Here is a 72,089-nt window from a genome sequence, read left to right as displayed (position 1 = left end):
TAATTAGGATGAGTTTGTTATCAAGTCTATTACATATTCCTATCACCCCCCCTCAAGCTGTACAGTTCGTGCACGACCTGTAAGCTTGTCTCTGAGAAATTGAAATCTACCTCGTGCCAGCGGCTTAGTAAAAACATATGCGGTTTGATCTTCAATTGAAATATAACGAACCACCAACGACTTGGAGCAAACACGATCTCGAACAAAGTAAAAGTCAATCTCCAAATGCTTTGTAGAATTGTGAAATACCGGGTTAGAGGAAAGATACACTGCACTAAGGTTGTCACACCATAAGATAGGAGGTTGTTGAACCGCAAATCCAATTTCCTTCATTAGCATCTGTAGCCAACTCAATTCTGATGTTGCTGTTGCAATAGATCGATACTCAGCCTCCGTAGAGGAGCGAGATACCATTCTTTGTTTCTTCGAGGTCCAAGACAGGAGATTTGGCCCTAGAAATGCTGCATACCCACTTGTGGATTTCCGATCATCTTTTTCACCGCCGCAATCCGCATCAGAAAAACAATATAATCGACCAATAGGACCTTTCTTCAAACTCAAGCCATAATCCATCGTGCCATTAAGATAACGCAGAATGCGTTTAACCGCACCCCAATGAACCTCAGTAGGTGCGTGCATAAATTGAGATACTTTATTGACCGCAAAGGACAGATCAGGACGTGTGAATGTCAAATATTGCAAACCACCAACAATGCTCCGGTACAGAGTCAGATCATCAAACGCAGGACCATCGCCTAACTGTAACTTCTCTGATGGATTAGTGGGACTAGACACGGGTTTAGAGTCAGCCATCCGAGCTCTCTCAAGAATAGATTTACAATACTTCGATTGATGAAGTAGTAAACCATCAGATACAACCGAAACTTCTATGCCCAGAAGTAGTGTACTGATCCCAAATTACGAATAGCAAATGTGTTTTCAAGAAATTGGACTAGTTTCTGAATGGGTGTTGACGAGTTCCCTGTCAATAGCAAATCATCAACATAAATGAGACAATAAACACGAACATTACCGCGAATGTAGAAGTAGAGAGAGCTATCCGTTTTGGATCCACAAAACCCAAAAGAAACAAGTTTGGATGTGAGTTTCTCATGCCACATACGAGGAGACTGTTTGAGTCCATAGAGTGATCTTTGAAGCTTGCACACACTGTGCGGTTGAGTAGGATCAATAAATCCCGAAGGTTGTGCCATATAAACATCCTTATGGAGATCACCATGCAAAAAGGCATTAGAAACATCAAGCTGAAGTATCGACCATCCTAAGGAAACTGCAAGAGACAGAATGAGCCGAATAGTAGTTGGCTTGACGACAGGGCTAAAAGTCTCGGTGTAATCAATTCCCGATCGTTGATTATACCCACGAGAAACCAAACGAGCCTTATACCTTTCAATAGTGCCATCTGCCTTCGTTTTTACTTTGAATAACCAACGACTATCAATAAGATTAGCTCCAGGAGGTAAGGAAACAAGGGTCCATGTCCCATTTCGAATCAGTGCATTATATTCATCAACCATGGCTTGACGCCACTGAGGACTCTTGGAAGCTTGAAGATATGTAGTTGGCTCCATATTCGTAGATGCAGTCAAAAGTTTAGGTTTAAACGTCCCCACCTGAGACCGAGTAACCATGCGTTTGTCAGGATCACGGAGAGCATTTAACAGCGGAGACATAGGCAGTGATGAATTAGAAGTGGTTGCTGGAGTGTGCATTGCCACAGTTTCTGAGACACGCGAAGTAGGGGTTGATGTCGTGTCTGAACGCACACCCAGATTTAGTGATGGTATCTGTTCCGCAACCGACGGTGATGGCGAAGCTGCCATCATAGGAATAGGAGCATTCAGAGTCCGAGGGGAGCCATGCAGCTCATGCATTGACGAAGCAGTAGAAGTGTCTGCTGAGGTCTGACCAGAATCGGGCAGCAAAGCAGATTTAGCTCTATGTTGAGAGGAACCACCGGGAGAGAGCAAAGGAAATGTCACCACAGGAGTCGGAAGCAGGGCATGAGATGAAGCATGGGTCACAGGCGAATTTTTAAGCACCAATACCTCGAAAGGAAACTCTTGTTCATCAAAAAGTACATGGCGTGAGATATAATGTTTTTATGAAACATGATCATAACACTTGTACCCCTTATGCAGTTTACTATAACCCAGAAAAATACACTTAGCAGAGCGGGGAGACAATTTATGAGGAGAGTATGGACGCAACCAAGGGTAACACAGACAACCAAAGATACGTAATTGTGCATAATCAGGCATTTTATCAAAAAGTAACTGATAAGGAATAGCATAATTAAGAACCGAAGACGGCAACCGATTGATAAGATATACAGCTGTGTCAAAAGCATAAGACCAAAAAACAGCTGGCAATTTCGCATGATTTAATAAGGCTAACCCAGTTTCAACTATGTGACGATGCTTCCGCTCAGCACAACCATTTTATTCCGGAGTATAGGGACAAGATGATCGTTGAACAATACCATTACTAGATAGGTATTTTGTCAAAGCACGAAATTCTCCACCCCAATCAGACTGAAAAGTTTTAATTGACAAACCAAAAAATTTCTCAACAATAGTGCGAAATTGAACAAATACATCATACACTTCGGACTTACGTTTAAGGAAGTAAATCCAAGAATACTTAGTATAATGATCAAAGAATATCACATAATATGAATAACCATCAATAGAAGCAATTTTCGCAGGTCCCCAAACATCCGAACAAATCAATTCCAATGGTTGAGTAACAACAAATGAAGATTTAACGAAAGGAAGTTTATGATTTTTGCTTAAACAACAAGCATCACAAAGGTTTTGAATTTTATTATTGGAAGAAACAATAACATTATCTGACACCAATTTCCTAACTACTGGAGTGGCCGTATGACCCAAACGAGCATGTCAGGTGGAAAGAGCTGCAAAATTGATCTGAACTGGATAGGGAGAGGTCACTGGAAGATAATAAAGCCCATCTTTACTCCGGCCCGTAAGGAGTGTTTCCTTCGTTTCCAAGTCCTTAATAACAAAATAATCAGCAAAGAATTCAACAGAAATATGATTAGATTCAGTAAGTGAACGTACAGAAATAAGATTTTGAGATGCAGAAGGAACAAAAAGAACATCTCTAAAATCAATCTTTTTACCATTGAGCTGACATGCAAATGAACCAACAGATTTAATAGGGATTTGAGAACCATTACCAATTGTGACTTGTTCAGGACCCTGATATTCAGAATGGGTTTGGAGGTTTTCCAAATCAGAGGTAAGGTGATGAGTTGCGCCTGTGTCCATGACCCATTGTTGCCCGCCTGAAGATGCTGCTAGATGTGACTGTGGCCTTGAATTCCTTTGCTCTCGTGGGAAAGAGGGTGAGCTACACTTGTTGGCATAGTGGCCACGCCCTTTGCAATTATAGCATAAAACTGTGGAGATATCAGCAGGAGCTGATTGAGTCTGACGAGTCCAATCCGAATTCGGATTATACTGACTACGAGGGGCTTTGAACGAATTACGACCTCCTCGGTGTTGCCTGCCACGTCCTCTACTGCGAGAGGAATTTCCTCCACGAGCTACATAATGAGCAGTTGGTGCAATAACATCCATGGAAACCGATTCTCGGCTAAGATTAACTTCTTCATTCAATAACAGCCCGAAAAGAGTATTATAGCTGATAGGAATCTGTTGAGCATCAATAGCTCGAGAAAAAGGACGATACATCGGGCCTAAGCCATTCATAATACAATCAACGAACTCACTCTCTGGCATAGGTTGTTGTAGAACTGATAACTGGTCAAACATTGCTTTGGCACGCTGTAAGTAAGCAGTGATTGGGTTTGAGTTTCGACGAAGGGTCTGAATCTGTTGACGAATATGACGAACCATGGGTTGAGAACTCTGTGCAAAAATATCGTGAATCTTGGTCCAGGCCTCCTTGGATGTTGCCGAACCTACCAATTGAGGGAGCATAGTTTCAGATACAGAAGAGTATATCCAGGAAAGAATTTTAAGGTCTATGGATTCCCAGGCATCAAAACCTTCACTCGTTTGAGCAAGAGGACCATCAATAACATGATGTTTAATTTTATTTGCTTGCAGAACTAAATCAATTTGAGCTTTCCAAACAAAGAAATTGGTTGAATCGAGTTTAATGTTCAAGCTATGGGTGATTGTACCAACATGAGAAGAGTTAATGGAGGGCGAGGTGACTAAACCGGAATTCGAAGAAGAAATAGAGTTGGTCGACTGAGAAGCAGGTGAGGCCGACGAACCAGACGACATGATTGACGAGAGGAGAATAAGGGATTTTAGGTCGACAATTTCTTTACTGGAAGGAGAAGCAGAAGTTCGACTAAAGGGGAAGGAGAGAAAAAAAAATCAGAATCGACAAAAAATTCTGATCGGATGAATTTCAGTTTTTAGGGTTTAGATGTTTTTGGCTCTGATACCATATAGAATTGGGGGAAAATCTTTCTGAATATTATTCATGGTGTAAACACACGTATATATACATATTAGGGCAGTCGGCTATACTGTAGGAATCCTAGTCTAAATACAACGTGACTCTAGTCCAAGACTTCCTAATTCTATACAATAACTAATTAGGATGAGTTTGTTATCAAGTCTATTACATATTCCTATCACACATCCATTCTATATAAATAGAACTCAAAAGGATATATCTTTTCACGAACGAACACGACTGTACACGGACAGACACGACTGTTCGCGTAGGAATATGACTGTTCACGACGGACACGACTGTTCATGAAAGGAGTGTTTGTTGGTATTTAAATTAATATATAATTTTATTCAATTTTTTCCAACAATCCCCCATATGAATAAAATTAGAAACGAGACGATTACGATGTGGTGATAACTTTTTACAGAAGATATCTTCATAGGATAGGTAGCTAATGTGCCTTGGACCTTCCCTTGTGAAAGTATATTTACTTTACTGGCTGACTAGTAGACGTGATATCTTTGAACTATTCTGCCGTTTGTGTAAAGGATGATATACCCCACACAGATACCAACAAAACATGCTATGGTTCTCATGGTTATGTTCGTTATGGTCATGAAGATATCTGCATAGGATAGGCAGCTAATGTGCCTTGAACCTTCCCTTGTGAAAGTATATTTACTTTACTGGCTGACTAGTAGACGCGATATCTTTGAACTATTATGCCGTTTGTGTAAAGGATGATATACCCCACACAGATACCAACGTAACACGGTATGGTTCTCATGGTTATGTTCGTTATGGTCATGAACATCGTCTGGTTCTGCGAGAGTTTAAGAGAACTAGGCCCTACACCAATCTCCATCGAAGCGACCCCACTTCACTCTAACATAGGTGATTTATTTGTTCAGAATATTGATGCACAATGTATCATTAAAAGCATATAGCTTAACCTTTACCCGTTGGTGTCACTGTTTACATCTAGGAATGGACGAGGGTTTAACCCCCTACAGTGAACATGCAAGGTTTATGCAATTAGGTTGTCCCTTTGAACCTAGATCTTGGGATCTCCAGTCAACTAGGTAGGATTTCACATAACGCCTCTTCTCTATGGGCTTTAGTCTCATTCCTTTCGATGATTTTTCAGCTTGATCTCTATTTAACCCTTTGGTTAGCGGATCCGCTGTGTTATTCTTTGATTCTACAAAATCAATAAGGATGACACTCGTTGAGATCAATTGACTAACGGTGTTATCACACGGAAGCTTTTCTACCTCTAACTCATCATACAGAAGCTTTTTATACCGCATATTCACCAATTGATATGATATTTTTCTTCGATTCCATCATTGTGCCGTACTTATTTTAAGGCGATTTGATTTCTTCATTTTTAGTGACTTTCATAAATTAAATCTAGCCAACTAATGTTCATCTACCAGCGTCTAACTCGGCTAGATAACATAACTGCTCAGATTTCTCAATTTATGATATTTCACATTTCTAATGTAAATCCCCCTTACGCGCGAGAATATCAAATATGGAATTTTCGCATATCATCATCATCTCTGAAGAAAATATATTTTCTTTTATCGCCAAGTCTTTAAAATTCATACCAATGAATGTTTCTAGACTTTTAGTGTGGCTTACACGTTGCCACTAGTACAAGTAGATCTAAAGCCTTTAAAATGGCCGTGTTCTTAAAACCGGATCGATCATGTAGCAACACATGTCAAACGACAATTAATAAAATTAATCTACCTTTTTTCCAGAAATTCTAAACAAATCAAAAGTTAGAAACAGAAAATTAAATGTGTTTAAATAATCAGAAACTTAACAAATATTTGACAACAAATATCAAACAAATCATTATATCAACACTTTGCTTAATATATAAAAAGAAAACATGTGATATATACTTTAATACATATCAACATGTTTCAGATATGACTATTTATATATGGTGTATAATCTGGATCATTAAGCCAAATTGGCTTGGTGTAGTAATATTATATTACTCATATCCCATTTTTGAAAATATAGCATCCAAAAATAAATACAATGAAAGTCCAGAATTTTCACCAAAGTTATATAACGTATACAATTAATTGACATACCATATACCATATTATTTTATAAAAGCATGAATTCGAATATTAAAAAAAAAACATATTTATTCTTCTGCAAATTTGGATATTCATCTGTAAATGAATATAACATTGTTGTTGATATTTCCTCTGCCAACCAATTCAACACATACCTTATTTGCAGACAGATCTGTATTTTTTCTATTTGTCTGTGTATTTTTTTTTGAAAATCACGAAACAATAAATATGTCTTAAGAATGTTAGACAAACGTTACGTCTGTCTTAAAAATGTTAGATGTGATTAATCAAAAAATAAAACGAACACAGAAAAATATATTAACATTAAATAGAAAATCAAAAGAATGGAGTTAGACAAATCTGAGGCCTGTATTAGCAGTTTCCTTACGACAGATGTCGTCGCAATTGACGATCGTCTCCCAAGATACAACAGATTACGCAAGAAAACTCAAACCGTGTGTAGCCTAGTTATCACCGGAGTAGGAAAATAAGACATTATGAACAGACTGATAAGTAGGAAAAATTCCACAGAATATTTTTTCTAACCGTTTGTGAATTTCACATCCATTCTATATAAATAGAACTCGAAAGGATATGTCTTTTCACGAACGAACACGACTTTACACAGACAGGCACAACTGTTCACGTAGCAACATGACTGTTCACGACGGACACGACTGTTCATGAAAGGAGTGTTTGTTGGTATTTAAATTAATATATAATTTTATTCAATTTTTTCCAACATAGTTCTGTAAACTATATATATTACTAACTATTATGTTGGGCTTATGGAGACTAATATATATAGGCCCAACTGAAGCGATGGGCCCAACTGCATCGATTAGGGTTTCAGACGGTTAGGGTTTCGGGAGTATAAATGTAACTTCTTTCTCTATAATCCGTATCTCATTCATTATAGTGAAATATCCTAGCTTGGTAGTGCCCCCAGACGTAGTCATATCGAATGGCGAACTGGGTTAACAATTCTTGTGTGATTGCTTATTTTTTCGTTTATCGTAATTTCAATTATTCCTAACATATTATCAATGAGAAAGGCACGCAGTTATCTTCCTTTAATATCTATTATGCGTGCTAAATGGAACTCTCTTACTTCTGTTAATAGATTTGATTCTTGCTCTTTATTTACCTCTTAACATTCTCATGTCAATATAATTAGGGATAATTACTAATCTGACCCAATCAAGGACCCCAATTTACATATCTAACCCACCTTACCTCAAAGTTACCAAATTAGACACTTTCACCCATTTTGGACAAAACTAACCTTAGTTCTACTTGATGAATCGATCGATCTTCTTCTTCTTCCTCCTCCGCTTCATCCGCTTCTTGTTCTTCTTCTTCTTCTTGTTGTTCTTCTTCTTCTTCGTTTCAACTTCTTCATCTTCTTCAATTTCTTATACCAATCGTTAGCGATTTTTGAGATTTTTGACATATTATGTTCAATTTCCCGTACAAATGCTATATTTTTTGCTTATACGCTTGCTTTTCTCGTTGGTTTTGCCTCTTTCTTCATCTTTAATGGTATCGTTTCAATTTCCTCTATTTTCCATAATTTTATTTTCATTTTCGTCTATTGTTGTCGCATTTGTGACGAAATTGTCGCATTTCGTCGCAAATGCGACAAGAACTGTCGCATTTCGTCGCAAATGCGACAAGAACTGTCGCATTTGTTAATGCGACAACTCTTGTCGCATTTGCGATGAAATGAGACAGTTCTTGTCGCATTTGCGACGAAATGCGACAGTTCTTGTCACATTTGTGACGAAATGCGACAATTTCGTCACAAATGCGACAGCAATGGAGGAAAATGGAAAAAATTATGGAAAAATAGAGGAAATTGAAACGATACCATTACAGATGATGAAAGAGGGAAAACCAACGAGAAAAGCAAGCGTATAAGCAAAAAATATACCATTTGTACGGGAAATTGAACATAATATGTCAAAAATCTCAAAAATCGCTAACGATTGGTATCAGAAATTGAAGAAGATGAACTGAAGAAGAAGTTGAAACAGAGAAGAAGAAGAAGAAGAACAAGAAGAAGAAGAAGAAGAAGAAGAAGAAGCGGAGGAGAAGGAGGAGGAGGAAGAAGAAGAAGAAGAAGATCGATTCATCAAATAGAACTAAGGTTAGTTTTGTCCAAAATGGGTGAAAATGTCTAATTTGGTAACTTTGAGGCAAGGTGGGTTAGATATGTAAATTGGGATCCTTGATTGGGTCAAATTAGTAATTATCCCATATAATTATCTTATTCTGAGACTCATTCATTTGCATCTTGATAGTTTCATATATATTTGTAGAAATAAAGCAGACATATTCTCTCACAATTTGGCGTTCTCAGAGAACAAAATTGAGCCTCTGATTAACTGACAATATAGATTGTCATGAAAGATCATTTCTTAACTATTAATAACTTAAGATGAATAATGATATTGTTGTTGTTTTATGCATGGTACGGAGAATTTGAATTATTGACATAACTAACATGTCCAATAGGACCTTAAAATGCAAAAAAATAATTGATCAGCATATCTATTTAAAGTGATGGAACATTCTCTAACTTAGATGTTCAGGCTCCAAGCAGCTAATATCCGGCTTGCCCGTTCCAAACTGAGAGCAAAAGTAAAGGAAATTATAATAGAAGAATCTCCAAATGCTCAAATATTGATATCACTTCTCTTGCTTCTATTAAAAGATTTTGTTCTGATTTTCTTGCTCCACATTTTAAACTTCTCTTAACACAAAATTGAGATGAGGTTTGCTACTAATTATCTAGGTAATAAGCTTTATGATGATTGTTGGACTATTTAAATTGAAAAATAAAAAACCAAAATTTCCTCCTTCTCTTAGAAGGAAATTTCCCCAAACTGAATTGGCATTTGAGAGAAAAAAAAGGAATTAGAGTATTAAAAAAATACTTTTCTTCCTATAGAATTACATTGCATGAAGATTTTATAGAAAAAAGGTCATTTAACTCCTAAAACACTTGGAAAGTAAAATTCAAGACAAAAGAAAAAGAAATAGATTTGAAAGATTTTATAGAAAATGGTCATTTAACTAGGCAGATTTCGGAATCAGAAGCAAGTTCAGAAGAACGATTATAACAGTCTCTTGAGCTGACTCTGATTCAAAAAGACGCATTCGCTATTTGTTATTTGGACAGAGCTTCTGACTGCTTAGTGATTAAATGTAGCATCATAGCTTATATATAAGAGAAATGTGTTAGAGCAAATAATATAATTAGAAGCAGTAAAAGGCAGAGTTAGAAAATCGTTACTCAGCAGATTTATACTGGTTCGGCCTCTAGCCTACATCTAGTCCTCAGAATATCTTCGTTTGAGTTTTAATCCACTAAAGCACCTTTTCACGGGTAGAGCACAAACCTATATACAATAGACATACCCTCTTTAAACTACATTCCTCAGGTTCCCTTTTTCTCAGACAAGAAAAAAGAACAAAAACGACCATGGCTGCTATACGGAACGATCAACTTCGTATTACCCGCCATTCAAATCGAATTGTTCCTTTTCACAGTCTGATTTCAAAAATTGAAAAGAAGCATCACAGCCCAATAAATCGAAAAGAATTAGGGGAATCAGATGCATGCATTCGGATTGCTTGACGATAACATTGCTAAGGCGACTTTAGCTCTAGCCGTTATTCAGGAAAAATCGGCCAATTCTGAAATCACGAATCAGCTTCATGCCCAGGAATTGGATGGGCAGGCTAATCCAGATGCTTCGGAAAGAAATTTATTTTAAAGAAAAAAGCAAGGTCAAATGGTTGGCGGAGGGGGATAGAAATACTGCTTTTTTTCATCGGAGCGTGAAAGCTAAAAAACCAACAATGGGATTCAAGCTCTGCGAATCGGAGGTGAAATGGTTTTTTCTGATGATCAAATTTCCTCTCATGTTGTGGATTTTTACACAAATTTGTTTAAAGGTGACAATAGCATCCTGAGGGATTTTTCTGAGGTGTGCACTATTATTCCTTCTCTGGTTACTGCCTAGGAAAATACTGCTCTGACTCTTTATCCCACTAATGATGAGATCCAGTCCAGTGATAGTGCTCCGGGCCCTGATGGCTTTGTGGGAAGCTTTTATAAGGCTTTTTGGGATATTATGGGTAGTGATATATTTGTAATGTTGTGAAAAGCTTCTTCTCCTCTGATTCTATTATTCCTTACCTTAATTCCAATTTGATGGTGCTTCTTCCTAAAGTAAAGGGATAAGTACAAAAAAAATGCATGTGGTTTACCTATTTTGCAAATGCGAACCTGTGGTTTTTGTTTTTACAAACAGAGGTATGTGTTAAACGCCGTTAACAAACAGAGGCCAAATTGACTAACAGTGTTAAAATTCAAAGAGAAAAGAGTTAATTTGGTCCATATATTTATTTATTTTATAAATTAACCCCCATAATTATCTAATTATCACAAATAAACCTCAAAATCAAAAATAAAAATAAAAAATACCATCTTCTCAATCTCTTTTTAATTTTTTATTTTCCTTCTTCTTTCTCACTCTTCTTCTTCTTCTTCTTCTTCTTTTTCTTCTTTTTTAAATAAAAATTTTGAAATTCCCATTTGAAGAACGTCTGGAAATTCCAGACGTGATGATGAATCACGTCTAGAAATTCCAGACGTTCTTCAACGGGAATTTCAAAAAAATTTAAAAAAAAAGAAGAAGAAAGGAGAAGAGAGGAGGAAGAAGAGAGGAAGAAGAAGAAGAAGAAGAAGAAGAAGAAGAAGAAGAAGAAGAAGAAGAAGAAGAAGAAGAAGAAGAAGAAGAAGAAGAAGAGAGGAGAGAGAGAAGAGAGAGAAAGAAGAAGAAAAATATAAAATTAAAAAGAGATGGAGAAGATGGTTTTTTTTTTTTATTTTGGGGTTTATTTGTGATAATTAAATAATTAGGGGGGTTAATTTATAAAATAAATAAATATAAGGACCAAATTAACTCTTTTCTCTTTGAATTTTAACACCGTTAGTCAATTTGGCATCTTTTTGCTAACGGCGTTTAACACATACCTCTGTTTGTAAAAAAAAAAAAACTACAGGTTCACGTTTGCAAAATAGGTGAATCACAGGCATTTTTTTGTTCTTATCCCTATAGTAAATGGTGCTGTGGATATCGAAAAATTCCATCCGATCATCATGAGTAATTTTTTCTTCAAACTTATTACTAAAATTCTAGCTGACCGTTTATCGGATATTGTTTGCAGAATTGTTTCTAAAAACCAATTTGGTTTTATCAAAGGTCGTAGTATCCATCACTGTATTGCTGCTGCGTCGGAAGGAGTTAATCTACTTAAGAAACGTTGTTTTGGCGGAAATATGGCGCTAAAAGTGGATATCAGAAAAGCTTTCGATACCATGGATTAGAATTTTATTTTATCTGTCCTGGAAGCTTTTGGTTTTGATTTAAAAATTTATGACTGGCTTCTGAATATATTTGCCTCTTCTAGAATTTCTATCTTGACAGGAGGTGCTGCGCACGGTTATTTCGCTTGTTCGAGGGGTGTCAGGCAAGGGGATCCGTTATCACCCATTATTTTCGCCATTGCTGAGGATTATATGAGCCGTTATTTAAATCGTTTGGTTGAAATTGGCAAATTAAAGCCTGCGGAATACATTTCTATTGTCTTGTTTCCTACTCATTTTCTATATGCTGATGACACTTTATTATTTTGTAAAGCTACGGTTCAGAACATGAAAACTCTCAGGGATTTTTTTCACTATCTATGGAAAAATCTCTGGGCAAATTATCAGCTGGGATAAATCTGAAGCCTTCTTTAGTCCTTCTATTAATGCTGCTAGAATTGCGACTCTTTCTGATATTGTTCATATCCGAACTGGCAATCTCCCATTTATGTATTTGGGTGTTCCTCTTTTCTTTGGCGCTCCGCGTAAACAAATGCTTCAGCCAATTGCTGATAAAATTCTGGATACCTTTTCGAGATGAAAGGGTCGTAGTCTCTCTATGGCAGCTCGGGTGACTCTGGTTAATTCGGTGATCAATAGTTCCTTCATTCACTCCTTTATCGTTTATAAGTGGCCCTTGAGTCTTCTTAAATTCATGACAAAAGACATTAGTAATTTCAATTGGCCCGGTTGTATCTCTGAGAGGAAATTAATTATTACTCCTTGGGATCTTTGTTGTCGTCCTTTAAAATATGGGGGGCTTGGTATACGTGATCTCTATGCTATGAATATGGCGATGTTAGGAAAATTGGCTTAGGATTTTGTTTTCTCCAATGATTTTTTAATTGCTCTTCTTAAAAAACATTTTTTGAATGCTTTAGGTTCCGTGAGAAGCTATCTTATTTTCTCCTCTATTTGGAGTTCGATAAAAGAGGTTTATAAAACCCTCTTGAATGATAGCTTTTGGAGTATTGGTGATGGGTAGATGTTGAGTTTTTGGACTGGTCGCTGGTTGTTACCGACGGTGGCTGCTCAGTTGAATCTCTCTCCTAGTTTGGTTCGATCGCTTACTGATAGGGTTGCAGATTTTCTGCATGAAGGCCATTGGCATGAGCTTCCACCTCTTCCTTCGGTTGTTCGGGATAATATCCTTGCTATTCGTCCTTGTACCTGCTCGGTTGATTCTTGCATTTGGACTGTTGCGGTCGATGGAGAATTTACGGTCAAGAAATATCTTAAATCTCTTGCCTCGTACCAGCCAATTCACTGTTGCAGCTTTATTTGGCAGCCTTTTATTCCTATTTCGCATTCTATGCTTTTTTGGCATGCCTATGTTCCAACTCATGACATTTTAAGACGTAAAGGGTTGAATATTATTTCTCGTTGCTCATTGTGTTTATTGGCCTATGAGGATTTAGATCACCTATTTGTTCATTGTCATTTTTCTAAAGCGTTGTGGACCTCGATAGCCTCCATTTTTCAGACTCGGATAAAATTGGATGGCACTCTCAAAGAGTTAATTATGGATGTTATCGAGGCTAAGTTTAGTTTGCAGATTCGTGCTTTATGGAATTCGGCGATTGTGAACACTGTTTGGCTAATATGGCACAAGAGAAATTTGTCTTTTTTTTGCAGGCGAGACTGCTAGCATTTTTCTCTGTCTTCGCCGGCTTTGGGCTCTCATTCGGGAAGCATCTCTCCCTTGACGCTAGACATCCGGGCATTCCTAGGATCATTTCCGTCATTTGGCGAGCTCCTCCCCCTTGTTGGATTAAAGTTAATTCGGATGGATCTGTTTTTGGCAAACCAGTTGTTGCTGGAGCTGGTGGTGGTTTTCGTACAGCACGTGGTTTCCCATGAGGTTCGTTTTCGTTTCCTGTTTAGACTTCACTCGCTTACATTGCCGAGCTTCGGGCTGCCATTTTTGCAATCAAAATTGCTTGGGATAAGGGCTGGCACTCACTGTGGATTGAATGTGATTCGAGCTTTGTGGTTCATATTTTAAAATCTAAAACTCACAAGGTGCCTTGGGAAGTGTATGTTGCATGGTTTGATTGCTTGTTCCATCTTCAACATATGCGTGTGGTCATCTCTCACATTTATCGTGAAGGGAATCAGTTGCCGATGCCTTAGCGAAACAGGGAGCGACTATTCCTGATTTGGTTTGGTGGAATACATCTCCATCATTTCGTAATTCTTTCATTTATGAGGATTATAGTTCGGTTGAGCAATTTAGAATTTAGTTATGCTTTGTTCTTCTCTTTCCGTTTCTTTATTCCTTTGTATACTCTTCCTTTGCTTTTTAATAATATTCGGGTTTGGATTTGGGTTATTTGGCTGGGATGCCGACCTAGTTGGGATATCTGGCCTTTCCCTAAACCATGACCCCATTTTTACTAAAAAAAAAAAAGTTTGTGTCTGTAAGGCGGTTGGTTTATTTGAAATAGATAATGAAACCGGTATCGGTTAGATCATCGGCTCCGCTGCACTTCAGGGAGGGACGGCAACCACCCTACAAAAACTCCCATCCGCCTCCCTGAGAGCAAAGCCTCATCGGTTTACTTTTTTTAACCTGTTAAACTTTGGAGTGAGTGCGTCTAATAATTCTACAATGAAGCTTCCATTTTATAGTCGCAAGCTTTTCTTTCTTTCCCTTTGCTCCCGAGGACAAGCTTCCATTTTTATGTCTAATTCTACAATGAAGCTTCCCTTTTATAGTCCCAACTTTTGTTTCTTTCTCTTCATTACCCTTTGCTGCCTGGAACAAGGTCGGTTCATCACAAAGGCATTTTAGTCATTCAACCTTCCACCCTTCCACCTTGTATTTGGTAATTGGACCATACCAAGAGATTCAAAGTCAAATTCATGATCCTTCAACTTTGATTCTATTTTTTAGGCACAAAGCATCCTGAGGACCTGATCTTTCATTATTTGGTACATTAAGTCCTCGATCTTTCATTTAGACACATTGAACCCCTGATTTTTCATTGTTTAGTGTATTAAGCCCTCGATCTTTCATTTAGACACATTGAGCCATTGATCTTTCATATATAGGTGTATTAGATCCTTTTGTAAATCAATTCATATATGGGTGTATTAAGGGCCTGTTTGGTTCAACTATTAGCTAATAGATGTTGTTGTTGCGGTTAGCTGTTGTAGTAAGCTGTTTGTTGTTGTTGTTGGTTGTTTGTTATTAATTGTTTAATTATTAGTGCTTGGTAAAATTATACTGAACGGTTACCGTTAGTTTTTATATTTATTTCCAATATAGACATGTTTTAAATTAATCTACAAATAAATTATAAAATACAAAATATATTATACAAATTAATAAAAATAAATTATATAAAAAATAAAAATAAAAAATTTATTTAACACAACAAAACTTTGTTTTTTGATAATTTTGTTCTAGAAATAAAAATAATGTAAAAAGGGAAACACATTTTGTGGAAATAAGAGAATAATTTTATCAATAACAACTAACTACAAACAACTATCCATGAAAAGAACTTTTCGTGAAAAGCTCCAAAATGCTGCAGTATCTAGAGAAAATACTAAACGATGCGGTTATATAAACCTAACCAAACGCTATGTTTCCTGCGGGTTGGAGTAAAACGCTAATAATTAAACAACTAATAACAAACAGCTTACTACAACCGCAAACAGCTAACAACAACAACAACAACAACATCTATTAGCTAACAGTTGAATCAAACAGACCCTTAATACACTCATATATGAATTGATTTATAAAAGGACCTAATATACCCATATATGAAAGATCAAAGGCTCAATGTGTCTAAATGAAAGATCGAGAGTTTAATGCACCAAACAATGAAAGATCAGAGGTTCAATATATCTAAATGAAAGATCGAGGGCTTAATGCACCAAAAAATGAAAGATCAGGACATCATAATGTTTTTTGCCTTTTTTTTTATGGTCTTTAAACTTTGAAATCACATATATAATTCTTTCAACTTTATTATTTAACAGATCAATCAAGGGCTAAATGGCATATCCTTTAAAACATCTTGAGCTTGATATCTAAAATATGTAAGGACTTAAAAAATGATTTGCCTCTATCGTTTTTTTTTGTGAATTACAGATTTACCCTTAACGTATGAAATGATACAAATTTATCTTTAATGTTTCCAATCAAGATTGATTTTATACCTATGTTACCTAAAATTTGAAAGACTGGTTTCACCATTAAAAAAAAAAAAAGGGCGGCCCGGTCGCATTACTTTGCGTCCCCGCTGAGCGAGGGTCCGGGGAGAGGTCCCACCACAAGGGTGTATTGGGGGCAAGCCTTCCCTTGCCAATTTAATTGGCAAGAGGCCGCTCCTAAGACTCGAACCCGTGACCTCTGATCACACGGCAACAACGTTTTACCGTTTCACCATTATTTAAATATAATATTAGACTTTCCAAACAGCAATTATATTTAAGATATTTTTTATGTTACATACTAACACAACTACGAAAAAAATACTATTAAATTGCTAACAACTAAGTATCTAAAATGATTACTATATTACTAATATAGTTAGAAATAACTAATTAAAAAAACACATGAAACTGCTAGCATATCGATAAACTTGTTTGGAATGTCGAATATAACAGTCAAATAACTATCAAAACAATTTGTTCAAATTTTCAATTAGATAAGGATAAAATTGATATTTGTTTGGAAATGTTTAGAGTAATTTGTACCATTTCGTATATTAGGCTAAATTTCCACTTTTTTAAAAATTATAGGGAAAAATTTGAACCTTATTTAAAATATTTGGTATTTTACACATATTAGAACGTCAACAACTAAATGTGCCACATATCGATATACTTGTTTGGAAAGTCGAATATGGCTGTCGAATAATTTTTAGAACAATTCGTTTAAATTTTCAATTAGACAAGGATAAAATTGATATTGTATCAAGATCTTAAAATCATATTGTGTTAAATACAAAAGTTTACCTTTCCAAGTTTCCTTTAACAAAAAAAAAAAACTAAAATTTTATTAAATAATAAAAAAAGTTTACCTCTAAAAAGTTCCTTCAACAAATCAAATTTGGAATCAGAAAAATAGAAAACTAAAATCTTGTTATAATAATAAAATATTCAATTTTTCTTTGAGAAGGAAATTTACCTCTAATTTTATTTTATATAAAATTTATTACTATAGCTGAATTGGTTTCGTATTTTAGATTCAAGATCGATTAAATAATATTACTAGCGTTTGATGAACAAGTTTGCATTGACGCTTTGAGAAGTGCATGTAAGTTTTGAGACGGATCCAAGGAAGTTTAAGAAGGTTTGAATAGTAACTGATCACCAAAAAATCTTAAAAATTACAGGAAAACTATGAATGGGGATTTAATTTTTTTATATATTAAAAAATATCACTTTAGCATCCGTAAATTGATACTTTTTATGGGTTGTAAATTGATATTGTTTAAATTGATACTTTGGTTGTGGATTTTTTTTACAATATAGATTGTCAGGACAATCATTTTTAAACTATTATTAGCTTAGGAAGAATAATGATATTCTGATTGTTTTACGTATGCTAAATTGAATTTGAATTATTGACATAATTGGGGCTTAAAGTGTTAAAAAATAATGTGGATTATTATACCCAGCCCCAATTTCACACTTTCAGTCCCGAAAAAAGACGTAACCGCTCTTTAACCAAAAATTAAAAATTTCAAACCCTCCCAAACTCTTTCAAACTCTCCAAATACATTTTGATCCGAAATCAAAGACAACACATTTGATGGAGAGCAATCCGTTATCACCGGGAAGAGATAAGAGTGACGCTGTCCCTGAAGTCGAGGTATTTTTCCGATTAAACTTCCATTTAATTCTGTAAATTTTTTTTAAAAAAAAATTCTGGTTCGGCCCTCGGGCGTGTGAGCATCACGCCTCACCATGTGGTGGGGTGTTTGAATATTATGCCCCACCACATGGTGAGGCGTGATGTTCACACGCCCCACCATGAGGTGGGACGTGATGCTCATACGCCCCACCTCATGGTGGGGCGTGATGCTTATACGCCCCACCAGATGGTGGGGCGTGATGCTCACACGCCCGGGCATATTTGTTGCTGTTTTTTCGGGTTTAGACTTCGAAACGCTGTAGAAATGTCACGTGTTGGAATGTAATGTTCGTTATTTATCATTTGCAGGAGGTTTCGTTTGAAGATTTTGGCGGAAACGACATTGATTACAGTTCACAGTTTTTTCCCAAACAAACGTTTCAAACATATCATGAAGCTGTTAACTGGGCAAAACAGACGTCAATTAGGATCGGCTTCGAGTTAACCATAGCGTCGCATAAGACTGGGGGCAAGTCGAAATGGATATTGGTTAAATGTGCTCATGCTATTAAGAATTATAGAAGGAAAAGGGATATGGATATGGAAGAAGTAGTACGGAGGGATACAAAAACAAAGTATTGTGGTTGCAAATTCCAAATAAAGGTTCTGGAAATCGCTAAATTAGGCGGTTGGGTGGTGAATGGGATTGCTGGAGATAGAGGACAACACTGTCATTAGTTGGCTGTATATCGTCAGGGCTACAGACAGATGAGCGGACTAAGCCCGGGTTTCAAAAAACTTGTTCGTGAAATGAGTTCAGCTCAAGCTAAGCCTTGTGCTATTTTTACTGCAATCAAAGAAAAACATCTGGAGGATTGCCCGACACAAAGACATGTCTATAACTACAGGGGAAAAATCAGGACTGGGAGCTTTGAGGGTCGGGATGTAATCGGTCAATTTTATCGGCTTGCTATAGATAAGGAATACGTACATTGGACACAAGCGGTGCTGGGAAACAATGTTGTGACTCACTTATTTATGGCACATCCTACATCGATCACACTGTTCCGATCTTACTACTTGTTTGTTGGTATGGATTCAACATATAAAACAACAAGTATAAGATGCCATTCTTTGAGATCATTGGAATGACGCTTTCAAACAAAAACTTCTTGATCGCCTATTCAATCATGAAGGATGAAACTGAGGGAAGTTATATGTGGGTGTTACAAAAATTGAAGCTTTTGCTCCAACCTGATGTGCATCCGACAACCATTGCTACGGACCGGGAGTTATGACTGATGAGACCGGTTCGTGAGGTATTTCCTCATAGTCATCATTTATTGTGCACATGGCATATTAATAAAGATGTGGAGGATAGAGTAGGCAAGTTGTGTGGAATGAAGAGTTTTGGTAAATTTTTTAAGAATGCCAAATGGAAACGTATAATTGAAGACCCGACAGTAGCCGAATATAAGGCGGCAGTGGTAGCCATGAACAATACTATTTACGGGTTTAATAAGCTATTTTTTTTGTCAATCCGTCACGCGGGCGTGATAGCCACACGCCTCACCGCATGGTCGGGCGTGTGGCTATCACGCCTCACCGTGTGGTCGGGCGTGATAGCCACACGCCCGACCATGTGGTTGGGCGTGTGGCTATCACGCCTGACCACACGGTGAGGCGTGTGGCTATCACGCCCGACCACACGGTGAGGCGTGATAGCCACACGCCCGCGTGACGAATTGGCAAAAAAATAGCTTATTAAACCCCATAACCCATGAAAGGGTATTTTCGTCCTTTCACGGGGCTAGGGGTGGGGATTTGGGGCTGAGTTTAACAACACCCAAAATAATTGACAAATGACTTAGGGGGCGTTTGGTTTGGGGGTTTCAGGAAAGGGTAAGGGAAATGAGAGGCTTCATTCCCTTTGTTGGTGTTTGTTTTGCTAATTAAATGATTCCCTTTGCCACTTTTTTAGTTTTGGGTTTACCCCTAACTCCTCTAACCCATTCTCCACTTCCCCCTAAGGTTTTCTATTCCATTTCCCCTCTCTTTCTAACCTACACTCCTTATAAAATTCTATGTTACTTCCTATTTTATTTTTTATTTTTATTTTGGTCTCTATATTTTTTTTATTTTTACATTTCTTTATCTTTGGATTAATTTCATTTTTGTTATATATTTTTAATTTTTTTACTCAAAAAATATTTTTTGACTAAATTTTACTTTTTTTTTTTATTTTCGTTTAATCCTTATATTTTTTTATCACTAGATTAATTTTACTTTTGATCCTTATAATTATTTATTTTTACCTTTTTACCTTGAAAAATAATTTTGACCAAATTTTTTTCTTTTATCATATTATTCAGTTTTAATATTTATTTTTAATTATTTTAAAATAATTATTTTCTTTTTAAATATAATATTTATGCATTTTCTTTGATTAATTTTAACTTTTATGAACTTTATATTATTATCAATAAGGGTAGCAAGTGAAGGACGTTTTGGATTGTTTGGGATTATATATGAAGTTATTTCACGTTTTATAGAAACTATAGTAAAAGAGTTGATTTTTTTTTATTATATATGAAATTAAAAAAAAATAGTTTTGATTCCCTATTTGAACCAAACATTCACAAAAGGAACAGGGTGGAATTGCATTCCCTTTCCTAAACATATCCAAACACATATGGGTATGAATGCTCATTCATTTCCTTTCCTTTAGTTTCCCTTTCTTGATTCCATTTCCCTTACCCGTTGTGAACTAAACGCTCCCTTAGTATATCCTCACTCCGTCAAAATTTAGCCATCATTGGTAGGTAATCTGTAAATTCCATTGTAAATCCTCGTCGAGGTCTGTGGTTTGTCCTGACCTTGGGAATGGATAGACCTACCATTATCTAAACTTTTTAATTACCAAAAAAAACTTAGTATATCTATTTAAAAGTTAATGGGTTTATTATGTTAAAAAATTATTGATCAAGAGGTGGAATGATGGCCTTCATTTTGCACTTCTGCTTTTGCTGTTAATTTAAGTGTTTGTTCTATGTATTGGTTCGCTTAAATCTTTTATTTTCTTGCTTTGTTTTTTATACTCGCTTTTTTTTCTCTTTAATAATATTGGTTTTGGTTTTTTTGCTTTTGTTTGCAGTTCCAACCTGATTGAGATCATCATCTTCTTCCTTCTTTCTACTACCAAATTTTAATTAAAAAGTAATAATAATTAAAAGGCCATGTCCAATAGGGGCTTAAAGTATTAAAAAGTAATTGATCAAAGATTTAGTATATTTATTTAAATGATCACGAGTTTAATATGTTGAAAATATATAATTGATTAAGAGTTTAATATATTCAGTTGAAAGATTAAAAATTTAATCAACAAAAAATATTGATCAGGGCTTAAATATGCATTTACCTAAATTTTAGGTTGTCTTAAAATTATTAAGCATATTGTTTGGTTTAAAAATAAATGATATTCTAATTGTTTTACTCATGCTAATTTGAATTTGAATTATTGATATAACTGGTATGTTAAAGTGTTAAAAAATAATTGATCAATGACTTAGTATATCTATTTAAAAGTTAATAAGCTTATTGTGTTAAAAATAAAGGATTCACATACATTATGTCTAAAAATAAAGTATTTAAGTAAAGTTTAAAAGTTTTATCGTAAAACTTGTTGTGTTGTAAAGTTATTTATTTTTTATTGTAAAAATACAATTTTACATAAATTTAGTCTAATTTTATGTAAATTTGGTCTAACTTTACGTAAATCATGTTTAAAAATAAAAGATTTACGTAAACCTCAAAGGTTTTGCGTAAAACTCTATTTTTTCACAAAATTTATAGATTTTTTCTTATAAAATAACAAGTTTACGTAAGTTTAGTCTAACTTTATGTAAGTTATATCTAAAAATAAAGGATTCACGTTAAAGTTAAAACGTTTTACGTAAAACTTAGTTTTTTTTTTTGCAAAGTTATTGATTTTTTTATTTTAAAAATAAAACTTTATGTAAATTAGTCCAACTTTACGTAAATTATGTCTAAAAATAAAGGATTTACGTAAAGTTCAAATGTTTTACGTAAAATTCATTTTTTCATAAAGTTATTGATTTTTTATTGTAAAAATACAACTTTATGTAAATTTAGTCAAACTTTATGTAAATTATGTCTAAAAATAAAGAGATAAGATGCAAAAATACCCTAACATTTGAGCAATTTTACCCCTAACATCTAAATGTTCAAAATTTTACCCCTAATATTGGCAACTAAGAGTAATGTTACTCCTAAAGTTGACAAGTTGGGTCAATTTGAGAAATTATTCATCAAACTGTCTTCTTGGTCATGAATCTTATCATCTATGCTTCACATATGCGCCATTTTATCACTCATTAATAACAGAGCCAAATTAAAATGGGCTAAAGAGCCAAATTTAAATGAATTGGAAAATATTTTGGCTAATCAAGAGGCCCTGGATAAACAAATCTCTAAGGTCTCAGTTAATGATGAAGATAAAGCTCTTTTTAGTAATAAAGAGAGGAAGGATCCAAAAACCGCGAGATCGAGATTCGGAGAAAGATCTAAAGAAGACAGATGGCAGAAAAGTCCACAAAGAATGAGTTGGCAACAAGGGGAAGCTGACCACACTCACAACCATAACGAAGAGGACGAGAAGGCGTAGCGACGAAAAAACATCCAGTGCTACATTTGTGGTAAAATAGGTCACTATGCATGAGATTGCTGGAACAGGAAAGCAGAAGGAAACGTTGTTACATCCACACACGCTCATGAAAGAAGCGAAGAAGAATGGGATTTCCAGGCTTCAAGTGCTATGGTAGAGTCGGTAATATGTGATCTAGTTAAATCATCCATAGCATATGGAAAGAAATAGCAAGTGTTTGCTGCTGGGTAGGAAAAGGAGGATGAACGAATAAGGCAGTTGGGTTGCCTTTAGCTCCTCAACTCTAAACAAAATATTGAAGATCGTGGTGGTGATGAGAACCACTCGAGGATCCTTCCAATGAAGAAAGGAACAAAAGAGATACCCAACAGGAGTCACCAGCTTCATGCAAAACACCACTAGTCAAAGGAGAGGTGAAACGTCAACAGCAATCAATGACAAAAACGATGTCACCAAAAGGGAAGATGGTGAAGACTAAGCCAACAGGTTCACCAAAATGGTTGTCACCCAAGGAGAAGGTGAAGCACATGCTAATGGAGATGCCAAGGTTGATGAATCGCAGAGGAAAGACAAGAAGGTCATGGCTAAAGATGGTAATGTTACATCAAGAAGGGGTAAGGAAGGTACTTACAAGCAATCAAAATTTGTCGTGAGGGCAAGAATCAAGGAGATGATGTTACTGGAAGCTCTAGTCAAGAGCTTGAAAGAATTGGTTAAGCTAGGAAAGACTTGCCAATATTGGTTAGAGAACCAGCAACGAAAATCTAAGAGATGCAATCACACGTCGAGACGACATAGGTTGAAAGAGACTAACAAGGAGCAGTATCACAAATCCAGTGGAGCAGGAAAACATGATCGTGTCATAAACGAGAAAGACGAGTGTGAACAAGTCGTATTTGGTAAAGGTATACAAGTTATCGAAGAAGCTACAATAAAGGAGCCTACGATATATGGACAAGTATCTTCAAGAAAGGAGTGGAGAAAGATTTTAGAAAAGTCATTTGGAATGGCTAACACATACGAGGTACTAAAGTCAGTGTTGAGGGGGAGTATTAAAAGTCCACCACCGACTTTGGTTGTGGACCAAAATGGGAATCTAGAATTTACCAAAGAAAAAATCTACAATCTAGCTTAATATCCAACATTTAAGATACTTCATTAAACTTGTGGTTCTTATTTGTTTTGCAAGGCTATAAATAGGCCTAGTTATCTTCCATTTTGTGGGTAGGAAAACTAAGAGAATAAACTAGTTAGGTGGTATAGAAATAAGTTTGAGTTCTTAAGTGGTGTGGTGTGGTGTGGTCTTCGGATTAAGTAATGAAATTTGTAAGAATTGTGTACAAATTTCAATTTAATCCTTCATTATAAATTAAGTCTTTTTAGATTCAAGAAAACGCTTGGGTCTCGATAGTGAAGAAATAACTGTTATTTTTTAGCTTTCTACCTTCTCAAATTCTCGGGACACACAAAGATTTGGATCAGTTGGGTTCCTCATCAGATAGATTAGTTTAAAATGAACATAGAAAGAACTTTTAAAGAAAACTCGGGTTATGCTTCAGTTGGTAGTGTGATGAGCGATTCGAATAGCCAACAGCTTGGAGGTTTTGTTTTAAATATTGGTATATTTACGTTGTCTCTAGCTGAACTCTAAAGAGCGTGTCTAGAGATTCGATATAAGTAGTGGGAGGTTCAATTTATTCATTCTTATCGCCAAGACAATCGAGCTATTCACTGGATTGTAAATTATGCAGAATCTTTATTTTTGGATGACTAGGAATGTCACGTGCCTCCAACTTTTTTTTTATGATTCACTTAAAACATACTTTATTCATTATTATGTATCAATAATTATGATTTTGATGGACTAAATTATATATATATATATATATATACTTACTTTTTTGAACATTAATTAAGTTGTTGGTAATTATTCAAAATCATTTACTTTATTATCATGGTATGTAATATATAATTTCGGTTCAAACAGTTTGACAAAGAATGAACAACTGGTTTTGCAACTTGTTGTGTGTAACACCCTGCCCAATACCATATAAATATTGTCCGTTCTGGTTCAAGGGTCTCACGGTTTTAAAACGCGTCTGCATGTATTGGAATAAGTCCCAATCACTCATTCTCCACTTCCGATCTGGGATTCAGTTCGTTTCTGTTTCCATCGTCATCCCTTAGGGCCGCTCACTCCGGAGGTCATTACATTATCCGTATGACCAAATTTCTAACAATAATTGTATTTGGATTCTCCTTTCTGCCAATATTTAAAAAAAAAAATGATTTATCAGTTGGCATGCCCCAAGGATGTTCGAATGAAAGCCTATTACAACTCCAGTAGAAGTGCACGTGAAGTTATGTTCCGCTGAAGGAAATGACTTGGAAGATGCTATGATGTATAGACAACTAGTTGGAAGCATGATCTATCTCACTCTAACGAGGCCAGACATATCATATGCAGTAAGTATGGTAAGTCAGTTTATAAAGAATCTGAAGAAGCCTCATTTAGAAGCTATTCAAAGAATTCTACGATATGTCCGAGGTACCATGGATTATGGTATCTTATACAAGAAAGGAGGAAAGAGTGGGGTACGTAGATATTGTGATGCTGATTATGCTGGAGATCATGACACAAGACGTTCAACTACAGGTTACATGTTTAGTCTCGGATCGGGACCTATAGCTTGGTGCAGTAAAAGACAACCTACAGTTTCCTTATCTAGTACCGAAGCGGAGTATAGGGCAGCAGCCACTGCAGCTCAAGAATGTACTTGGCTAATACAACTTATGAAAGATCTTCATCAGCCAGTCGGTTACTCGGTACATTTATATTGTGATAATCAGTCAATGATACACTTGACTGAAAATCCAATGTTCCACGCAAGAACTAAACATGTGGAGGTGCATTATCATTTCGTACGAGAGAAGGTCTTACATGGAGACATCAAGATGCAGTACGTGAAGACTGAAGATCAAGTTGTTGACATCTTTACGAAAGGATTAAACGGTCGAAAATTCGAAGACTTCAGAAAACAACTTGGAATGATAAGCAAACATGAAGTAATTAAAGTCGGTATTGAGTTGGAGGTTCTAGAATTAAAAAATAATAAATAAATAAATAAATCTAGAAACTACTAAAATATTATGGACTAAAAATCTAATACCACCTAGATTTTTCTAACCGACATTAAATGTGTGGCTAAAGTTTGTGCATCACTAGTATAAATAGGATACATTATTGATTAATTTGTGCATCCAAGTGTGTGCAAATGTGTGAGAATTAAGTGAGTGGAGTTATAAAAATTGTGTACTATTATTTGTTGAGTGGCTTAAATAAATTTTGCTAGTTCAATTAAGTCCTCAATTGTTCAACATTTATATATATATATATATATATATATAATTGGACTCCTTTTGGCTCTGGACCTTAGGCGACTGCACTCTTAGCCTATGTCTAGGATTGACCCTACACACACGATTTGGATCACCTGGGTTCCTCCTTAGATAGATTAGGTTAAAATAAATATAGATAGAGCTGGTTTTGCTTCAGCTGGTGGTGTGATGAGCTATTCAAATAGCCATTGGTTTGGAGGTTTTGTTTTAAATATTGGTATATGTATAGCGTCTCTAGCTGAGCTCTAAGGAGCATGTTTTGGGCTTCAGATGCTCTGGAGATTCGACACAAATAGTGGGAGGTTCAATTTGTTCATTCTTATCGCGAAGGGAATCGAGCTGTTGACTGGATGTAAATTATGTGAGTGTCATGTGCCTCCTAGAAATATACAGGATATTAATATTAATAAATGTCATGAAACCAATTAAACTAAAAACTTAAATTTATAGTAGACCAATCATAGACTTATATTGATCTCTCACAATAAATACTGGTCATTTCAGGTTTAAGTCATTAATAAGAACTATGTGTTCACTTCCTAAAACAAATAACAAGTTAAGATACATCGACATATTATCATCAAATTGGATAATTACAAGCTCAATGAACAATTGATTTTCTCTGTCTGAATCTCTTAACTAGCTGCAACTTGCTGTTGTGACTTGCATCTATGGTCTGTCTTGGTGAGTATGACCAAATTTCTAACAATAATTGTACATTTGGATCCTCTTTGTTGTCTCTGAATATTTTTTTCTTGAAAATGATTTATTGGTTGACATCCTAAGGATCAAAAAATTCCTTTTTGTCTCCATGTATAGATCTCCATCTGGAGAAAATAAAAAAATTAGATATTGTTTGCTTGATCGAGTTGATTGCCGTACCATTTCCTGAAATTATGGAAGCAATTTAATATATTCAAATGCAAAACTAATAGAGACAGCTAAAGAAAGAGTATAATTTTATAAGTCAATGATTTAAAAGATTCTGCTTGATTACGAAATGAATATTAAATACCTGGCGGTTGAATACCACTATGATAAATATAACCCAAGTATTGAAAATATATATGAACTCGAACAATCACCAACAACTTAATTAAGATGGCATTATTATCTTCACCTAGTTTTGATGAAGTTGGCACAAACTATAAGGAAGCCTCCATGTTAGAAGCTGCTGCTCGCCGTTTTGTTAATAGATTTCTTTCATCCTATATCTCTTCTGGCTGCTTAATGCATGTCTCTTCTCTTTTAATTATATTATTACAGCACTGATTAATACTGTTTTAATTAATTAATTAATATCTGATCAAACATGATTCTGCAGATTAATGCATGTCTCTTCTCTTCCTTCATTTATTCCCATATATACTGTATATCTAAACATGATTATATTTTCTGTGATTGTGCAGATTACATGAATCTAATGGTTCAAATCTTACTTTCTGTGGAACCAATGATCATCAATCTTCCCTCAAAGTTGATCTACATGTTATCAATCCTCAGTTTTACTGGAAAGTATGTCTTCTTCCTTGTGTTAATTAACCCTCTCGTCAGTTTTAATGAGTACTGATTAAAAATGTTTCAGGTAATGACAAGGGCAGATGTTGGTCTAGCTGATGCTTATATGGATGGAGATATTTCCTTTCCAGATTCAGATAAAGGTCTCTTGAATCTTTTCATGGTGAGATTAATCTGTTGGGTATACATCCCAAGTCCCATATCGGAAAGATACAAGAGAGATACATAGTTTATAAAGAAGTTCACCAACTACATTAGTATGAGGCCTTTTGGGAAGGAACCCAAAAACAAATCCGTGCGGGCTTGGCCCAAAGCGGACAATATCATACTAATTGTGGAGCTATCGGTGAACTGGTGGGCCCAACATAATCAGTCTTAATTATGTTTAGTACCAATAATTAATACTATATATCTAACAATTTACATATATATCACAGCTAATGCTTGCAAATAAATCCCCCTCAAAATTGAAAAGCAAAAGGTATAAATTACTTGTAGCAATTAAACATGAAACTTGGATAATCTATATATCCTCTGCTTCATAACTAACTATATATCATAAATGGTTAATTTCAGGGGTTGGTGGACACCATTGTTATTCACAGCGGTTTTAGGATCAGCAAAATTATTCTATCACCATGTTCTAAAGCATAATTCTCTAACACAAGCTCGTAGGAACATCTCTCGTCACTATGATCTGGTTAGACAAATTTCTCAAGTTAATTTAATTTAATCAGAGATTAAATTTAATTTTGAGTTAGGTTAATTATTATAACTTAATTTTGTTCCTCGCAGAGTAATGATGTTTTCGCTATCATCATGGGTGAAACAATGCTATATTCAACTGGAATATTTAAGGTACGAAAACCATTATCTGAAATTAATAGCATCTCTCATCTATATATTATTAATTTGTGTTGCTTTGATTATTAATGTGCAGACCCAAGATGAAGACTTGAAAACTGCACAACTCAGAAAAATTTCTGTTCTTGTGGAAAAAGTAATTATAAACATTTTAGAAATAATTGATGGTCATAGTTAAATAATGGATCGAATAACGGAAACTTTGAATATAAATTATAGGCACGAATTGATAAGAAGCATCATGTTCTTGATATTGGATGCGGATGGGGAACATTTGGTATTGAAGTAGTGAGAAGAACAGGATGCAAATACACTGGTATCACTCTCTCTCAGCAGCAACTCAACTTTGCTCAACTTAAAAGGCAAACAAGCTGATCTTCAGGTAATATATACATAAATATGTAAGGCAATGTTATCAAAACCGGACAGGACCCCGTGACCCATGCCTCCCATGCCTCCACTCTATGCGATTTGAAATTGGTTTTTCACTTTTGAAATATATATATATATATATATATATATTCAAACTCATATAGGATGGATTTGTTTTATCAGGAAAATATAACATTTGAGCTTTTTGACTATCGTGAATTGCCTAAGATCCATAAATACGACAGAATCATAGCTTGGTGAGTGCATATACAAGGATCCTTCCTAATCTTTTCAATTTTAATGCATTCACTTATTCTTAATTAATCTTTTGAATTAGTAGTTCAAATTCTCTCATGATTGTAATATTTCATGTTAATTCGATACTTAATATGTGCTATTAGCTTATTAGAATAAGAGATTTAATTTGTGATTTTAGAAAATTAGAGAACTAACTGACTTTATAAACTCGGGGATGTTAAACTTATTCTTAATTTATGAAAAATGAAAAAAATGTTGACTAACTAAAATAGTTTTACAGTGAAATTATAGAGCATGTTGGGGATGAATACATGGAAGAGTTCTTTGGTTGCTGTGAATCACTGTTGGCAGAAAACGGACTTCTTGTTCTACAAGTAATACCCCATTAATATATGAGTATATTTATTCAACAAATTTTATTATATTCCGGCCAATCAATTCATGTCAGTTGTACATCTCCCATGAATAGATCCCTCTTTTAATTGTTCAGGTGTGTTATACCCGATGTATAGTAGAAATTGTCACATTTATTAGCAACACTCTGGATATAATATTAATTGATAAAAATCATCAAATTTATTTTTGTTTTGTTAGTTCACATCAATGGCGGATGAAGAGTATGATGAGGATAGGAGAAGTGCATGTTTTATGAAAGAATACATTTTTCCTGGAGGATTGTTACCTTCATTTAGTAGGGTCATTTCAGCCATGAAAAGTTCTTCAAGACTAAGGTATACTTAAATATGACATAATATTAATTGATTTTATTTATTTAAATAGAAACAGTGGCACTCACGTACATATTTTCAAAGATTAATATAAGATTTATGATTGGTTCTTAAATATTAGTGTGAGCTTTTAGTTGAATTGATTACATGACATTATATCGGAGTCGTTTAGACCAAACATTCAAGGGTTCAAATCCTAACAACCTTATTAATTTGTAGAATTAAAAACAAATGGCGGATTGGACCTGTGTTGTATAGACTGCAAGCTCAATAATATATATTTATATATAACTACAATGTGGAGCATGTGGAAAATATTGGAAACCATTACTACCGCACATTGAGGATATGGAGAAAAATTTCTTGGATAACAAAAGGTGAAACTTCTCTAATTAAGAATCATTTTGAGTTTTTATTTTTTTATTTTTTTTTTTGGTAAAATAGGGTTCTTATATATATGATTGGGATAAAAATATACATACGTGTACAATTCGTGATAAATGCAAATGTTATTTTCAGCATAATTTTGGAGTTGGGATTTGACGAGGAGTTTATCAGAACATGGGAATATTACTTTGACTATTGTGCTTCTGGTTTTAGGACCTATTTGCTTGGAAATTACCAGGTATATATGTATTAGGTAGAAATTAATATATTGTACTACTAGGGAATATTACTTTGACTATTGTGCTTCTCCTTTAGGATTGCCAATTAGTTGGGGATTCCCCATCTCTGTTGGAGACCCGACCCGTTAGAGACGGGGAATCCCCGTTTGTGATCCCCATGGGGTGGGGATGGTTTTTATTTTGTCCCCGATAGTCGGGGATGGAGCGTGTATGGTTATAAGTGTTCCATCCCCGTCTCCGAATGTCCTCAACGGGGATCCCCGACTAAATACCTGAATATCAAAAAAATAAACTAAAAAAATATATATGTTATTTAAATACACTAAAAAAAGATTGAGTTGTAACCTGGTTGCTTTAAACGAAATATATTCTAAAAATAAATTAAGGTAAGCTCTAACTAGGTTGGTTTAAAATTAAAACGGAACCTATGCAATTAGGAGTAGAAATTATAAAATAAAATAAAAATTGAAAGCTAATAAATAATGCATGCACCGGGGATGGGGATTCCCCGCGAGGATGTGAATTTTAGATAATCAAAACCTTGGAAACCTTAAAAAAAGTAAAGAAATTAAAAAGTTAAACGGGGATGAGGATTCCCCGTGGGGATGCGGATTCATTGCGGGGCGGGGATGGTAGCCAAAATTTTCCCCATATGTTATTCGGGGCGGGGACGGGGAATCCCCGATAGACCAGTGGCCGGAGATGGTTAAAGCAATCCCCGCCCCGTTTACAACTCTATTCTTCTTCCTCTTCTCTTGTTCAAACACTTACTTTTTTTCTTTTATTATATTGCGGGTTTGACAGTTCTTGGGCCATTATATATATATATATATATGTGTGTGTATTCATGTGTGACTATAAGTAATTAATTAATGCTTATATATAAACTCAAATAATTTTGAATTGATTAACATTCAGGTTGTATTTTCACGTCCGGGCAACTTGGAGACATTAGGGGATCCATATCAAGGCTTTCCATCGGCATATAATTAGTTTAATTGGTTTGAAGGAAACTAAACCTATATTATTGCATTTTACTCATGAATAATAGATGTTGCTTTCTGTTTTTATTTCACGATGTAGTTTTTTTTTTTTGTTTTTTTTTTTATGAAATTTCATGATGTAGTTTATCTGAACGTTACTGGGGTTATATATATTATGTATTCTATTCCAATAAAAAAAAACACAACGTTTTTTGCTCCTCCATGCAATAAAAAAAACACAGCGATTCGAATAGCCAACAGCTTGGAGGTTTTGCTTTAAATATTGGTATATTTACATTGTCTCTAGCTGAACTCTATAGAGCGTGTCTGGAGATTCGATATAAGTAGTGGGAGGTTCAATTTATTCATTCTTATCGCCAAGACAATCGAGCTATTCACTGGATTGTAAATTATGGAGAATCTTTATTTTTGGATGACTAGGAATGTGACGTGCCTCCAACTTTTTTTTTATGATTCACTTAAAACATACTTTATTCATTATTATGTATCAATAATAATTATGATTTTGATGGACTAAATTATATATATATATATATACTTACTTTTTTGAACATTAATTAAGTTGTTGGTAATTATTCAAAATCATTTACTTTATTATCATGGTATGTAATATATAATTTCGGTTGAAACAGTTTGGCAAAGAATGAACAACTGGTTTTGCAACTTGTTGTGTGTAACACCCTGCCCAATACCATATAAATATTGTCCGTTCTGGTTCAAGGGTCTCACGGTTTTAAAACGCGTCTGCATGTATTGGAATAAGTCTCAATCACTCATTCTCCACTTCCGATCTGGGATTCAGTTCGTTTCTGTTTCCATCGTCATCCCTTAGGACCGCTCACTCCGAAGGTCATTACATTATCCGTATGACCAAATTTCTAACAATAATTGTATTTGGATTCTCCTTTCTGCCAATATTTTTTAAAAAAAAAAAATGATTTATCAGTTGGCCTGCCCCAAGGATAAAAAAAGTTTCTTTCTATCTCCATCAATAGAAAATAAAATATTAGTAGATATTGTTGCTTGATCAAGTTGATTACCATACCATTTATTGAAAGTACTGATTATCATAAATATAACCTAAGTATTGAAAATATATATGAACTCGAACAATCACCAACAACTTAATTAAGATGGCATTATTATCTTCACCTAGTTTTGATGAAGTTGTCACAAACTATAAGGAAGCCTCCATGTTAGAAGCTGCTGCTCGCCGTTTTGTTAATAGATTTCTTTCATCCTATATCTCTTCTGGCTGCTTAATGCATGTCTCTTCTCTTCTCTTCATTCATTTAATTATATTATTGCAGCACTAATTAATACTGTTCTAATTAATTAATATCTGATCAACATGATTCTGCAGATTACATGAATCTAATGGTTCAAAGCTTACTTTCTCTGGAACCAATGATGATCAATGTTCCCTGAAAGTTGATCTAGATGTTATCAATCCTCAGTTTTACTGGAAAGTATGCCTTCTTCCTTCTGTTAATTAATCCTATCATCAGTTTTAATGAATACTGATTAAAAAATGTTTCAGGTAATGACAAGGGGAGATGTTGGTCTAGCAGATGCTTACATCGATGGAGACATTTCCTTACCAGATGCAGATAAAGGTCTCTTTAATCTTTTCATGGTGAGATTAATCACTTTTAATTATGTTTACTACCAAACATTAATACTACTATCTAACAATTTACATATCACAGCTAATGCTTGCAAATAAACCTCCCTCAAAATTGAAAAACAAAAGGTACAAATACTTACTTATAGTAAATCATGATTTGGATAATCTCTCTATATATATATATATATCTGTTGTATATCTATACATGGTTTTCAGGGGTTGGTGGACTCCATTGTTATTCACAGCTGTTTTAGGATCAGCAAAAATATTCTATCACCATTTTCTAAAGCAAAATTCTCTTACACAAGCTCGTAGGAACATCTCTCGTCACTATGATCTGGTTAGACAAAATTCTCAAGTTAATTTAATTAAATCTATTTTGGATGGAATTTCATGAATCAAAGATGTTTTGTTCCTTGCAGAGTAATGATGTTTTCGCTCTCTTCTTGGGTGAAACAATGATATATTCAACTGGAATATTTAAGGTACCAAAACCATCACCATGGAAATTAATAGTATCTCTCATCTATATAGTAGTAATATTAATTTCTGGTTCTTTGATTATTAATGTGCAGACCCAAGATGAAGACTTGAAAACTGCACAACTGAGAAAAATTTCTGTTCTCGTGGATAAAGTAAGTATAAATATTTTAGAAATATTTTAGAAATAACTTATGTTTAGAAATTAGGAACGTGAAATTTAAATAATGGATCGAATAACGGAAACTTTGAATATACATTCTAGGCAAGAATTGATAAGAAGCATCATGTTCTTGATATTGGATGCGGATGGGGAACATTCGGTATTGAAGTAGTGAGAAGAACAGGATGCAAATACACTGGTATCACTCTCTCTCAGCAGCAACTCAACTTTGCTCAACTTAAAGTCAAACAAGCTGATCTTCAGGTATATATACATAAATATGTAACACAACGTTTTCATAACCAAACTGGACATCAAACCGCCCGTAAGAGGGTAGATCTCGACGGCCATGACCCTGTGACCCATGCCTCGGTCTATGCATATGAAATTGGTTTTTCCATTTTCGAACTCATGTATGATGGATTTGTTTTATCAGGATAATATAACATTTGAGCTTTGTGACTATCGTGAATTGCCTAAGATCCATAAATACGACAGAATCATATCTTGGTGAGTGCATATAGAAGGATCTTTCCTCATCTTTTCAATTTTTATTCATTCAGTTATTCTTAACTAATCTTTTGTATTTATACTTTAAATTCTCTAATGATTGTAATAGGTTCCTGTTCATTAGGGACTTAATATGTGCTATTTTTAGTGTATAACAATAAGTAATCTAATTGGTGATTTTAGAAAATATAAATTGGAGAATGTTAAACTTATACTTAATTTATGAAAATTGAAAAAAATGTTCACTAACACTAAATTAATTTCAGTGAAATGATAGAGCATGTTGGGGATGAATACATGGACGAGTTCTTTGGTTGTTGTGAATCACTATTGGCGAAAGACGGACTTCTTGTTCTACAAGTAATTATGTCACATTATGGGTTGGGGTCAATACTGCTCTCTCTCGTCCACTCAGATGATATCACATCATTCCAACTACTGACGTTTATCATCTGAGTGGATGTACCGGTAGTAGACTTTCTCCTACATTTATTCACATACACGTGAATGAAAACCATTAAATTTCTATTTTTGTTTTGTTAGTTCACATCAATGGCAGATGAAGAATATGATGAGCATAGAAGAAGTGCAAGTTTTATGAACGAATACATTTTTCCGGGAGGACTGTTACCTTCATTTAGTAGGGTCACTTCAGCCATGAAAAATTCTTCAAGACTAAGGTATACTTAAATATGATATTACATTAACTGATTTTTCCTATTTAAATAGAAATAAGGATACTAAAGTACAAATAATATATATATGGGTAAATTTCAAAAAAAACCCTTGTGGTTTCACTTTTTTGCCAAAAAAGACTGTGGTTTTTTCCGTTTCAAATACAGGACTGTGGTTTATTCCGTTACACTATTTACGGATTTGGTGAAGATGCCGTTAATTTGCTGACGTGGCTGAAGGGCAATTATGGGTTTTTAAAAAAATTGGGATAAGTTTTTTTAAAAAAAACCCTGTGGTTTCACTTTTTTGCAGAAAAATGATTGTGGTTTTTTTTCTTTTCAAATACAGGACTGTGATTTATTCCATTACACTATTTACGGATTTGGTGAAGATGTCGTTTATTTGCAGACGTGGCTGAAGGGCAAATATGAGTTTTTTAAAAAAATTGACTGCCTTGAACAACCATGTGAGATTGCGCTCATGTGAGATTTTATAGTCAATATTGTAGCCACAAAATAGTTATAAAAAATTTATTGATCAATTTTTTTAAAAATCCATATTTACTCTTCAGCCGCGTTAGCAAATAAACGACATCTTCACCAAATCCGTAAATAGTGTAAAGAATTAATCACAGTCCTGTATTTGAAAAGAAAAAAAACCATAGTCCTTTTTCTGCAAAAAAGTGAAACCACAGGGTTTTTTTTTAAATTTACCCTAATTTTTTTAAAAACCCATAATTGCCTTTCAGCCACGTCAGCAAATTAACGGCATCTTCACCAAATCCGTAAATAGTGTAACGGAATAAACCACAGTCCTGTATTTGAAACGAAAAAAACCACAGTCCTTTTTTGGCAAAAAAGTGAAACCACAAGGGTTTTTTTTGAAATTTACCCTATATATATATATATAACTACAACGTGGAGCAAGTGGAAAATATTGGAAGCCATTACTACCGCACATTGAGGATCTGGAGAAAAAATTTATTGGATAACAAGAGGTGAAACTTCTTTAATTAAGAATCATTTTTTGAAATAAGGTTCTTATACATGTATAATTAGTGATAAATGTTAATGTTGTCGCAGCCTAATTTTGGAGTTGGGATTTGACGAGAAGTTTATCAGAACATGGGAATATTACTTTGATCATTGTGCTTCTGGATTCAAGACCTATATGCTTGGAAATTATCAGGTATATATAGAAATTATAGTAGCTCATTTGTACATCAAGTGAATAATTCAATTTAACATTGTATAATTAATTTAATTTTTAGCTGACATTAAATTATTGATCCGGAGTTCATATTATCAGTGGCGGAGCTAGGAGTAAAAGTTTAGGGGGGCTACACTCTATGAAGATTTTTTTTCCAATAACGATATAAATCTTTGATTCTTATTGAAAATGTGTTTATATGCAAAAGTTGCGCTAACTTTTTTTTCCCGACCTATTTTTACTAGTTATTGCTTGGGCTAAAATTTAGTCCAGTAATTAAAGGGATAAGGTACCAAAATAAGTCTATGATTTTTGGAGAAATATCAATTTAGGTTCTACATAAAATATCGCCAATATAGGTTTAATATTCAAAAAATGGTATCAATTTAGGACTTGATAACGGAATGAGAAACATAATTGATATTAACGGAATATTATTCCGTTAATTTCTGTCAATTGTACGTGGATTGAGAAATTAGAACTTAACAGAGTAATAGGAATGACGTGTCCAATCATTTTTTGAAACCTAAATTGATACTTTTTTTTAAAAAAACGTTAAGCCTATATTGGTGCTATTTTGTACGTGGAGCTTAAATTAATACTTTCCTAAAAACCATAGACCTATTTTAGTATCTTATCCCATGATTAAATAGTCAAGAAAACATTTTTAAAGTTTCGATAACTTAGCATAAAATTGATATTAATTGAAAACTTTAGGAGTAAATTAGAAATCCTTAAATTAGAGCCTAAATTAGAAATACTTAAATTAAGCCCTAGAAATCCCTAAAAACAAACCAAATTTAGAAATCTCTAATTTAGTTTAGAAATTATAAAACAAAATCTAAAAATAAAATAAATAAAAATAAAATGGAAAACTTACTTTAGAGTGGAAAAGAAAAAAATTGGATGAATATGGAGTTTTTGGAACATTTTACTTTTTGCTTGCTTTCTTTTTCTCTTGGTCCTAGAAAAGGAATATGGGCATTCACAAAAATGCCCCTAGGATTCATGCCGGATGGAAAGGGCATTTTTACCCTTTCCAGCGCCTTATTTTTTTAACCTAGTGCCGTACAAAATGACGTCGTTTTGTGCAGCACTAAATTAAAAAAAATAAATATAACAGTTGCAGAAGATGGGTTTTCCATCTTCTGCAGCCGCCATGGCTGGAGGGGCTCCAGCCATGGCGGCTCCTGGCGGAGCCAGGGAGGAAACCCCTTATCTGGGGGTTTTCCAGCGGGGCCGAATGGTCGGCCGACCCTCCCCGCCCCCTTGGTTATGCCCCTGCATATTATGTTAGACGAATGCACTCCGAACAAATTTCTTACATTTTGAATGAAAATATATCCAGGTTGTATTTTCTCGTCCTGGAAACTTGAAGGCACTGGGGGATCCATATCAAGGCTTTCCTTCAGCGTATCATTGACCTACTTTATTTGGTTTGAAGAAAAAGTACACTTATATATTATTGCATTTTACTTATGAATAATAGGGATTTAGGGTACTCCTGGAATAATACTCTCGACCAATGGATTCACGACACGTCCATATATAGTTTTTTTCCACCAACCATATTCATATAGTGGGATTCAAAATGATTTTCATTGGTCGGGAGTATTACTCCCGGAATACTGTAAAATTTCTCGAATAATAGATGTTGCTTTCAATTTTTATTTCATCAGATGCAAGAAGTTTGTCAGTGTGTTGCGCGAGTTATATATATTATGCAATCTAGTTTTTCTATCTATTTTTTCATTTTTGTTATATTCCTACAACGTATAAAAATAATTAAAAAAAACAATGTTAAGGAGCAAATTTTTGTTCCCACAAGCAGTAGAAGTTAAAAACAAAGATAAAAAAAAATAAAAAAATAATCAAATCTTAAGGTGCAATAGACTGAAAAACAAATATAATATTAGATAAAAAAAATAATTAGGAAATAAAGGAATCGATAAGGAAACACCAACCAACACATTTCAAAAACCTCAGTAAATTTATTCCCGAGTCCATTGATCCGTCCAAGTCCACCTTTTATGTGTTGAGATTGGATAACATATGTATATTACATTTAGCTCATTCTGGACAGAGTCGGTATAAGCACGCAAATCTTAAGTCCAACCTGACCCGATTTGACCTTATGTTATACATATTATATATTTTGTTTCTTATATTTTTTTATTATTTTGATAATAATGGTTTCTTGAAATATACGAGAAGTCTTAAGTTGAATGGGGATTACTGATGTCAAGATTTCTTTCATCTTTAAATACTAAAGATGTGTACTCTACCTCTTTTATTGTAATGTTGGAATCCAGATGTTATGTATATACCGATATAGAGTTTTGTTTTTTTAGGCCCTTCCAATTCAATTTCCATTTTTGTTATTTTTAATTTTTTTTTAACTTTTGGTAATTGATTTTTTTTTAATCGTCACGGGATGTTGTTGTAGTTGTTGATGGTATAAATATTGATATGGATCGTTTGCGATAGTGAAATTTTTTATCTTAACTAACAAAAAAAAATGATTTCTTCTCTACTAACTTAACTAGAAGGAATTTATCCCATCAATGTTGAAAACCTTACTTCCAAGAGGAAACGATATTTAATTATTGGGTAAATTCCAAAAAAAACCATTGTGGTTTCACCGATTTCCAAATAAATCCTTGTGGTTTGTTTTTACAAAAAAAAAAAAGGAGCGTGGTTACGCCGTTACCCGAAAAACGGAAAATGGGTTAACAGTGTTAAAAATGCTGACGTGGCGAATGGTAAATTTGGAAAAAAGATTTTTTTTTATTTTTCTTTTTTCTTTCTTCTTCTTCTTCTTCTTCTTCTTCTTCTTCTTCTTCTTCTTCTTCTTCTTCTTCTTCTTCTTCTTCTTTCTTCTTCTTCTTCTTCTTCCTCCTCCTCCTCCTCCTCCTCCTCCTCCCCTCTCTCTCTCTCTTCTTCCTCTCTCTCTCTTCTCCTTCCTCTCTTTCTTTTTTTTTAATCGGAAATCCCCAGATTTTTTATTTCGGAAATCTGGAATTTCCAGATTTCTGGAATTCCAGAAATCTGGAAATTCTCCAGAAATCTGGAAATTCCAGATTTCCGATTTTAGAAATCTGAAATCGATTCAAAAAAACAAAAAAAAAAGAAGAAGGGAAGAGAGAGAGGAAGAAAAAGAGAAGAGAGAGAGAGAGAGAGGGGAAGAAGAAGAAGAAGAGGAGGAGGAGGAAGAAGAAGAAGAAGAAGAAAGAAAAAATAAAAAATAAATAAATAAAAAATCTTTTTTTCAAATTTACCCTTCGCCACGTCAGCATTTTTAACACTGTTAATCCATTTTCCGTTTTTCGGATAACGGCGTAACCACGCTCCTTTTTTTTGGTAAAAACAAACCACGGGGGTTTATTTGGAAATCGGTGAAACCACATGGGTTTTTTTTGAAATTTTGCTTAAATATATTACCAACCCTGGGTAGTAAATTTCCTAATACCCCTCCTTTAGTACTAACCACCTCTCATAATAGTAGGGGTAAAGTAAGGTTTACAAATTAGAGTGGCAAGGAAGAAATTAAAGACAAATGGAAAAATAGTAATAATAGAAGGGAAAGACAGTAATAGATAGTGGCAGGGTGGTTACACTCAGATCAATTTAGTCTTGAAGTCATATCACACGGTGTGTGGCCTATTCAACAAGCTGTGTGGCTGGATTTGTTGATTAAACACAAGGAAGGTTCTCGTTGACTTGGTGTGTGGATGCATCTCAAACGAAGTTGGGGTTGTCATCAATATAATTCACATGGTGTGTGGAGTAAGTGACACATTGTGTGAACTCAACAAGATCAAATAGAGACTCTGGTGCAAGTTCACATGGCGTGTGGTGAGGCTATACATCGTGTGACCTCTTTTCCCTTAGATCATCCTTTCTTCCAATTGCTCACACAGTGTGTTGGACAGGTTGTTGGTCCCGTGTAACGTGATAGGATTAGTTCCAGGGGGGTTAGGAACTAATATAACTTTTTTTAATTAATAATGCTGACTTAATTGAATGTTTGATAATTTAACTTAGTTTCAGGTCAGCAAGGCTAAGTGTGGTGTGAGACAGCTGTAATCAAATACTGACTAGAGCTGTTTCAGTTATGAGTTGGGAAGTAACACTTAAGTCAGTTTCCAACTCAGATTACTCAGCTTCAGCTTGTACAGATTATTTACTGAGTAATTTTAAGCAAGCAACACATACATATATATATCAAGAGAAAGGGTTAGAAGTTACTCAGCAGACTTATCCTGGTTCGGCCTCTCCGCCTACGTCCAGTCCCCGGAATCCTTCCGAGCTTTTTCAATCCTCTACTGAGCGCTTTAAAGGTAGAGCACAAACCTTTTACAATAGCAACTGAGTATGCAAGAGTACCGTCCTCTATTCGTCTACTCAATCTTATCTACCACTGAATACTATAACCGAGTACTCAGCTTCTCTCTACCACTGAGTATTATAATCGAGTACTCTGCTTCTCTAACCTTTTACAGCTGATAAGAAAGTGTTCTTAATACAACAAAGAACACTTTAGATGACTGAATCAATCTAGACTTTTACACAATGATTGGAGTTGGTGTAAGGGCTTGCTTTTTCTTTTCGATAGAGCTTCTAATTTGTATTCACTCAATTGTTTTTCTTGATGAAGATATGCTTGTCTGTCTTATTTGATCCAAGTGATGGATTGCCCTTTTTATAGTGATCTTTGGGCACCAATGATTTGAATTCCGACATAGCCGTTGTGGGGAAACGGTCTCCTTTCGTCATCACTTGGTCAGCTTACAAAGCTGCAGGTCAATCCTATCGTCTGTTCTTGACAGGAGCCAGGTTTGTCTTCTAACGCTAGGTTTGTCTTCTTGTGCCAGGTTTGTCTTCTAGTGATTTATCAAATGGTCCATGCTTCTCGAAAAGGTCCTTTCGACAGATTTCTGAGTCTTCTGAATTTTGCTCAGACCTTGTCTTCTAAGTTGACGGATTATTGACGCTGACCTGACGACTACTCAGCTTGACTTAGCGACTTCGCCTTCAAGCTTTTCTGAAGAAGACATTTCTTTTCTTGAAGCCGAGTTGCGTTCCTACTCAGCTTCTGCTGTGTGACTTGCTCTGCTGACTTTTGGCTTTCTTTTATAGATGTTCAATTCCTGTTCTAATTACTTAACTTACTCAACATTGAACAAACACATTAGTACAATTAAATCAAAGCACTTAAATTTAATTGTTTAATCATGGGATTATCTTAGATAATTTTGTCAAATCAAAATCATGTGGAAAGGTGTTTCAACAAACTCCCCCATTTTGATGTTGGCAAAAGTATTTAGTAAGAAACTCAGTGTTGAGCTCCCCCATGATAGTTGACCTTTTCTATTCTTCTAAAAATACTCCCCCATAAGGGTTGGATCTACTGACTTAGTTCAACTCTAAACCTTCTAAGCTCTAATCGAGAGATACCAAGGCCTGAATCCACTGACCTAGTTCAATTCTAAACCTTCTAAGATTTAATCGAAATGAGTCTAAGGTCAGCTTCAGAAGTAAGTCAATACTTGGAACATTTTGTTATTACTCAGTTTTGATACTTAGTTAAGTTCAGGTATCAGAGTTGAGGTACGCTGAGTATATTTTACTTGTTTACTTTCCATGTTCACAAGTTTTAATTGATTGTTGTTCAATGAGTAGTCATATGAGAAAGGTTCGCACACAGCATATAATCATCACATATATAAAAATAGTTTGTAGAATAGATGCTTGTATATAGATAGTCAGCTTAACAAAAAAACATGCCAGATACAAAATACAAGTTTCAAGATAAGACTATTGCTAGTTCTATTTCTTGATGTTGACTTGGACTTGGTTAGCTTTGGGTTTGGTCTGCTGGCTAGGCTTGGCTGTTCGTTGTTGCTGAGTTTGGTTTCCTGGATTAGCAGAAGTTGAGCCAGGAGGCTTCTGCTGTATTAGATTTTGAGTTCCTTGAGGTGGCTGCTTATCTTTCTCCCCCGTTTTGCCAGCATCACCAGGCTGAGGGGCATAAGCATAGAACTGACCCCTCTGAACAGCACGAGTCAAAATAGTTGAATATTGTTGCATGTTACTCGTACTTTCTTTGAGACCACTGAAGACCTGCATGCCATCTGCCATGTTGGATGCGGGAATCTTAATATGGGCGCTGAGCATACTGAGTAGAAACTCAAGTGACTTCCCAATCCAAGTAATGGAGTCGGTCAACCGGGTATACGACTGATGATACATCCGGTCTAAGGAATTTCGACTAAGCCTATATCCCTCCCCACTTGTGATTTTCGAAATTGCTTAAGAGAGAGAGAAAAGAATTCTATTCCCAAGTTCGTGAACAAGAATTCATACGGCATTCCATCGATTGATTAATCTTATTCATCCCTCTTTCTCTTTGATCTTGTGTTGATTTATTAGAGGCAATCTATTTTGGTTGCATCTCATAAGGGTTGATTCTAACTTAATCTCACCGTGTTCACGAAGAAGGAAAAACAATCAAAAGGGAGAAATTCGTTTTTCTTCACCTACATCAGGTCAGTTCACTATTTCGAGGATTCCCAGAGATTGAACCGTCGGATCGTCACGATTTTTGGACAGTAGCTTCTAGACATATTCTTCCACGTTTCCACCGAAGGGATTGTCGTTCGGACTTCTGAAAGGTCTGTTTCGGATAGGGGAAGATTGGTAAACAGTTTACATCTCCTTTGAAGTTGTGGGCACTTCGTTTGCAACGGTAGATTGATCATCGAAAGGTATTTCTTCTTATCCCTCTTTATATGAAATAACGATTAACGGATCCTATGGTTAAAAGGAAATAGGCTAAAAATTTTATATTTCCGCTGCTATACCTTAGCCTTAATTTCCTTCAGTGGTATCAGAGCCATCGTTAAATCCGTTATTTCATATATGAAAATATAGAAGTTTTCAATAGGATTGAATAAATATTTATGGTTAGGATTAATTGACAAATAGTATTGATTGATTAATTCTAAAGATAAATAAATTTTTGATTAATTGTTAATTAAAACTGATTATGCTTATGTTCCTAAATATTTCGGTTGATAATCATTATAACAAAATCTATTAGTTTTATAGTTAGGTTGATAAAATTAGTTTTATTAATTCTAAATGATAAAATGGAAATCTATTGTAGATTATCCTATTTCTGAAAACCGTTTTAAAATTGTTTTAGAAAGTTTTCAGAAATTAATAATTTTCTGTTTTGATTATCGAATGAATAATTCGTTTAAATGTTTGTTTTTACCAATATGTAAATCAAAGAGTTAAATGAATTAAAATCAAAATAAATGGGACGAGCATAATCAACGTTTTATATGGTTATATTAATCTAAGGATTAATATAAAGATACAAAACGATTAGAAGTAAAATTGGATGAAAGTTAATTTGACGAGTTAATGTGATTAACCTAAATATTACATAAGCCGGTTATGTAATCAACCAATTAAATTTATTTAATTGAGTCTATGCATGTTTGGAGTTATGGACATATTTGGACCCTCTTTTAGTCTTTTGGTATTTTTGAAATAGGGCTTGCGCGTCCTGCCTTTCTACTATCTATTGTAATTTCTCCTCTCATCGGATTCCCTTCAATTCAATTGAAGTTTTCTTATAGTAGTATAGAAATTAATATGTAATTTCAAGGCGCCAATGAGAAGACGGAGGACCTAAAGAGAAATATGTAATAGTTAGTATTTCCTTAGGTTTGGCCATTTATTCCGTCTCTGGCTCGACGGAATAATTTAGATGATATGTCCATAACGCCAATGTATGTGAATGTATGTATGTCTGATGTATGCTAAAGCAAATCAAGACTAAGTTAGATTATGAGACTTGAATAAAATCCCTCGTTAAAAAGTTAAGTAAATAAGCAAGTTATTGAAATCGGTTGCCCCTCCCTAATATTATAATTCAGCCGGCAGTACTGGGGGCCTTTGGGTTGTTGAGCAAACTCAAGCTCGGGGTCTTATGGTAACACCTGAATTATCGAAAGTTATTCTTTCATGAATATGGGGTAATACTTAAATTAGATTATGATAATTGGATGAGCAAACTCATGTTGTCATAAACTAATGGGCAATATGGTTGGGATTAATATGAGTAACATATTAGTTACTAATGTGGTTAGTAACCCAATAACCTAGGAGTCACATTCAAGATGTGATTGATTACATGAATCTACCTAACAAATGGGACTAGCTTGTTGAGCAAACTCAAGGCGAAATCTCAGGAGTTAGGATCCTAGCTCACTAAAGGATTTGTGAAATTCTTCGAATTAATATGGAGGGTTATTAATTTGGCAAAATAGTGGGAGCAATCTGAAATAAATTAAAAGGCCTGTAATTTTGGATTGTTAAACTTTAAAGCAAATGAATGACATACGTTTACTCTTTCTCACTCTCAGGTTTTGTTTAAACACACTCTTAAAATCATGACTAAAACCAATCTGCAAAACATTCTTACCGATAACAAATTGAATGGTTCAAACTTCACCGACTGGTTTCGTAACCTCAAAATTGTTTTGAAGTTCGAGAAAATTGGGTATGTACTTGATACATCGATACCCCCTGTCCCTGAAGATGATGCTCCCATCGAGGAAATTGATGCTTACCAGAAGCACAAGGCTGATGATGATCATGCCGCTTGCATCATACTTGCATCGATGACATCGGAATTACAAAGGCAACATAAGGAGATGAATGCCTATTCCATCATCATGCACCTAAAGGAATTGTTTGGGAAACAAACCAGGTGCGAACGCTACGAGATATCAAAATTGTTATATCGTTGCATGATGCAAGAGGGCACATCTGTCATGACACATTGTGTCAAGATGATAGGCTATATTACCAAACTTTCTAGTATTGGATTTGTGATGGACAACGAATTAAGTACCGACTTGGTTCTTCAGTCCCTCCCAGAGAGTTATTCACAGTTCATCATGAACTACCAAATGAATGACTTGCAAACCTCTCTTGAAGAGCTTGCAAACATGCTCAAATCAGTTGAGCCCAATATGAAGAAAGACAAGGCCATACCGGCACTTGTAATCGAGGGATCGAAGAAAAGAAAGGGGAACTTTCCCAATTCTAAACATCCCAAGAAAGGTAAGAAAGATGTGTCCAAGGGAAAGGAAGTTAAGAAGCCCAAAGGAGAGTGCCACTTCTGTGGTAAAGATGGGCATTGGAAGAGAAACTGCAAGGAGTATCTAGCCACCCTCAAGAAGGGAAAAGGCGGTGCTTCTTCGTCTGGTATGTTCTATATTGAAATAAATACGGTTTCATTGTCTGAATCTTGGGTACTTGATACCGGATGTGGATCTCATATTTGTACAAATATGCAGGAGCTAAAACAGACTAGGGAACTAAAGAAAGGAAGCATAAACTTGCGAGTGGGAAATGGAGCAAGAGTTGTCGCCCTCGCAATTGGAGATTATGTTTTACTTTTGCCCTCTGGGCTTGTAATAGAATTAAGGAATTGTTTATACGTTCCTGAGATGTCTCGTAACATTATTTCTATTAGCCGTCTCGTTGACGACGGTTTTCATATTTCAATAAAGAACAATAGTTGCAATTTTTATAAAGATTCGATCTTTTATTTCTCAGGAATATCACAAAATGGGATTTATGTGTTAGATGATAAAACTCCTATTTTTGCAATTGATACCAAAAGACATAAGCTAGATAATTCAACTTACTTGTGGCATTGTCGTTTAGGCCATATAAACAAGAGACGCATGGTAAAGCTACATTCAGATGGGCTTATAGATCCAATCGATTCTGAATCATTGGAAACATGCGAATCATGTTTAAAAGGTAAAATGACAAAGACACCCTTTAGCAATAAAGGTGAGCGTGTATCAGACACTCTAGGACTCATTCATTCAGATGTATGTGGTCCTATGTCAGTCCAAGCAAGAGGAGGATTCAGATACTTCATTAGCTTCATAGATGACCATACTCGCTATGGTTATATCTACTTGATGAGGCACAAATCAGAAGCCTTTGACAAGTTCAAATGCTTCAAGAATGAAGTGGAAAATCAATTAGGAAAGAAAATAAAGACACTTCGATCTGATCGAGGTGGCGAATATCTTTCTGATGATTTTCTGAATTATCTAACTGAATGTGGGATATGCTCACAATGGACACCTCCCTATACACCACAACACAATGGTGTGTCCGAGAGGAGAAACCGTACCCTATTAGATATGGTACGATCCATGATGAGCATGGCCTTACTTCCAAAGTCGTTCTGGGGCTATGCCTTAGAAACTGCCCTCTTCACCCTGAACCGAGTACCAACCAAATCCGCTGTTTCCACACCATATGAATTGTTCGTTGGTAAGAAACCCGTGTTCTCGTTCATGAGAGTATGGGGTTGTTCAGCATATGTCAAACGTGTTGCGTCCGACAAATTAGATTCTAAATCTGATAAATGTTTCTTCATTGGATATCCCAGGGAAACCATAGGGTATTGCTTCTATCATCCAGATGATCAGAAAGTAATAGTATCCAAACACGCAACCTTCTTAGAGAAAGAGTTTCTCGAAGAAACACAAAAGGGAAGCGTGATTGAACTCGACGAAGTTCAAGAGGAAGAAACAACGACTGAAACAACAGAAGCGGTTGAGGTACCTGAATAAGTCCCATTAGATGAGACTCCAGTGGCACCTATTCGTAGATCACGAAGAGTTCATGAACTCCCAGTTAGATATGGTTTTCTAGTGGGAGATGATGACGAGGTTCCCGTGTTAGACGACGAACCCGAAAACTACGAAGAGGCTCTTACTAGTCCAGATTCTAAAGCATGGCTTGAGGCCATGGATTCTGAAATGGATTCCATGTATACTAACCAAGTTTGGACTTTGGTTGATCCACCCGAAGGGATAAAACCCATAGGGTGCAGATGGATCTTCAAAAAGAAGACTGACATGGATGGAAAGGTTAGCACCTACAAGGCTAGGTTGGTAGCGAAAGGATATCGTCAAAAACAAGGTGTTGATTATGACGAAACCTTCTCTCCCGTTGCTATGTCCAAATCAATCAGAATCATGCTTGCAATTGCCGCTCATTTTGATTACGAGATTTGGCAAATGGATGTGAAAACAGCTTTCCTAAACGGAAACCTGCTTGAGGATGTATACATGATGCAACCTGAAGGTTTCATATCAAAGGATGCAAATAAAGTTTGCAAACTTCAGAGATCCATTTATGGACTCAAGCAAGCATCTAGAAGCTGGAACAAGCGTTTTGACGAAACCATAAAACAATTTGGTTTCGAACAAAATTGCGAAGAAGCTTGCATTTACAAGAAAGCAATTGGGAGCTCTATAGCATTTCTCATACTATATGTGGACGATATACTGTTAATGGGAAATGACATTGCTCTTTTACAGTCAGTGAAAATATGGTTATCCGGTAACTTCTCAATGAAAGACCTCGGTGAAGCAGCCTATATACTTGGTATAAAGATCTATAGGGATAGATCACGTAGACTGTTTGATCTTTCACAGGCTACATACATTGAAAAGGTGCTAAATCGGTTTAGCATGCTTGAATTGAAACGAGGTAACTTACCCATGGTACATGGAGTAAAGTTAAACAATCATCAATGTCCTAAAACTGATGATGACAAACGACGCATGGCTGTAGTCCCGTACGCCAGCGCGATCGGTTCGATTATGTATGCTATGCTATGCACTAGACCCGACGTAGCGTTCGCTTTATCTGTAACGAGTCGTTACCAAGGGAATCCGGGAGACGAGCACTGGATTGCCATAAGTACTTGAGAAGAACTAAAGATATGTTTCTAGTGTACGGAGAAGGAGATCTGAAAATACAAGGATTTTCAGACGCTAGTCATCTCACAGATGAGAATGATTTTAAATCCCAATCAGGATACCTGTTTATCATAAATGGGGGCGCGGTCAGTTGGAAAAGTTCCAAGCAGGGAAGCGTAGTTTTCTCTACGACCGAGTCAGAGTACATCGCTGATGCGGAAGCAGCAGAGGAAGCAGTTTGGATTAGAAAGTTCATTACAGAACTAGGTGTGGTGCCTGACATTGTCAATCCCATTACTCTGTACTGTGATAACAATGGAGCCATTGCGCAAGCAAAGGAACCACGGTCTCATAATGCATCCAAGCACTACCTAAAGCGATACCACATCATTAAAGAGATTGTGGCTAGAGGAGATGTGAGAATAGAAAGAGTACCTATAGAGGACAACGTTGCAGATCCGTTGACAAAGCCTTTAACCAGAAAGTACATGATCGTCATTTAACTTCTACTGGGATAAGTTTTAGAAACAATTGGCTTTAGTCCAAGTGGGAGTATGTTGGGGTTTTGTGTCCTATAGTCAATTGTTGCAGGATACAAACTTATTGTAAATGAATTGTTCTTTATATCATTTGTTTTAATGAGATATATGTTTTATAACTATATAAAGGCAATCCCTTTTAAGCACTAAATAAAGTCTGATAAAAGGAAATCCGTAAGTTTGTTTAAAGTGGTTATAAAGTGTTCATACAAGCATGAAGTGAGACAAAACTTTATAATAAACTAATAAACTTAAAACCACCCCAAGTCAAGTGATATATTTAGGATTGATATATCACAGTTGAGACTTGTATGTAACAATGTCTTCTGTCCGACAGAAAGCTGATCTCACAAGCTTCACATATATAGATATCTGGACAGTTACATAGATCCGGTGAAACGTTGTTCATTAGGATTGGGGATCCGACTTGAGATAACAGGATGGGTAGATTCATCCTTGTCAACTGTTCATCTCATTGGTATTAATAGGTATAACTAATCCTCAGACTCAAAGGAATGTTAATTGGTCATCCTGAATTACTGAATGTGAGACTTTGATCCTGTGGTCCCACGATCCTTAACAGAGATGACTCTGGGGTGTGAACTGCAAAGGTTGGGTGTCACAAGAAGTAATTTCAGGGTAGTTATACATTGGATTGAGCATTTATCACTCCCGATTAATGGGAGATACATCCAAGGATCGCTTGTGGAAGACTCGACTCTAAACCCTTGCAAGGTGATAGCTTAAGAGTAGAAATTCGGATTTCACTTAACCTATCTTTTTGAGTTGACTCGGCCAATAACAAGTAAAATGAACGTCTCGCTATATGTGACTTGACATTACCCATAGTCATAAGATTCAGTTCAAGGATGTAGTTGATAAAGGATCGTATTATACCGTAACTAATACGGAAGGGTTAACGACAGAATCAACCTGTCTTCTTAACGGACTCTGGGGGAATGATTACGGACTTGCCAATAACATACTCTGTACATCATTCCGTTATGCAAGGGATTAAATATAATTCTTGAAGAAATTAATTTAATAGGTTACATACGGCCAGAAGTAGTAAGGACCTAATGGATCACACATAAGACTTGGAACCAAAAGAGAGATAGATATGATTAATAGATGGAGGCCCAATTGAGCCCAGTAAGGCCCAAATACAAGGAGGGGGCCGAAATTTAAATGTATTAGCAAGGAATTAATTTTATTCCATTAATCCTAATTAGATTAGGATTATGAATTAAATTAATTAAGAGATAATTTAATTAGGAGTTTTAATTAGATTAATATTCTCCTATCATTATCCAATTAGGTTATTTATTATTATCCTAAATATATTAGATATATAATGAGATAATAATTACGAATCCTTTTCCGAATTGGATTCCTATTAAGTAACATATTCCTATCTAACTAGGGTTTAGATACAAGCTAATATATATACCCCTCCCCCTAAGGAATTTCGACTAAGCCTATATCCCTCCCCACTTGTGATTTTCGAAATTGCTTAAGAGAGAGAGAAAAGAATTCTATTCCCAAGTTCGTGAACAAGAATTCATACGGCATTTCATCGATTGATTAATCTTATTAATCCCTCTTTCTCTTTGATCTTGTGTTGGTTTATTAGAGGCAATCTATTTTGGTTGCATCTCATAAGGGTTGATTCTAACTTAATCTCACCGTGTTCACGAAAGAAGGAAAAATAATCAAAAGGGAGAAATTCGTTTTTCTTCGCCTACATCAGGTCAGTTCACTATTTCGAGGATTCCCGGAGATTGAACCGTCGGATCGTCGCGATTTTTGGACAGTAGCTTCTAGACATATTCTTCCACGTTTCCACCGAAGGGATTGTCGTTCGGAGGTCTGGAAGGTCTGTTTCGGATAGGGGCAGATTGGTAAACAGTTTACATCTCCTTTGAAGTTGTGGGCACTTTGTTTGCAACGGTAGATTGATCATCGAAAGGTATTTCTTCTTATCCCTCTTTATATGAAATAACGATTAACGGATCCTATGGTTAAAAGGAAGTAGGCTAAAAATTTTATATTTCCGCTGCTATACCTTAGCCTTAATTTCCTTCATCCGAAACATGGAAGCATTGTAGATATGATGTTGAGCGTTCAGATGTCGAACATGGTCAAGAGTCGTTTTAGTGCAGAGTAGGATGTCGTTGGTCTTCACCTAATCAGTTTCCATTTCTTCTCGGCTCAGGCTAAGTAGGCGAACTGCCTCACCAATCTGTTCAATGGAGCATTGAGAAGTGGAGGAGATAAGTTCACGAGCTCCGGTTAGCTCACCGGTCAGCTGGGTGAAATGTTGTGTTACTTCAGCAGAAGTTGCGGATGATGAGTTCACAGCAGATAGGGCATTGATTTTCCCTTCAATGGAGTCCATGTGATTTACCATCATAAGCTGAAGTTCTGCCAGCTTGACCATGAATTCCTGCTTGGGCTGCTAAGAGACTAAAGAAGTCATAACATTCATCAGCTCCTTGAGACCTTTGAGTTCGGTCAGAAGTTGCATAATGGATGAGAGTTGAGTAGACTCAGCAGGAGCGGACCCATCATCATCGGCTTGAGACTGATCAATTGCTTGTAGAAGCATATGGGCTGAGTTGATGATTCTACTTCCTGACTCAAGGGCATTAAGAAAGTTGTAGGAATCATCTTCAGAATGGTTCTGCATAGTCTCAGGGGTCGTCTCTTTGTCAGCACCAGATGTTGGAAGATTTGGGTGCTGTCCAGAAGTCGAGATGTCGCCTTGGTTAGGAACGGCATGCTCGTTATTTAGGCCAGCAGCTGGAGTGGACTGACTTACTAACTGCTCAGTAGGATTTGGAGTGGTTTGCCCAGTAGTAGTATTTACCTGCTCAGAGTCAACTTGAGGCTGAATTGGGATAGTCGGTGGAGTCAGTTCAGAGTTGGCTTGAGTAGGATGATTTTTCTTAGCTAACTCGTTGTGTTGAGCAGCAGGAACATCGATCACTTGCTCAGTAGAAGATGGAGCAGAGGTGTTAAGAGAAAGAAAAAAAAATCGAAATTTCAACTCGTTGCGGCTGGCGGGCGTCGCGCAGCGGCGGTGCCCAGCGCATGGAGCGTGCTGCCGCGCGCCCCGCGTGTCGCAGCTCCTGGAGCTGTGGCAGCGCTTGCGCACGGAGCGTGCTGCCGCGCACGCCCCGCGTGCCGCAGCTCCTGGAGCTGTGGCAGCGCCTGCACGCGGAGCGTGCTGCCGCGCGCCCCGCGTGCCGCAGCTCCTGGAGCTGTGGCAGCGCTTGCGCGCGGAGCATGCTACCGCGCGCCCCGCATGCCGCAGCGGCCAGCAGCACCCTGTTTTTTTTTATTTTATAAAATCAACATAAATATATTATATATAAAAAATAAAAATAAAATAATTTTTTCATTTTTTCCATTTTTGTTTTATTTTTACCAACGTCAATACTTACGATTCTCTTCCAGATCGTCCCACCGAACTGACACAAAATTACACGAACACCTAATAAAATGTAAGAAAAAATAATCAAGCACACAATAATAACTTAAATGTAAAAACTTAAAAGTAAATTAAAGACATAAAATTAAACTTTATTCGAGCTTGGGTTGCCTCCCAAGAAGCGCTACTTTATAGTCGGTGAGCTCGACTTAGAATTTCCTCCTAAGTGTATGCTTCCATACGCGTTAGAAATGCAAATTCTTGAATAAACAATCCGTACCTACAAAACGGATTGTTAGCTTCAAAAAAATTTAACAAAAACCAAAAACTATATTCACATAAATTATTGAAGAGTTTAGTTTGCTCCCTTTTTGACTCCTTTGATAGTTCAAAAAGAGCAAAATATTCCGAGGTAGAAGGAACCTCCAACTCTTCTAACTTTGGATTTATTTCCATGGGTCCGCACACAACCGGCTCATCGATGTCCGTTTCCTCGCAACTGAGACAACCTTTATTATTTGGAGAATCTTCTTGAGAAAACTCAATTAACTCGAGCTTTCCATTTTGACCAACCGGATTGGTATCTCGAATTGATTCGTCCGCGGCTGAATCAAGAGGAGACTTCAATCTGGCAAGTAGATTTCCCAAATCCCTACAATATGCCTCAGTGTTAGATAATCTTTCATGAATGTCTTTAAGCATAGAGATTACCACATCAAATTGTGAGGTTAATGGTTGGTGCGAACATTCGTCATCCATGAGGTCGTCCCACAGACGACGACTATGAGGCATCATACCATGAAACAAATCATTAGTAACAACACGAAACAAAATAAATTATTCACACAAAAAGAAAGTAATATTTACAAATGCTTAAACTAACAATAAAACGTTTTTGTCTAATATTGCAAGAAATTATAAATCCCCGGCAACGGCGCCAAAAACTTGATGTGAGCCGTCTAGTGGTCGTATTTCTTACGACGAAATGTATATTACGATGATTGTGCTATGATTATGGGTGTGGTCTTTCTAAGTGCTTTGTATCTGCTAGACGTCACTACTTAGGGGCAAGTGTACCCCGTCGTATCAAGTAATAATCCGGTTAAGACCGGGTATCGAATCCACGGGATTTATAACTGCAAGTATTAAACGACTCGGTTTTATATGTTATTTAAGCGGTGAATAACCAACTACAAACTACTCCTAACTACGGGTGAGGCAAATTTATGTAATGAAACTCTTAAGAAGTGATACGGTTGGTGATAAGTTATAACTATGGCAAATAACGACTCCTAATGCACAAAAGGTTAATGTTTTGCTCTTGCAAAGACGACTATGTGTAGTTCGACCGACCCGTGAAGTACTTAGACGACGTGGTTCCTAGTCAAGGCGTGTCTAATGCTTGGGACCAAAAATTAGGGCCCGTAAGTTCCGTGGTTTGTCAATTCCTACGGTTTCCGGTTTGTCACTTCCGGTAAGGCAACACCTATATGAATCCCTACAAATAGCCCGAATGGCGTCGGTAGTCGCGTTCTCCTACACAACAATCAATTATAAATATCAAAACAAGTAACAAACATCAACACATATATAGAAAAGAAGATTATGAATCATAAATTATAAATATGGAAGGTGTAAATATGGATTACAAACAAGCCTAGTACATAGGATGAGATCAAGCTAATTAGCAAGTGTAAATGGAAGAATCCACCCTCGGAACTAGCTAACCGGACTCTAAAGCCGTCTCTAAGGACTTGAATGGTGGAACTCTCGAGCTTGGTGTGCGGAGAGATGGAGCGGTACTTCGATGTAATGTCGGGAGCAACGAACAAGCTCTCGAGATGGAAGAGTTTTATTACACAAAGCCTAAAAACACAAATCTAAACTAAAACAAGTATAGTTTTTGCTCTCTAAAATATGGTATATCAAATGAGTGCTTAGACAGTCTTATTTATAGATCGACTAGGGACAAGGTTGTAATTCCACAAGGTGCAAGCATGGAGGAACATTATTTTGTGCAGAAATCCCATGATACGCCCCGTGTATAGTGGTGTACGCCCTGCGTGTATGCCCATTCCATCAGAAATCTCGTGCATGTGGACCAATTCGGATCTTGTTGTCTCAAACACGCCCCGCGTTGATTGGGATACGCCTTGTGTGTTTGAGTCTCTGAGATTTTATTGCTTGAATTGAGCCTTTTACGTCGTGCGTAGCTTGAGGCACGCCCTGCGTAAATGAGTCTCTGAACTTTTTGTATTTGACAAACTCCCTTACACGCCCCGCGTGTAAGGTGGTACGCCTCGCGTATGGATCGTTGACTCAGGAGACAATGCAGTCTGATTTTCAGGATTAGGCAATCATTTCTGACATATGTTTATACGCCTCGCGTAAGTTGGCGTACGCCTCGCGTATGCTGACTCGATCCCACGCGGCGTCTGTGGATAAGGCAATCATTTTTGACTTTATGTTTCACGCCCCGCGTATGGGATGATGCGCCTCACGTGTTTGAGTGGATTTTTACTCCTTGCTCGTACCTGAAATACAAATCTCAGGGCCGAGTTAGCTTGATGTTTTTATTTCCTAAATATATCAAAAACAAGGGAATTTATTATTATTTCGTTATTTTATTCAAAACACTCTATTTTTGTAATTAAACTTATTTATTTCTTCTAAAACTAACCCGTAAATCACGCTAAAAGATAGGGGTAAAACACCTCTATCAAACCTCCTCGGACTTTAAAGTTTTACTTGTCCTCAAGTAAAAGAAATCGAAAGACAAGGGATTGAGATTATTAAGAAACAAACCGACGGTTGGTTTTACCAAGTGCGTGATGTTGGTCCCTAGTAATTAGTTCCAAGTGGGGGGTTAGGAACTAATGTAACTTTTTTGGTTTTAATTATGCTGACTTAATGTTATTTTAAAAGTTTGATAACTCAGCGTGTTCGTCAGCACGGCCGATTGATTAGTCAAACAGTTTTAGTTCTATGCTGACTAAGACTGCTTGACTTGAGAGTTGGGAATTGACACTTGAAAGGTCAGCTTCCAACTTAGCACTCAGATTTACTCAGTTTCAGTTTTAACAATTTATAAGCTGAGTAAATGCAACAAGCAACACATGCACATATATATATATATTGAGAGAAAGAGTTTAGAAGTTACTCAGCACGACTTATCCTGGTTCGGCCTCTCTGCCTACGTCCAGTCCCCAGTTCCTCCTGGGATTTTCAATCCAATACTGAGCTCTTTCAAGGTAGAGCACAAACCCTTTACAAGGCAGTGAGTATGCAAGAGTACGTCCTCTATTCGTCTACTCAGCCCCTACTAAGTACTACAACCCAGCACTTAGATTTTTCTACCACTGAATACTTACAACCAAGTACTCAGCTCAACACTCTCAATATTCCTATTGATCACACACTTGTTCTTTTTCAACTAAAGAACACCTTAGATGATTACAAAACAATCAATCTAGCATTTACACAGAGAATAGAAAAGTTGGTGTAAGATCTTTTTGTATTTGAGTGCTTTCAAGATTTTCTCTCTTGTATTTTTCTTTTGATACTTCGGCAAATGATCCAAGAACTATCATTGTCCTTTTATAGATGAATTTCTGAAGATTGGATCATTTGAGATGATTTAGCCGTTACATCCAAAACGGCTCTTTTAGCAGACAGCTTCTGGTCAGCTTCAGTCTGTTCCGTCATTCCCTTTCTCTGTTTTCTTCAGGCGTCAGGTTTTGTCTTCTTGCATCAGATTTGTCTTTTTGTGCCAGTTGTCTTTTACCAATAATCCATTGACCCATGATTCTTGGAATTAGTCTTCTATGTATTTTCGAGGCTTCAATTATTGGTGTAGAAGATTGGCAGACTTTGTCCTTTAGTAAACGGATCCTTCATGCTGTCCTGACTGTCACTCAGCTTCATTCGTTATCTTCGAATGTTCAACTTCCATGCTAAGTTCCTTCTTATTCAGCTTCGTTATGTTTGTATAATTCTGAAGGAGTCTTCTAATTTAGTCAGCTTTGTTCTGGCAACTTTGAAGGAAGCTTTTGATGCTGAGTTCTACTTCACTCAACTTCTATTCTTTCATGCTGAGTTCCGTTCCACTCAGCTTTGGCTTATGCTGACTTTTGACCTGTTTAACTTTATATATATTTTTGCACTCAATATTGAACAAACACATTAGTACAATTAAATCAAAGCATTTAAATTTAATTGCCTCTTAATCATGGATGATTTTGTCAAATCAAAATCTTGTGGAAAGGTGTTTCAACAAACTCCCCCATTTTGATGTTGGCAAAATACATAATTATGGAACTCAGTTATAAGTTACCCCATGATTGATATATTTTTGAAATGACTCCCCCGTAAGGGTTGCACATATTGTCTTGACTTAATTCTAAACCTTCCAAGATTTAATTGAATTATCCTTAAGACATTTGTGTATACTGACTTAATTTAATGTTAGATTTTTCAAGATCTGAGCTAATTTGATTTAAGTCAGTTTTCAAAAATATTAGAAGTATGTTGCTACTCAGTTTATTGCATAAGTATTTTAGTGTTAATGTATACTGAGTATGTTTTACTTCTTAATTTGTTTGTTCAATTTTATCGACTAGATTGAGGAAGTAGTACTTGACATAGATTAAACAAAAAGATAAAGCAAAAAACATATATGAAAGTTTCTATGCAAGTTCTAAACATTTACTAGACTATATCTAGTTCTACTTCTTCTGAGCTTGGTGGTCAGCTTGAGCTATTCCTTTGCCTTTGTCTTTACTTTCTGAGGCATTACCTGCAAGCTGAGTTCCTCATTGACTTGTCTCCCCCGTTTTGCCATCATCGGGTTTATAAATGAATGTGTTAGTGCGAGCATGAGAGGAGAGGTGAGTTGAGTAACGCTGGAGCCTCTTAGTACTTTCTCGCAAGCCATCAATTATAGGAACACTGTCATCTTGGACATGGCGAGGAACCCGAAGAGAACTGCTAATCATGCTGAGCAGGCATTCATGAGATTTGCTAAGCCAGGTGAGCGAGCTGGTGAGCTGACCAAAAGATTGGTGGTACATCTTGAGCAAGGCAGAGTCATAAAATATGCGCTGGGCATTGTTGATGCGCATTGCCTTCATAATTGCTTGGGAAAAGCTCAAGAGTTGACTATTGGAAAGTGGATCAACATCCATTTGTGCTTTGTTGATGTTGAGTAAACTTACTGCTTCACTCAGTTGGTCAATCGTGCACTGGGAGGAGGAGGATACTAAGTCACGCATACTAGTCAGCTCAGCATTAAGCTTGGTAAAGCATTCTTGAAGTTCAGCAGAGGTGGCAAACTCAGCATTGCTATGTGCGCTTGATTTGGTCAGTTCTGCAGTTAACTTAGCAAAACATCCTTGAAGTTCAGCGGAAGTGGCATACCCTGGATTAACTTCTGATGGTTGTTGGATTTTGCCTTCAAGCGAGTTCAGATGGTTCACCATTGTGAGAACCAATTCAGTCAACTTTGTTATTTGGTCTTGGCTTGGTTGCTGAGTTTGAATGGTGGTCATAACACTTACTAGATCCTTGAGTCCTCTTAGTTCATTGAGAAGCTGAGTGATTCCAGGCAGTTGAGAGGACTCGGTATCAGAAGATCTAGCAGCATTAGCTTGAGGAGGGTTCAATTCTTGAAGCAAGGACTGAGTAGAGGCAATGATGCGACGGCCTGACTCAGTGGCATTCAAGTAGGTGAATTGAGCCGCATTTGTCTCAGAGGCTGGAATTGAGCTTGAGGGTGGAGGAGTTGGCTGTTTGCCAGATTGATCACCTTGATTGATGACTGGACTTTGATGCAGATTACCTTCAGGAGCTGAGTTGTCAACATGCTGAGTTGGAGGTGGAGTTTGATTAATTATGTTGATCTGCTCATCCTGAGTGGGTGAAGTTGAAGCAGGATTTGTATCATCTTGAGCAGTTTTTGGATTCTCCGGAGTCTTGGCTTGTTCCTCAATATGAGTAACAGAGGCTTGGTTTTGCACAAGATCCGTTGGAGGAGACTCAAGCTCAGCATCATGAGAGAAATATTTGAATTGAATTTTGGACATTTCAGCATCAATATCTTGAGGAGGAGAGTCTGCAAGGAGATCAATAACATGAGTTTTATGGGCTTTCTTCTTAAGCCGCTTGAACCTTTGTTCCTTGGGAGGAGAAGGGTCAGCATCAATGTTCTCCTCATCAGTATCAACTGTCTCTTCTACCATAGTTGGATGCTCATGTTGCTCAACATGATCCTTAACAGCAACATTTTCTTCTTCCTCAACTCTTTGCTCAACATCACCCTGAGGTTGCTCAACATCATCATGTTCTTCTTGCTCAGTATGAACGTTTTCCTCAACATGAGTTTCTTTCTCAGCTTCCCTTTCTACTTCAACATTTGTTTTCTCAGCTGTTTGCTCAGTTTCTTTCTCAGCTTCCTTTTCTAGGTCAATTCCATGACCTTTGGAAGATACAACCCAATCTAGGGGATCAGCTTCAACTATCTTTAAGGTATTAACCTTCTTCCTTTTCATCAAAGGGGATTCCAAAGTTCCCTCTTCTTCATCCTCAGGCACTTCTGGCCTCTTTCTCTTCTCTGCCGACTCAGCTTTCTCCTTAGCCTTGTCAGTTTTAACTTTTTCTTGAGACACTAGTCTCACTTTCTTTGGGACAGCATGGATGTCTTTGGAGCATGTTTCAATGGCCTTTCTCTTCTTCGTCTTCTTTTCCTTAGGTGACTTAGCAGGAGCCTCTACTTCTTTCTCAGGCACATTTTCAGGCTCAATTTCTAGCTCAGCTTCATCATTTTGCTCAGCATCTACAACTTCTTCATATCCTTTCAACGGTTGATTGTGCAACAGTCCAACCAGCAGAGTGTTGGTCCCTAGTAATTAGTTCCAAGGGGGGTTAGGAACTAATATAACCTTTTCAGCGTTTTAATTAGGCTGACTGAAGTTATTTTTGAGAGTTTGTTAACTCAGCCTTTGGTCAGCTTGGTGAGATATATCACAGGACAGCTTCAGTCAGATGTTGACCAAAGTTGTTTCCTTGATAGTTAGGAATTGACACTCTTGGAGGTCAGCTTCTAACTCAGCACCACTTACTTACTCAGGATCAGTTTAGGCAATTTATATGCTAAGTAAATAAAGCAAACAACACATGCAGTTATAAGAGAGAGTTTAGAGATTACTCAGTATCACTTATCCTGGTTCGGCCTCTCTGCCTACGTCCAGTCCCCAGAGTCCTCCGAGCTTTTTGAATCCAATACTGAGCTCTTTAAAGGTAGAGCACAAACCAATTACAAGGCAGTTGAATATGCAAGAGTACCTTCCTCTATTCGTCTACTCAACTCCTACTAAGTGCTACAACCCAGCACCTAGATTTCTCTACCACTGAAATGCTTACAACCAAGCACTCAGCTTTACACTCTCAATATTCCTATTGATCACAGACTTGTTCCTTTTTGAACTAAAGAACACTTTAGATTATTACAACTCAATCTAGCTTTTACACATAGAATAGAAACGTTGGTGTAAGATTCTTTTTGTATTTGAGTGCTTTTGAAATTTTCTCTCTTGTATTTTTCTTTCGATGCTTCAGTGTATATCCATGTTTTTTGATTGTCCTTTTATAGAAGGAAATCTGTAGATTTGATCGTTTTGAATTGTCCTAACCGTTAACATCAAAACGGCTCTTTTGGGGAACAATTTCTGGAAAGCTTCAGACTGCACCTCCATTCCCTATTTCTGTTTTCTTCAGGCGTCATGTTTGTCTTCTAGCGTCTGGTTTGTCTGTTTGTGCCAGTTGTCTGTTTCCAATAATCCAACGTCCCATGACTCTCGGAATTAGTCTTTTAGGTGTCTTCGAGGTTCCAATTATTGGTGCAGAAGATTTGCAGACTTTGTCTTTTTGTGAACGAATCCTTCATGCTGTCCTGACTGTTACTCAGCTTCGTTTGTTCTTTTTGAATGTTCACGGTTCATGCTGAGTTCCTTCAAGGTCAGCTCCGTTTTGTTTAACCGCTCCTGAGGAAGTATTCACCTTTAATCAGCTTCGTTTTGTTTCTGAATTTTAACTCCACTCAGCTTCTATTCTGTCATGCTGAGTTCCGTTCTACTCAGCTTCGTTTGTGCTGACTTTTGTCCTGTCTTTACTTTATATATTTTTGCACTCAATATTTAACAAACATATTAGTACAATTAAATCAAAGCATCTAAATTTAATTGTCTCTTAATCATGGATGATTTTGTCAAATCAAAATCTTGTGGAAAGGTGTTTCAACAAACTCCCCCATTTTGATGTTGGCAAAATACATAATTATGGAACTCAGTTATAAGTTACCCCATGATTGAATTATTTTTCATATGGAAACTACTCCCCCGTAAGGGTTGCATCTGTTTTTGAACTTTCCATGTTTTAGTTTTGAAATAGACTCAGGATGTGTGGCTAACTGAATTTAGTTCTAGTGTATCTTGAGTTTCAGTCAGTTTTTAGAAATGTTTGAATACTCAGTTTGGTTCATTCATCAAATGCTAAGTATCAGTTTGTTCAATTTTGAGAGGTGTGACATTCGAAAAGAAAAACAGTTCATTAAGGCATACACAAAATACAATGTAAAATATCAGTTCCTACCAAATAGATTTCCTAAACAAAAACTTAGATTTCATTTGTGCTAGAACCACTAGCCTAAACCTTTTCCTTCACAAAAATAGATATCACTTGTGCTAGTACCCCTAGCCTTAGCCTTTTCTTCTTGTCTTTCCTTTTGAGGGTTCACTGTGTAGCTTTACCTTTTCCTTTTACTCTGCTTCCAGATGCACCTGTCTCTTTGGGAGTTCCATCTTGAGGTCTCTCCCCCGTTTTGCCGGCATCACCCTTATAGATGAAGGTGTCATTGTGTGCAGCTGAGGATAGAACATTGGAATAACGCTGTAAGCGCTTCGTGCTCTCACTCAAGCCATCTATGATAGGAATGCAATCATCACGAACGGTTCGAGGCACAGGGATAGATCCAGTGATCAGGTTGATTATACACTCATGGGACTTACTGAGCCAAGTGAGGGAGCTGGTTATTTGAGCAAAGGATTGATGAAACATCTTCAAGAGAGCAGAATCATAGAAGATGCGTTGACCAAGGTCATAACGAACAGCCTGGCGAGTGCTTGGTGAAGAGTGGTCACTGACGGGGTCAATCTCCATCTGGGCTTTCTGGACACTAAGAAGACTCACAGCTTCACTGAGTTGGTCAATTTGACATTGAGAGGTGGAGGAAATAAGCTCTCGAGTACAGATGAGATCAGCAGTCAGCTTGTTAAAGCATTCCTTCAACTCAGTAGATGTGGCATATGCAGGATTTGCCGGTGCCCCAAAGTTGGGAAGATTTGCTTGGAGATTGGCAAATTGTTGATTCAACTCTGCCGAAGTGGCATAGCCAGGAGTAGGGACAGAGATATTGTTGATTTTGTCTTCAATGGAGTTGATATGATTGATCATAAGCAGGAATAGTTCAGTCAGCTTGGTAATGTGCTCTTAAGTAGGCTGCTGGGATTGGACAGTTGTCATAATACTGATAAGATCTTTGATGCCCTTAAGCTCTGTGAGAAGCTGAGTAATGGAAGGGGTAGGAGTGGACTCAGCATTGGCAGTTTTAACAGCCTCAGAAGTGGTGAACTCCTGCAGAAGAGATTGGGTCGTTTCCACGAGGCGACGTCCAGCCTGAGTTGCTGTAAAATGGGCTTGGTGCTTATCTGAAACTGGTTCAGACACATGAATGGGGGGTGGAGCTGGATGGTGGTAGAGTTTGGTCTTGATGAGGATGGGGAGTGTGAACAGGTGGTTCCATAGCAGTTTTCTCATGTTGAGTTACTGAGTCTTCGAGATCTTGCTCGGCAGAGTTTGGATTGGGTGGAGTCTTGGCATGTTCCTCGATCTGAGTAACAGTGGCTTGATTTTTATCCATATTAGTGGAAGGAGACTCAGTGTGATGAGAAAAATATGCAAACTGGATAGTGGAGGGATCCGTAGTTGGCTCAGAGGGAGAATCTGCCAAGAGATCGATAAGGAGAGGTTTGTTAGCCTTCTTCTTAACTCTTCTGAGGGACTTGGTTTTTTGCGGTGACGTATCAGTTTGAACATCTATACCCTCAATCTCAGGTTCAGCATCATGTACCTGCTCAATAATGTCCAGCTTAACATGATCGGGTTCATTAGTATTGAGCTGAATATCATCCTGACTTCCTTCTTTTTCTTCATCAGCTTGCTTAGCTGGGGTTTTCTCAAGATCGACCCCAATATCCTGAGCACAGTGAGATTCAGGTGTCACAACCTGATCAGCTTCAACAGTTTTTAAGGCAGAGCACCTCTTTTTCCTTATCAGGGGCTGTTTTGGAGATTCCTTACTTTCTTCCTCGGGTACAGTTTGCCCTTTCCTTGTTTCTGCTAACTCAGGTGTAACCTGAGGCAGGTTGGCATCAGCATGCTTTCCTCTGGTCATAGCCCTCCTTTTTCTGGGCACAGTGTCAATATCCTTGGCACAAGTGGCAAGTGTCTTCCTTTTCCTTTTCTCTTTTGAAGGATCGGCAGTGATATCCTCTGGTTCAACCTCTGGTACAACATCAACTTCTGCTGGCACATCCTCCTCAATTTCTTCTTACTCAGCATTGATTCCTTCCTCATCCACCTCAACTTCTTCAACTCCTTTCAATGGTTGGCTATGTACTAACCCAAACAATAGTGCAGCAGTTATCTCAGATCCTAAGCTCTTAACCTCACTGATTGTTTCTATGTTGTAGTCTGTAAGAATTTTCGTGATTAGAGAGCCTAACCTGAGTTTTTTTCCTCCGTGTTGAAAAGCACTGACCAGAAACACAGGTAAGTTGAGTGGATTGTAGGTTAGCATGTGCCAAATAAAGCACTGCTCAAAGTTAGATGCAGATGAGGCTGCGTTGAGTTTAGGGAAAATAAAGTTAGTGAGGATAAAGTGTGCCATTTTCTGGCGTTGTCCTAAACAAGTACTGGGCACTTCTCCTTTGTAGTTTGCAGGTTTGCAAAACTCCTTAACGTGGTCGAGCTTTTCTTTCGTTGTCCTGAACTCTGTTCCTTTATTAGGCAAGTTCAATAAGGTAGCTAGATACGACGGAGTGATTACGATCTTGCGGCCTTTAACATGTGTTTCCAAATAGTCGACGTCATCTTTATCAACCTTGAGACCAGAGTAGAATTCCTTAACGAGTCGTGGATAGGAAGTTCCAGGTAGAGAGAAGAGACATGTCCATTCGTTTTTCTCAATCCATTCGCAGAATGGCTTCTCGGTGGTAACAAAAATGGATGAGAACCAACGGCACTTGAGGACTTCAAGTTTATCTACTTTGGAGTAAACCTTCACCATGGATCTAACCCTAACTTTCTTTGGTTTGGAGGAGCTTGCTGGCGTATCCTGAGGGCGTTTTTTAGTAGTTGGGCTGAGAGATTTAGGGTTTTCATCGATGGGTTGTTCGTCGGGGTTACCACCGGAGATGCTCTGGGGTTTAGACATTCTCAGAGGTTTTAGGTGACTTTGAAAATTTTGGACTCCGAAGAGATTTTGAATGCCAAGGATTTTTGTGTGAAGTGAAGGTAAAGAGGGATTTTTCCTCTACTTATTGAAACCTAAATCGTCGTTTGAACTATCCGATTTTATCTTGGGGAATTCAATGGACAGAGATTCTGCCATTTATGACGCTTTTCGGCGCATGGGTTATTTCATAATTATTTGCCTTTCCTAGGTTCCTTTTATTACACGTGTTGGCATTTATGGCTGCAAGTGGGCTTTTGGTACGGTTTTCCTAGAAGGTGAACCGTTTGTGAAACTGAGTATTTAGTTTTATCCAGACAAATTTTCTGTCTCTTAGTGACTCATCATAAGCTAATTACTCATCATGTATATTTACTTAGCATAGTGTGATTATTCGTTATGTTTATTTACTCAGCACAGAATATTTACACGTCATTTGTGTTGCGCTCAGTATAATCACTCATGTATATGTCAACTTAGCATAAAGTGATTTCTATATATCAAGCTTGGTAAGTAGTAGATGTTTTTTTTTACTCTACTCAACATGGCATTTGCACATTCAATCAAATTTTCACTCAACATGGCAAAATATTCAATTTATGCAGATTTAGTTAGAGTGGATTTGACATACCAATGGCTTCCCTTAGTGTATTGAATTGTTCTCGTGCCAAGGGCTTTGTGAAGATATCCGCAAGCTGATAATTTGTTGGTACATAGGTCAGCTTGATCTCATCCTTCAGTACATGATCTCTGATGAAGTGATGTCTTATGCTAACATGCTTCATCCTGCTGTGTTGGACTGGATTTTTTTATAGATCAATGGCACTTTTGTTATCACATTTGATCTCTATTGTCTTTGTTTTGACTCCATAATCCTCAAGTTGTTGCTTTATCCATAGGACTTGAGCAACACAGCTTCCAGCAGCCACATACTCGGCTTCAGTTGTAGATAGGGCTACGGATGATTGCTTCTTGCTGAACCAAGATACAAGACAGCTTCCGAGAAAATGACATCCTCCTGAAGTACTTTTCCGTTCTAGCTTATCTCGTCCATAGTCATTATCAGTGTATCCAATGAGTGTGAAGTCATTTGAAGTTGGATACCATAGACCTGCATCAACTGAGCTCTGCAAGTATCTAAAAATTCTTTTTGCGGCAGTTAGATGAGATTCCCTGGGGTCAGTTTGATATCTAGCACAATAGCATACTGAGTACTGAATATCAGGTCTACTAGCTGTGAGATAGAGTAAGGAACCTATCATACCTCGATAGAGTTTACTATCAACTGACTTACTCTTCTCATCCTTGCATAGGACAGTATTAGTACCCATAGGGGTTGATATTGGCTTACAATCTACCATGTTGAATTTCTTTAACATTTCCTTGGTGTACTTAGACTGACTTATAAAGATGCCATTCTTACCTTGCCTGATTTGAAGTCCAAGGAAGAAGTTGAGTTCACCCATCATGGACATTTCGAACTCGGTTTGCATCTGTTGGCTAAATTCTTTGCACAAAGATTGGTCAGTAGCACCAAAAATTATATCATCTACATATATCTGTGCAAGTAGGGTATGTTTACCCTTTTTCTTAATAAACAGGGTTGTGTCAGCTTTTCCTCTGACATAGTTCCTGGTCAGCAGGAAGTTGGTCAACCTCTCATACCAAGCTCTTGGAGCTTGCTTTAGGCCGTACAAGGCCTTTTTGAGTTTATAAACGTGGTTTGGAAACTTTGGATCTTCAAACCCAGGAGGTTGATTAACATATACCTCTTCGTTTATAAATCCATTAAGAAATGCACTTTTTACATCCATTTGATACAGTTTAAAGTTCATATAACTTGCATAGGCACACAATATACGTATTGCTTCTAGTCTTGCAACAGGAGCAAATGTTTCTCCATAGTCTATACCTTCTTGCTGACTATAGCCTTGAGCTACAAGTCGAGCTTTGTTTCTAATCACATTTCCATGCTCATCTAGTTTATTTCTAAAGACCCACTTAGTTCCTATAGGCTTTTGATTCCTAGGTCTAGGTACTAAATCCCATACCTCATTTCTGGTGAATTGGTCAAGTTCTTCTTGCATGACATTTATCCAATATTCATCTTGCTCAGCATCAGCAAAATTCTTTGGCTCAAGCATTGAGACAAAGGCAACATTGCTGAGGTATTTTCTAAGCTGATCTCTTGTCATCAACTTGTTGTTGGCAGCATCAAGAATGGCCTGTTCTGTATGTCCTCTTGGGATTTTTATTTCTTTGGGCAATGTTGAGTCGTTTGGAAGAGGTGTTTCTACAATTTCCACGGGAATAGATTGGTCAGCAAATGATATTTCAATTTCTTGCTTACCTTCGGTTAGCTCCTGTATAGATGACACAGAGGCTTCTGGTTGATCAGCGGAAGCTGAGTTTGGTTCATCTTCTTCAGGCTGAGCTGACTTACCTGTAGGGTCAGTTTCATCGAACTCAACATGTACAGACTCTTCTACAACCTGAGTTCTTTTGTTAAATACTCTATATGCTTTACTGTTTGTTGAGTACCCTAAAAAGATCGCCTCATCAGCTTTAGCATCGAATTTAGCAAGGTTGTCTTTTGTATTGAGTATAAAGCATTTACACCCAAAGGCACGAAAGTATCCAATGTTGGGCTTTCGTCCTTTCCAAAGTTCATATGGGGTTTTCTTAAGTATAGGTCTAACTAGAGCCCTATTCAGTATGTAACATGCTGTGTGAACAGCTTCACCCTAGAAGTACTTTGGAAGCCTATTTTCACTCAGCATTGTCCTAGCTATTTCGACAATGGTTCTATTTTTCCTTTCAACCACCCCATTTTGTTGAGGTGTTCTAGGAGCGGAGAAATTGTGGTCAATACCACTGTTTTCACAAAATTCATCAAACTGTTGATTTTTGAATTCTCCACCATTGTCGCTTCTAATGTGAGCTACTCTTAGGTCTTTATCATTTTCAAGCTTTTTGATCAATGTGGTAAACACCTCAAAGGTTTCATCCTTGCTACTCAGCAAGATGATCCAAGTGTACCGAGAGAAATCATCTACAATAACCAAAGAAAATTTCTTACCTCCCAAGCTGAGTGGCTGGATAGGTCCGAAAAGATCCAAGTGTAGTAATTCCAATGGCCTTTTGGTTGAGACGATATTTTTGCTATGAAATGACTTTTTTGTTTGTTTGCCTTGCTGACAGGCTTTACATAGTTGATCTTTTTCAAACTTTAATTTGGGTAATCCCTCAACTAATTGCTTTCTAGCTAATTTGGCAAGAAGGTCCATGCTGACATGCCCAAGTCTTCTATGCCATAGCCAGGAGTTGTCCTCTTTAGACAATAAGCATATGTTTTTAGAAAACTGTTTTTCTAAGTTTAACATATACACATTTTCTACACGAGGGGCAGTTAAAATCAGTTCATTTGTATTTCCCTCGAGTATTTGACACTTAGTATCATCAAATACAACCTTTCTGCCGCTCTTGCAAAGCTGAGCTACACTCAGCAGATTGTATTTGAGACCTTTAACTAAGGAGACAGATTCAATAGTTGGGTTACCTCCGATAGTACCTGAGCCGACTATCTTACCCTTCTTGTTGTCTCCAAAGCTTACACTTCCACCTCGTTTAAGCTCTAGTGTGATGAACTGAGTTTCATCACCTGTCATATGCCTTGAGCATGCGCTGTCTATATACCATAGTTTTGACTTCTCCACGCATGTCAAGCTGACCTGGAGTTTAAACTATTCATTTTTAGGTACCCAATTTCTTTTGGGTCCTTTCTTGTTAGTATAAACAGGTGCAAAATCATATTTTAACTTGTGACGACATACTTTTATGGTGTGGCCTGGCTTACCACAGAAATCACAAAAAGGTACCCTTTGTGGGTTGAACTGAGTATAGTCAGCATTATTGTGTTGGGCATGCCAACATACTTTTGTGGTATGCCCTTTTCTTCCGCAGAAGTCACATTGGACAGTCCGCTTGTTATGCCAACATATATCCTTTGTGTGTCCCCTTTTTCCACAACACTCACATTGAGTAACTTGCTTATGCTGACTAGTATTTACGTACTCAGCATGAGCTTTATTTCTTTTTGAGCCCTTCTCTTGACTCTGTAACGTTGTGATATCCTTTCTAAGTTTCTTTGACTCAGATTGAACCTCCGTGACAAACTTATGTAAGATTTGCATGTTGGTATGCAAGTCAGAGTTGTCCTGGAGAAGATATTGGAGGTCACTCAGCTTGACCTCTTCAATCTCATCACAGCGCCTACTGAGTGCCTTAATCTTCTTGTTACACTTCTTTGTTAGTGTATATAAGTCACTCAGGGCATTTACCATTTCGTTTCTAAGCAAAAGTAAGGATGTTACCTCATTGTTGTGATTTTCTTGGTCAGTTTCATCAGAGAGGTCAGCATGCTCAGATTGGGATTGGTCAGCTCCATCATCTGCCATAAAACATATGTTGGCTGTTTCATTTTTCTCAGCTTCGGATGATGTTGACTCATCACTGTCACTCCTAGTGGCTACCATAGCCTTTTTGCTTCCCTTCTTCTCTTTCTTGAGGTTGGGACAGCTTGACTTGATGTGCCCGGTTTGATGATACTTAAAGCATGTGGCAGATTTCGAGCTGTCCTTCTTGTACTTGTCACTTGACTCAACTTTGTACTTATCATTTCTTCTAAATGATCTTTTGCCGTTTCTATCATTTCTCCTGGACAGCTTTTTCATCTTTCTGGTGAACATGGCCAGTTCCTCATCATCAGTTGATTCTGCTTCAGTTGAGTCAGCTTTCATGACAAGGGATTTTTGTTTCTTATCTTCTGATTTTTCTTTCTCTTTGGCTTCAAAATTTTTCATTGAAATTTCATGCGTCAGCAGGGATCCGATCAGCTCATCATATTTGTAGGTAGTCAAGTCTTGAGCTTCTTCTACTGCTGTTTTCTTTGCTTGCCAGCTCTTGGGCAGACTTCTCAGAATTTTCTTCACTTGTTCTTCTTCAGTGAAGTTCTTACCAAGCCTTTTTAGCTCATTTATGATGTTTGTGAATCTTGCATTCATCTCTGAGATGTCTTCATTCTCCTTCATCTCAAACAGCTCGTAGAGTCTCATATGTTGATTGACTTTAGACTCCTTAACTTTGCTTGTCCCTTCATAGGTTACTTCAAGCTTCTTCCAGATCTCCTGTGCTGACTCACAACCTGAAATCTTATTGTATTCTGCAGCATCTAACGCACAGTGAAGCATGTTTATAGCCGAAGCATTATTTTGTAGTTTTCTGAGGTCATCCTCTGTCCACTCAGCCTCACTTTTAACAATTTTCTCATTGTTAACAGTTTTGTATGGCACATGTGGACCTTGAACAATTGCAAGCCATGCACTCATGTTTGTGGCTTGAATAAAGTTCTTCATCCTATTCTTCTAGAAGGTATAGTTTGACCCAAAGAATAAGGGAGGTCTAGTGATTGATAATCCCTCAGGGAGTATCTGTGTTGTTTGGTTTCCTGGAAGGAAACGAGTGCTATTCTCACCCATTTTTAGGGATCAGCTCAAGATTGTTAGATCTTTGAGTAGTGAGCTTAAGCTCTGATACCACTTGTTGGTCCCTGGTAATTAGTTCCAAGGGGGGGTTAGGAACTAATATAACCTTTTCAGCGTTTTAATTAGGCTGACTGAAGTTATTTTTGAGAGTTTGTTAACTCGGCCTTTAGTCAGCTTGGTGAGATATATCACAGGACAGCTTCAGTCAGATGTTGACCAAAGTTGTTTCCTTGATAGTTAGGAATTGACACTCTTGGAGGTCAGCTTCTAACTCAGCACCACTTACTTACTCAGGATCAGTTTAGGCAATTTATATGTTGAGTAAATAAAGCAAACAACACATGCAGTTATAAGAGAGAGTTTAGAGATTACTCAGTATCACTTATCCTGGTTCGGCCTCTCTGCCTACGTCCAGTCCCCAGAGTCCTCCGAGCTTTTTGAATCCAATACTGAGCTCTTTAAAGGTAGAGCACAAACCAATTACAAGGCAGTTGAATATGCAAGAGTACCTTCCTCTATTCGTCTACTCAACTCCTACTAAGTGCTACAACCCAGCACCTAGATTTCTCTACCACTGAAATGCTTACAACCAAGCACTCAGCTTTACACTCTCAATATTCCTATTGATCACAGACTTGTTCCTTTTTTAACTAAAGAACACTTTAGATGATTACAACTCAATCTAGCTTTTACACATAGAATAGAAACGTTGGTGTAAGATTCTTTTTGTATTTGAGTGCTTTTGAAATTTTCTCTCTTGTATTTTTCTTTCGATGCTTCAGTGTATATCCATGTTTTTCGATTGTCCTTTTATAGAAGGAAATCTGTAGATTTGATCGTTTTGAATTGTCCTAACCGTTAACATCAAAACGGCTCTTTTGGGGAACAATTTCTGGAAAGCTTCAGACTGCACCTCCATTCCCTATTTCTGTTTTCTTCAGGCGTCATGTTTGTCTTCTAGCGTCTGGTTTGTCTGTTTGTGCCAGTTGTCTGTTTCCAATAATCCAACGTCCCATGACTCTCGGAATTAGTCTTTTAGGTGTCTTCGAGGTTCCAATTATTGGTGCAGAAGATTTGCAGACTTTGTCTTTTTGTGAACGAATCCTTCATGCTGTCCTGACTGTTACTCAGCTTCGTTTGTTCTTTTTGAATGTTCACGGTTCATGCTGAGTTCTTTTTCAAAATGACGCTTAACGAACTCAAAATGAAAATATTCAAGAATCAAAGTTGTTCGAAATGATATTTACTATGAAACCACATTTTTTATTTTCCAAAATCACAATTTTGGGAGATTTCTCTCTCTAAAAATCCACTCTCTTTTCTAACCAAACAACATTAAAATAGTCTCAAAACAAAAAAATTCAAAAATAAAAGTTCCTTATAATATCATTAATTCTTAGAATTTTTTACTTTTAGACCGTTAATAGTCGTGTTGGGGCATTGAGTGGCCACATATATTAAAAGTGTAAAGTTGAGTGGTCACGTTAATTTATGTTACGTTACGTCACACTACATTATGTTACTTATGTCGCATTAAGTTGTGTTACGTTACGTTACGTAACATAACGTAAAGTAACGTTACCTAAACAATATAAGCTTTACGTAAAGTTCAAATATTTTACGTAAAACTCAATTTTTCGCAATGTTAATGAATTATTTTTGTAAAAATACAACTTTACATAAATTACGTCTAAAGATATGAGATTGACGTAAAGTTCAAATTTTTTACATGAAAGTAACATTTTTCATGAAACTAAGTGATTTTGATTTTATAACATAATAACTTTATCTAAATTGAGCTTATATTATTATGTTTAGTTACATCACGTCACGTTAAGTTACATAACGTGACGTTACGTTACGTCACGTTACGTTACGTTACGTCACGTTACGTTACGTCACGTCACGTTATGTTACGTCACGTTACGTTACGTTACGTCACGTCACGTTACGTTACGTTACGTCACATTATGTTACGTTACGTTACGTCACGTTACGTCACGTTACGTTACGTTACGTTACGTTACGTCACGTTACGTTACGTTACGTCACGTCACGTTACGTTACGTTATGTTTGTTACGTTATATCACGTTACGTTATGTTATGTCATATTATGTCACGTTATGTCACGTTACATTATATTATGTTACGTTACATCATGCTACAATATATTACATCATGTTATGTAATATTATGACGTGTCAAGCAACATTATGTTACGTTACGTTATGTTACGTTACGTTACGTTACGTTGGGGATTGCAAGCTCAATGACTGTTTATAAATAAATGAAAGCTTAAAGAAGTAAAAAAAACTAAGGATTTTAAATTGAGCTTACAATCCTAAGAATTTATGGACTGAGCTTACAATCATAAGGATTTATAAATTGAGCTTATAATTATTACGTTATATTACATTACGTCATGTTAGGTTACATTAGATAATGTTACGTTAAGTTACATTACATTAGATAATGTTACGTTACGTTACATTACGTTACGTTACGATACATTATATCATGTTATATTACGTTACGTTACATCACGCTACGATAGATTACATCATGTTATGTAACATTATGTCATGTCAAGTTATGTTACGCTATGTTAAGTTACTCTACACTAAGTTACGTTACATTACGTGATATCATGTCATGTTACATTACGTTACCTTAGGTTATGCTATGTTACGTTACATTACGATACGTAACATAATGTTACATTATGCTACGTGGTGTTACATTATGTTACGAGATGTTACGTTACATTACGTTATGTTACGGTACATTACATTACATTACATTACGTTACGTTACGTTACGTTACGTTATGTTACGTTGTGTTAAGTTACGTGATGTTACATTACGTTAGGTTATGGTACATCACGTTAAGTTACATTAGGTTACGCTATATTACGTTACCTTACGTTACATTACGGTACGTTATATTACGTTATGTGATGTTACGTCACGTTAAGTTACGTCACGTCACATTATGTTACATCACATTATGATACGTTACGTCACCTTAAGTTACGGCATGTTACATTACATTAGGTTAGTTACGCTATCTTACGTTACATCACGTCATGTTATATTTCGTTACGTTTGTTACACTTACGTTACGTTACGTGATGTGATGTTACGTTACGTCACGTCACGTTACGTCATGTTACGTTACGTTATGTTACGTTACGTTGTTATGTTATGTTACGTTGTTATGTTATGTTACGTTACGTTA

The 72,089-nt window shown here is 36.6% G+C and overlaps 1 protein-coding gene and 1 pseudogene across 4 annotated transcripts; both read left to right on the top strand.

Moving 5' to 3' along the window:
* Window positions 1–27,023: 27,023 nt before the first annotated feature.
* LOC136218988 (uncharacterized) lies at window positions 27,024–31,429 on the top strand (annotated as a pseudogene).
* Window positions 31,430–32,334: 905 nt separating this feature from the next.
* On the top strand, window positions 32,335–37,708 carry LOC136210537 (uncharacterized). 4 transcript variants are annotated; one of them, XR_010678101.1, is made up of 13 exons: window positions 32,335–32,556; window positions 32,656–32,761; window positions 32,833–32,928; window positions 33,002–33,045; window positions 33,136–33,259; window positions 33,342–33,404; window positions 33,495–33,554; window positions 33,665–33,826; window positions 33,999–34,072; window positions 34,339–34,432; window positions 34,616–34,752; window positions 34,915–35,744; window positions 35,830–35,904. XR_010678101.1 is itself a non-coding variant. In XM_066001832.1 (13 exons), the coding sequence occupies exons 1-12, from the start codon at window positions 32,426–32,428 to the stop codon at window positions 35,736–35,738; spliced, it is 1,155 nt and encodes a 384-aa protein (XP_065857904.1). In that variant the 5' UTR covers window positions 32,336–32,425; the 3' UTR covers window positions 35,739–35,744; window positions 35,830–35,935. The 4 variants fall into 4 exon arrangements, 3 of the variants coding, with proteins under 3 accessions (XP_065857904.1, XP_065857905.1, XP_065857903.1); XM_066001832.1 differs by having other exon boundaries at window positions 32,336–32,556; window positions 35,675–35,744; window positions 35,830–35,935; XM_066001833.1 differs by having other exon boundaries at window positions 32,336–32,556; window positions 35,671–35,744; window positions 35,830–35,927.
* The last annotated feature ends 34,381 nt before the right edge of the window (window positions 37,709–72,089 follow it).

This window comes from Euphorbia lathyris, chromosome 1 (genome assembly GCF_963576675.1).
Source record: "Euphorbia lathyris chromosome 1, ddEupLath1.1, whole genome shotgun sequence".
NCBI classification, from domain to species: Eukaryota; Viridiplantae; Streptophyta; class Magnoliopsida; order Malpighiales; family Euphorbiaceae; genus Euphorbia; species Euphorbia lathyris.
Note: the sequence above shows the minus strand (reverse complement) of the source record. Positions and strands in the feature narration are given on the sequence as shown.

Bases quoted from the DNA above. Each gene is read 5' to 3' on its own strand.
- LOC136210537 (XM_066001831.1), top strand. From the start codon at position 32,426: ATGGCATTATTATCTTCACCTAGTTTTGATGAAGTTGTCACAAACTAT. The intron at 34,433-34,615 runs GTAATTATGTCA...TTGTTTTGTTAG, and splicing joins ACGGACTTCTTGTTCTACAA to TTCACATCAATGGCAGATGA. The intron at 34,753-35,829 runs GTATACTTAAAT...ATGTTGTCGCAG, and splicing joins AAAAATTCTTCAAGACTAAG to CCTAATTTTGGAGTTGGGAT.